The 72,089-nt window shown below is 46.9% G+C and overlaps 2 protein-coding genes across 2 annotated transcripts; one reads left to right on the forward strand and one right to left on the reverse strand.

Moving 5' to 3' along the window:
* Nucleotides 1-41,219: 41,219 nt before the first annotated feature.
* On the reverse strand, nt 41,220-47,357 carry LOC144098110 (uncharacterized). Its single transcript, XM_077630657.1, has 4 exons — nt 47,315-47,357; nt 46,416-46,495; nt 46,149-46,334; nt 41,220-41,481 (listed from the first exon to the last, which is right to left on the reverse strand). Exons 1-4 carry the CDS (start codon nt 47,355-47,357, stop codon nt 41,233-41,235), a joined length of 558 nt encoding a protein of 185 aa, XP_077486783.1. The 3' UTR covers nt 41,220-41,232.
* An 87-nt stretch (nt 47,358-47,444) lies between these two features.
* Nucleotides 47,445-51,746, forward strand: LOC144096624 (uncharacterized). The gene is made up of 6 exons (XM_077629443.1): nt 47,445-47,840; nt 49,622-49,821; nt 49,898-49,924; nt 50,874-50,936; nt 51,039-51,110; nt 51,307-51,746. The coding sequence occupies exons 1-6, from the start codon at nt 47,608-47,610 to the stop codon at nt 51,408-51,410; spliced, it is 699 nt and encodes a 232-aa protein (XP_077485569.1). The 5' UTR covers nt 47,445-47,607; the 3' UTR covers nt 51,411-51,746.
* The last annotated feature ends 20,343 nt before the right edge of the window (nt 51,747-72,089 follow it).

A 72,089-nucleotide genomic window follows, 5' to 3' on the forward strand; every position in this document is an offset into this window, starting at 1 on the left:
GCGGTGTTAATTAGCAAAAAGCGATTGGAAGATTGGTGGCTCGAAAGCAGAGAGGTGACATAAGGTTAAAAGTGTAGGAAGACGTTGTAAGGCCGCGCTTCATCAACGCGCATATCTTTTTTATTCCTTTAGCTTGTGGTCACTGCGGGCCTCCGGTCTACCCCCCCCCCCCCCCTCCTCTACCCCCGCAAGCAGTTTCAAAGGCGCAGGAAGCACTGGCTGCTTGACAGCACCACTGTGACGGCCGAGGACACCTGGCGCCAAGAAAGCATGCGAGGCGCGAACAACGAGCACGTGAGGCCGCTTGGTCTCAGGAAGCATTCCCACGGCGGCAGAATTCGAACCACCTCGCATTCCGCAATGGGCCTCTTTTTTTTTTCTTTTTATTTGGTATTCTCCATGGCACCGAAGCGTCGCGGTTCTCCAGCGTCTGACATTCCTGCGGCGTGCCAGTGGGTCAGCGGTCCCGCCAATTAGCTAAAAAAAAAACGCTTCAGGGAAAGGGAAAGCATCAAGCGCTAAGGCCACGGTGCAAGTATGGTATTCTTACACCGTGGCTAAGGCCGAGAACTCCCCTCGGGGAGAGGGTTTTCAAAATGTTTTCTGTATGTTTCTTCTTCTTTATGGGCTCCGTGCGCTGCACTTTGGCGAGTACTGGTGGCGCCCCCTGGTTAACAGACGTGGCGAAAACCGGACGCAGCGCTCTCTTTCAGTTTGCTGTCAGCTAGGCGAGCGGTAGGGTGTTTCCATCGAAGGCGAAAGGAAATTTCGCTAATTATGGGTGGCTCGACCTACTGCTGTGTTTACAAGTGTCATAACAGCTATAAAAACACTTCAGGCCAGGTACCGAGGATAAAATTTTATCGCTTTCCTTGGAGACCGTACGAAATGGAAAAGAGGGAGCGCTGGATTCAAGCAGTGCGGCGTGCAAGGTGAGGATGGCCTTTTTTATGGGGAAGGCTCAATCCAGAAAGAATTTTGAGTTTTTTTATGTTTTCGTCATGCCCTACCAGCCCTGACGGAAAACCGTGGCAGCCGGTGCGGCACGAAACAAGAATTTGCAGCGCGCACTTTGTGGGCAATGAGAAAAGTAGCATTGCTTCGCACCCGGCCTACGTTCCCACCATATTCCCTCCGTCTTATGGGAAAGACGATGGAATGATGCCTAGTGAAAAACTACGGAGATACCTCAGGTAAGCACCACTGAAGGAAAGGGAATGACTAGGTTAAATTTTATGTCTGTCCCCGGCCGCAATATGTGGCTCGCATCGGATATCGCTAACCAGTCTTCTTTGCGTGTGCAGCTGACGCAGACCGACGGTCAATCATTCCAGGGCGCCTGCACCATTCTCCTTTCCATGACATCAGGTTGCATAGCTTCGACACAGGTGTGTCATATTAGCACTGTGGATTCTTCAATCCAAGCAAAGCCTACCACTGCATCTACAGCCACCGGCGAAGACGAGAGAAGTTGTGTGTTTCTTGGATACAGCTCCCTTTATGAAAGAAAGGATGCATTTGTGGAACTTTGTGGTGTGAGTGCAAATGCCTTTGCGTTGCTACTGTCAGTGTTGGCTCCGCTTTGCGTCAGGAGAGTTGATGTGCCCATCGCACAGAAGTTATATTTCTTATGAAGTTAAAGCTAGGTGTGTCCTTTTCTAGTATTGCAGTGCTATTTGGCATTCACAGAACAGCAGTGAGCCGCATTTTTTATTTTGTATTGAATAACCTCGTCACTGCAATGCAAAACTGGATACCGAACCCATCACTTGAACTTATCCAAGCGTCCATGCCTTCATGTTTTAAACGGCACTACCCGAGGTGCCGCTTCATAATTGACTGTACTGAACTAAACACAGAGGAGCCGCCAACTGTTGAGCAGCAGCGTGCTTTGTTTTCGCATTACAAAGGGCATTGTACACTTAAATTTTTAATCGCGGTATTGCCCAACGGAGTCGTAACATTTGTATCAAAAGCATATGGTGGAAGGGCTTCAGACACCCATATCACCTTAGAATCAGGTTTTCTCGACCGTGTTGAGCCAGGAGACATAATTCTGGCCGACAAAGGCTTCCCAGGAATTCGCGCACCAACCGAAGGCCAGAAAGCCATTCGTCTTGCCCCCGTTTTCAAAAGGCAGAGCCCAGTTCACATATGATGAACTAATGCAGACTTATCATGTGGCCCAGGTGCGAATTCATGTCGAGCGGGTAATCCAGCGCATAAAAATATTCAACATTTTAAACACCAGAGTACCCACAGAGCTAATTCCCTACATGGACGACATTATGCGCATGTGCTGCATCCTTACTAACCTCCAGGCATCCATAATAAATGAAGGGTTGCAGTCTCACTAGCATTGTTCACAGCTGTCTGTAAAGTGGACCTTGAAGCGAAAGCTGAAGGGCACCAGGCGAACATCGTTTCCATTCTTTCACAACCAGATTAGTTCCTTCAAGTGTTGAAAGCATTTCCTTTCAGAACAAATGTGAAAAGAAGCAAAGAGGGGAACGAAAGCACAGAATAACATCAGGAGAAATATTTCGCTTCAATTTATCAAGAAGGCGAACGCTCCTTTTCAAAAAGGGTGACAGGTCAACAGAAGCGTGGAAAAAACGAACAGAACAGGTTACCGATCCTGTGGAAAGGGAATGCAGGACTGGAGGTAGGCTCGCTAGCAGTTCGGGAAGGAATTCCAAGCAAACCTAGGGGAACTCTTTATGAGAAAGATGACTGACGCCAACCAAGTTAATTTCTGAAAAAAAAAGAAGCACGACGTTTCCGGACCGGCTCGGTCCTTTCTTCACGGCGTGACTACGGGCGAGGCGCAGCTTAGCGTTTTAAGCCCTCGTGTGGAAGACCTCCGGGTCAGTGGCCGCAAATCATGTATGTCAGAAGAGGGAAGTGCCCCCATGGAGCGATTAACATTCTTCCGTGTCTGTTGGATGTGCCACGACTCGAATAAGCCACCTGCGCGGGTTAGCTTCGGCTTCCAGTACAATAGTGCCGTCAAAGTCAAGTCGGTGGTCGCATGCCTCGCAGGTTCGGCCACTGCGCTGCGTTGACAAGTCATTTGTCGGACGTCCGCTTTGTGTTGTCTCATTATTTCCGCGAAGTTCTTCCTCTCCCCTACGTAACAGGCCGGGCAGACCGAGCAGGGGATTTTGTATACAACGCCTTGGGCCCTTTCTTTAGGGTGATGGGGAGAAGGCGTCTGATGGTGGTAGTCGCTTTGTGCGTTGCTAGCTCCCCTTCTTTACCGAGAATGCGAGCCACCGTCTCGCTCACGCCTTGCGCATGCCGAGAGGGTCTACTGGAAGAGTCCTTTCGGGGAATGAAGTTATGAGTGTGCACTGGAGTCGTGTTTACAGGAATGAGAGCTAGCAACTGAAGTTTCATTCTTCGTTTGTTATGCTTCTGTGTGGTTCAGCGCGTCAACTTCGTTTTTTTTTTGTTGCTTGTGTGTGTTCGCAATGAACAGCTTCTGAGTTCACCCATGTGATTTGTCACATTGTTTCACGCAAGCCTTTCTGCGTGCATTTGTATCATGTTATTTCCTACAGAGGTTTAAAATTTTTGTGCCTTTATTTCTTGCATTCTCGACATCTGAAGCCATTTTCTGGATGAGTAAAGAAGCGGAGAAAGTGGTTTAATTTCTGTACATTTATTTCTCGCATTTAACAACATCTTAAAATACTTTCTGAAGTACAAGTACTTATCAATAAATATAAAATTACAACCAGATTGTTTCTGAGGACAAATGCGTTGGGAATTAGTTCGGTTTCCCCTTCAGACTGTGCCAGTTGCAATCTTGACTCGACTGCGCCAGTTGCAATCCCCTTCAGGTGGCGATGAGAGGAAACACCTTGTTGATGATGAAATCGGGGTTTCTTGATGACTTGGTGGTTCTAACTCGCAAACATTCACGTTACTCGAGGAAAGGAGAAGGTTAACTATTTATTTACAACATAAATAAAACAAGAAGAAACGAGCAAGGAGAAAACTATTTACAACATGACTAAACCGTTCATCAGACGAATTCAGCCCGGATTCAACCCAGGGCGCTTGCTTTTAACCCCTTTGTCTCCGCCCTTAGCGGGGACAGCAATTAACAAGGTAACATTAAGCGACCCTGCTCACCAATCAGTGGTTAGGGAAAGGAAAATAAGGTTTCCGCCAACTAATCGCCGATTGGGGAACGAATATGGACTAAACAATGGTCGGGGAAAGGAAAACCAAAAATCTGCAATTCCCTCGACCAGCCAAACATTTGGGAATGGAGAGGTGGCAATCAAACACACAACCAGCATAAACACCACTACCATTTCCCACCGCACAGAAGTTACATTCCTAATTTGTTTCTTTCGCACACGCGCATGCCGAAGGAACGATCACTAAAGGTGGTGGGTTCTTCAGAGAGAGAGAAAAAAAGAAGACGGTAGTCAAGGGAAAAATGCGCTTCATGGTCACTCGATCCTACTCAGACGTATCTCCTGCATTCCCGAAGTTTTGGCAACCCCTTGACGCCGCACACATGTCGACAGATGTACCTGCCTAAGCTTCTTCAAGACGGGTTATGCCCGTGACGGCGCGAAGAACACAAAGGCATCCGCTGCACGATGGCGAGGCAGGGACGGGACGGGTCCCTTTGTGTGCGACGCGCTGATCACAATACAGCCGCCGCCTAATCCCCATCAGGCGTCCCTCTGATGCAAGTGACTTGACTGGTGCGGCATTCCTCGCGAACCCAAGGCCGACTGGCGCCACGGAAAGTTCTGCGAACTTCACAGCATTCATTTAATTAGTGCCTCCAGAAAATACCTAAAATAAAAGTCCTCTAATTTTGGTACGTACTCCGCAAGAAACGCTTCGTCTTTTTCTACGTTAATTGCTATGCTCCTCTGAGGGGAGTACACATAAAGCAAAGCGGTGTCAATCCTCAGGATGTAAAGCATTATCATTATCTGCGTGTTGTAGGAGTGCGTTTTTCGCAGTTCTAAGTGACCATTCACATAGTGAATATATGGCACATTGCTGATTTCGTTATCTGGATCAACCAGACACTTGCTCCTCAAACTATAAGGGCACTTAATTTCAATAAGTTGAAGTGTGCTGCCGGATGTTGCAATGCCGTCTGGACTGCAACACAACCATGGCTGCTCGGCATCGATGATGAGCCCAACCTAAAAGTAATCGAGAGTAAATGTAGCATGGCTTCATTAGGCTTGTACTGAAGTTACCTCGTGTATTTTCGTCCCAAGTGCCAGCTCCAACTCCTGTCTGGCCATTTTTTCCATTTTCTTTCCCGCGCCATCATGTGGAAGAGAACTGCATCACACCTTGCAAAGACACTACTGCACAGTGTTATTTCAGCCACTGTACTGGACACTTTAAATAAACAAATATATTAGGCAGGGCACAGCACATACCGTATGAGGTTGCAGCACTTGAAAAGGGTCTTTGCGAGGCAAGAACATCAGCTAAGTATTGGAACTCAGCTGTTCTTGTTTTATTCCGGTGCGCAGTCGAACTGCTCACGCGCACTTGTCGTTCTTGGTGCCATCTGGATCAGCAATTGCATAGTTTGTGCTCAGAAACAAAAACAGCATATACCATAAATAAATAAATAAAAGCAATAAAAAACAAACCGTTGAACTGCTGCCTGGCCTTTTGTAATCAGGGCTATCTCAATTATCTCTTTGAGACTTTTTTGCACGACCTTTTTGTAGAAGGAAATCTCTTTTTCATTCAAATTACGCTCCATGTCGAGCCTTCTCATTTTCATTGGGGAAATCTCTGCGATTTCAAGCATGGTATAAAGCCGTCGCTTCCCGCTGACCAGGGCATTCACTAGCTCTGCTTCACAATTTTGTTCACTCTCTGTCAGTTGTGATGCCACTGGTCCGTTTTTATGCATTTCAGCAGGGCTGCTTTCCGTCCTTAAAACATGCTTGATTGAGCAGTTCAGGTCCGCAAATTTAGCATGAACAACTGCCGGATCAAGGGGTTGTAGGTTTGGGGGTTGCCGGGACGGGACTGCTCAAAAACGTACACAAACATAGCGCAAAATAAATGTTGAATGGACACAAAATTTGTAATTCTCACCTGGAAACAATTCCTCAATCTTTTTTTTTGTGTCCAGCGTTGGTTTCGACGGTTTGCGCCATTCGCACGGAAGGTCCGTGCATGAGCTATTCTCGTGACTATTGACGAAGATCGCCAGTGCTGCAGCATCCACGGACCCCAGCTTTGCAAGTGCAACTGGCCCTCGCGATCTCACTTGGGTTTCCTGAGAGCTTATAAACAACACGCCTGGTTATTTTAGTCCTCCTTAGAACAGTGCTGACCGCAGTAAATTTTGCTTACCTCAAGGCGAATGTCGTAGTCCACATTTTTCATTTGCGCGACGCACTTGCCGATGATGTCGGAAGGCTCCGTTGCGCCGACTGCTTCCTCTTGAACGCCATACACATGATTGCTTTCATACAGCCGTCGCCCACTTTTTAAACTCTTTCTTTTAAAATACACATCAAGGCTTTCAATGCGTTGAAATCCGCAGAAAAACAGGCGTTGGCTCTCCCGCGGTGCCATTCTCACAACGATGGTCAGAGCGCGTCTGCGATGTGGCCGGGCCGGTTGACAAAAACGCACTGGGCGTCCGGTTAACGCGGGGACAGCCGCAAGGCGGCGCTGGCGATGTGGTCGCTGCTGGCGCCACCATACCAGCGCACGGAGCCCATAGCCAAGTCCCGGGCTCGAAGTTGGGTCCAACCTTCAGGGGCTGTGGCTACCTCTATTGGTTATCGAAGCTCAGGGCGGGCCTCGATATATAACCGCCCTAATTTCTACGTTTGCAAAAGCTTTAAAACTGCATGTAAAATCATTGGAGGGCAGTCTTGTCTATAAAAGCTAGAGGCTCCGTGCAGTGGCACGTAATTCTACAACCCTAGACTCTAACCTCGCGTCGATGAGTAAGAGCTTGTAGAGAGTGTTTCTCTGTGTGGGAATTGTCTTCGTCAGTTACAGCTTGGCCGTCTGTGTGACTCAGCTTGTAACGCAGTTTGCCCTTGTACATACTGTAAATATATTCTCTTTGACCTTCATCTGCACGTCCCCCTTAATCACCGACGAACAACAACGTTTGGAAGGGTCTGCACCCTTCCGAAGAACCCAACGGACCATCAAAAAATTACTGACGTATTTAAAGAAAATGGCGAATTTTAATAACTTCCAACACAGTTAAGCTTAAATAAAGGAAAAAAAAGCAGAACATGGTGGCAACAACCACTGCCCCGTTTCAAAGGGGACTCTCCTACCTTCCATCCATCAATCCATCCATCCATCCAGCGAAAACCCAGAGTTGGCGTCTTTCTGTTCGTCGATTTCGAGGCAGACGATTACGTGTTTGCATCATGTGCGGCTGAAGCAGGTAAGTACCTCCGACAAACCTACTACGAGACAAAATTTACCGCAATGCCCAAGTTCTGTGCGTAGTTTCAGCGCAAACGAGGCAGCGGTTGAGGCGAGAAAATCCCATCAAAGCAGAAATCTCCCAGGGTTACTCGGATGAAGTCGAAACGCCTATGTATTGAAAGGAAGAAGGCGATTAGTGGGCCGGCTGTCTGACACCGGTCCGTAATTTTCGGCTTTATTTTCTCACTTCAGAGGTTTTCCAGTCTTTTTGGCGTGTGTCCTCGGCGTGCGACGACCTGGGGGTCCTTGGCCGCCGGCAACAGCACGTCAAGCGACCTCCTCGGCGCTGTGCGCCGTATCAACGCCGACACGGAACATCACCGCCAGCTGAACTCCAAGCTGCACTGATGGCAGCAGCGCCAGCGGCGGGTCCAGCGGCCCCTGTAGTTGCGGCTACAGACCATGCCCCGCCAAACAAGAGACTGCGCGACGACCAAGCCAGCAACGAGCCTCTGACCGACCATCCAGAGGACATGGACCAAGCATCATTTACAGTTGTATCGTACAAGAAAAAGAGAGCTACCGGTGTTCCTGTAGTTTTCAGGCCCACTGAGGAAGGAGGAAGCCTATGGAAAGCCAACCCCAACATTGTGGCTTCGGCGGTTGTAGCATCGGCTCAAGAAAATGTCCTCAGCCATCGCATTCACAAGGATGGGAGCCTGATGGTTACAGTATCGACGCTGCCCGCCGCCAACCGTCTGCTCACGGTAACTAAGCTGGCTGGAGTGGCTGTAGAGGCCCGAGTCCCATACTCTTACATGGCAAGCTATGGCAAAATACAAGATGTACCTGTCACCTACACAGACGAAGATCTGCAGGAATATCTACGCGACCAAGGTGTCCTCTCAGCAAGGAGGCTAACCGCCTACACTCCTGAGGATGGTGGAAAGATAAAAGAGGTACGCCGTCGCACAGTTATATTGGAATTCGCAAAAGATGCACCGCTACCAAAACGAGTAACGCTGGGGTTCTGTAGTTACCCTGTAACTGAATACGTCGGAGCAGCAACTCAGTGCTATAAATGTCAGAGGCATGGCCACATATCAAGACACTGTAACGGCCCCGTGCGCTGCAAAGTGTGTGCTGGCCCCCACTCGCACAAAGAATGCACTTCGAGAGCGCAACCTAAATGCGCTAACTGCGGTGGCCCACACCCTGCTTCCTATGGAGGGTGTTATAAAAAGAAAGCAGCCACAGTTGCTCGCACGGCAGAGCAAACATAAGGGAAACCCCCTAAGCGCCATGAACCACCACCTAACCCCGACGTGGTTTTCACGACTACGGCAGCTCTTTCCGCGAATCAGTCAACACAGCGTGGCAGAGCAGCTGACAAGACCTACGCAGATGCGGTAAAAAAGAAACGTGGGAAGCCCGTTGGTTCTTCTCCTTCATCAAAGCTACTGCAACGCACTACACAAGACCCGACAAACAGCGTCGCTCGCTCTGATCCTAGGGCGCCACAACATGACAAGAAGATCAGCGGCAGGCAGCAAACCGGAAGCTCTGAACAAGATGTCACATGCGTACTGATTCCGATGCTGTTTGCAGCCATCAAGGCTCTTATCCGTGCAAACCCCTCGTCAGGAGGACTCCCAGAAGTAGAAGCTGTCCTTGCAATGGAGCCGTTGGGGTCGGTCTCCTACGCTCCGCAGGAGCGTAATACCACACTTCAGTAATCATGGCTTCCACAGCGAGAACTTCACCGCAGCTGACAATCCACAACATCTTTCGTACATGCACCATTTTCCAGTGGAACGCTCGCGGGCTACGTTCTAAACTCTCAGATTTCCGACAGCTCGTGCGAGCGTACCGCTTCCCCTTCACAGTCATCTGTGAATCACGCGTCGAGGAAACTTTCCGACTCAATGGATACTATTTCCATCATTCACAACGACCAGATAACGTCAGCAGATTGCTGATTGGCTTTCGCAAGGATATCCCGGCCTCACCGGTTGATGTCCCGCCTCACAGCGACAATGAATACGTATGCGCTGTCACAGTTATTGCCGGACAACAGTACACTCTGATTGGAGCATATCTTGAGCCAGGCACGCCATTTGATGCTTTGAGACTTGCAGACTTGATAGCAAGGACGCCCTCTCCGCATATTATTTGCGGTGACTTCAATGCTCCTAATGAAATTTGGGGCAGCTCACATACATGTGCCCGAGGTGCCAAGCTTGCAAAACTTCTCTCCAAGCATTCAGTTCAGCCATTAAATGACGGCAGCATCACCTACCTCCAAGGCCCGACGACTACCAGCAGCATCGACGTGACATTTGTCACAAGTTCATTCGCCCACAACTTTGGCTGGTGCACTGATTTGGAGACACGTGGAAGTGACCATTACCCAATCCTCATATCGGCTTTCCATCTGCAGAGGAACCCAAGGAAATTCCTTATAAAATCTACAGACTGGGACGCATACAAGGACGCTGTAAGCAGAGGAGTTACTGCGGCAACTCGCAATGAGGAATTAGCATCGACAATTGCGTATTGCCTGAGGGCGAGTACACAAATTACAGCTAAAATTAATAACCTACCTTCAAATGATGACACATTCCAAAGGCTTTGCGCTATACGCAGGCGAGCTGAAAGGAAAGCTCTGCGCACAAAAAGCCTCGATGACCTACGTGCATGCCGACGGGCACAGCGTCACATTCGACGCTACATGGATAAACTCAGTCGGCAAAAGTGGCGTGACTTTTGTTCTACGCTGGATGTGCGCAAACCAGTAACCAATATTTGGCGGATAGTTAGAGGTATGCGCACGCCACTTCATCAACTCCACCCCTTCGCTGCACTCTCCCTTCAAGAACAAAAATCTATAAAAGAAGTCTCAGAAGAATACTGCAAGCTGCTGTCGGCAGGGTCAGGGCATTCGACACTCTCCGCAGATGGTCAGACAGGCATCCCAAAGGCGGAAGTGCCAGCGTTAGACCTGCCTTTCACTATGGAAGAACTATCCACAGCTATCGCGGAGACAAACAGGCACACGTCTCCGGGTCATGATGAGGTGACCTATGACGCCATTGCAAAGCTACCCCACACCTCCCGTCTTCGACTCCTGGAGTATTACAATTCTTCCTGGATGGCTGGTGAGGTCCCCACGGAATGGAAGCTGGCGAAAATCGTGCCCGTTTTGAAACCCTGTAAGCAGCCAACAAGCTACGCATCATTCCGGCCCATTGCCCTACTGAGCTGCGTAGGTAAGCTCATGGAGCGCATGATCTGCAAGCGCATAACTTGGTTCCTAGAAAGCCGAAATGAGTTCCCCCAAGAAATGAACGGGTTCCGTCAAAACAGGTCTGCGACTGACAATATCATCGCCCTCGTCTCATCAATTGAGGAGTACCTTCATGCTGGGTACATCCCAACAGCCGTTTTCCTAGACATCAAGGCCTCTTTTGACTCCGTCTTTCACCATGCAATTCTCGCAGCCTTTGGCAGTCTTGGCCTTGGAGGAAGGCTATACAAGTGGATTGGGCATTATTTAAAAGAACGACAAATTTTTATTACCACTCCAAACGGTCCAACACGCTTTCACGCAGTGGAGAGGGGCGTACCACAGGGAGCGGTGCTCAGCCCTCTCCTGTTCATTATTGTCCTTATTCACATAACAAGACACCTTCCGCGAGGGGTCCGCATAACAATTTATGCTGATGATATCTGCATCTGGACCGCGTCACGTTCGCGCTATATTACCCAGCAACGTCTTCAGAGAGTGCTATTGCACATTTCGATGTACCTTGCTTCCAGAGGTCTTCGTCTCTCGCCAGAAAAGAGTGTTGCAATGGCGTTTACAAGAAAAACGATGACCCAATATCCGCTGCTCCTAGGCGGACGATCGCTGCCATATGTACGATCTCAGCGATTCCTGGGTGTTGTAATCGACTATAATCTGTCATGGTCACCTCAGATAAAAAACTCCGCGAGAGGATTACTGCATCATCGCAAGTGTTCAGGCTCATAGCGGGAACAAGGTGGGGTAGCAACTGCCGATCAATGCTTCTGCTTGAAAAAGCCTACGTTGAAGGAACCTTGCGCTACTGTCTACCAGTGCTTCAAAGATTATCTACATCAAGCAATAAGACTCTCAATGCCGCACGGAACAACTGCCTGCGAATATGTCTTGGCCTCCCAAAGGGTTCCTCTGCATCAGGAACAGTAGCGGAGGCAGGATGTCTCCCACTAGAGGTAATTGCCGCCCAGGAAACTATGCGTACCCATCTCCGCCATGTCCTGCAAGGGAAGAAGCACTTCCTACACCGTGTCCACCTAACTCACAGCAACTCCAGCTTTGGCCAGGCAGTGCAGCTCCTGCCCCTTCCTACTATTAATCAGCCACAGAAACTACTCCCTCTGGCCTTTCCTCCATGGACACTCTCTCCTCTAAAGGTGAAGAAGTCGGTTCCAGGTGTGAATGCAAAGAGCCGCATGCCACAGGCAGCACTTCTGCAAGCTACTCTCGCCTACTTAATCGAAGAATATACGCAGCACACCCATATCTTCACCGATGGTTCAACTACTAAAGAAACTTCTTCTTGTGGCCTTTATGTGCCCTCAACAGGCCATGCCCTTTCTTACCGGCTGCAGCGGAGGACCTCCACTACAACAGCTGAGCTTCACGGCATTAAGGAAGCTGTTTCTTACATCCTGCGCCGAACCGCCGGCCGTTGGGTTATCTTCACCGATTCAAAAGCATCTCTGCAGATCATGGCCAACCTGCTGAAGAAAACGAATCACCTGCCAGTTTCCCTGGACATTGGGTATATCCATCATTTAGCTATTGCCGCAGGCCACTGCATAACATTTCAGTGGGTACCTGCTCACTGTGGCATTCTGGCTAATGAAAAAGCAGATGAAGCGGCCCGTAAGGGCCATCAACATAAGAGATACATTCGAAGTTTTCTCACGAAATCTGATGCGTCCCAAATGGCTAAAAGTTTTGCGTACGAAGAAACGTATCGGCTTTGGGGTTTGCCGACACATCAGTACCAATTTCTTGACTCAATCGACCCACATCTTAGATCAAGACTCTCACCCAGAATTCCTCGACAACTCGAAACACTTTATCACCGACTTCGTCTGAATGCTGCATATACAAACGGCCTGCGATACCGTTTTGGACAAATGAACAGTCCGCATTGTGACAACTGTGCCTCGATAGAAACTGTGGAACATATCCTGCTTGAGTGCCCTCCGTATGCTAACGAGCGTGCGTACTATGAACATTGCATGCAGAAGCTTTGCCCAGTGCCCCTAACAATGGACAAAGTTTTAGGCCCCTTAGCCTGCTTCAGGCAACAGAGACTTGCAATGAACTTTCTTTTTACATATTTAAAAGACATTGGACATCTCGATAAGCTCTAAATTCACTTGCAGGTTACCTTCATGCATTCTTCTTGCAGTGAACTTCGTCAGCCCATTTGTCGGACTATGCACTCCATCATTCCATAGGTTACATCAATACTCGCCACTGCATCCTTAGTACCCATTTCATGGCTGCTTTTTATCTTCGTTTTTTTTCCTTTTTTCTTTTTTCCTTCCACCTCTTCACGCTGCTCTCCTCCAGTCTTTATCTCCCAAATTCCCCTCCCTACGCAGAATAGCATGCCAGCGATATTGAAACGCCGGCTAAATTCTCTGTTTTTTTCATTAAAGAGTCTCTCTCTCTCTCTCCTATGTATCGAGGCATAATCTCTGAGACGTCTTATTTACCAACTTTTTTTTCACGAAAAAGCTGGAGACGAACTTACGACATTATATCTGCCTTAACCTAGACTCCTCGCAGATATTACTTGGGACGTCCTGGTAATGTGAGATATTTAAGAATTCCGCATTTTTCAATCATTCTATATTTCGTGTTGCCTTACTGCATGCATAGTCGGAAATTGCTGTTGACTACAAATCTGAGGCATGATCAGTGCTGTCTGTATTTTTGTCTGTGTGTTCGTGCTCGCTTCACGGCAATATTATCCTACCTAAAAAGAAGAAAAATATTGGTGGAAAAGGCAAATCTGAATGCACACCCACCAGGCTTCTGACTCAACTGGACGCAGTTGGTTTAAAATGCCAGTCATTTTTGGCCAGGATTCGCATTGTTATTTCGTTACTATTCTTACTATCAATTTATAACCTTGGGCTGCAGCCAACCAAAGCTATCTGTAACACTGTAAAACTTTTCAAACCAGTAGCCAAGACTATAATAACAATTTTTTTCTGACTAAGCATGTTTTTTTCAACTCATCTAACTATGGAAAATACAGAAATTGGTTCAATTCAATTTTTCGGAGTTAATTTTTCTCAAAAATATGCTAAAACTGCTATAGTAGGATACAACTTAAAAAAACAGCAGTTGTTAACACTGGGCCACGGTCCGCGGCGTACTGTTATTACTCCGCTAGCCAGTCACAAAAGTGAACGAAATCAGCTGTATAATATTTGGCTTTATTAAACAAGCGAGGTATCAAAATTCTAGAGCTTATAACTTTTTTCTCATGGTTAGCTTCTTGTTTAGGTGACCAGAGAAGTTTTAACAATGGCCTACATTTTTGTCGTGGAGGAATTCTGTGCGCCGGTCCTGAATGTGGGCGGAGCTTCACTGCAGACTTAAGTTGTATCCGACTATAGTCGCGCTAGCAATGATGTATATATCTACTGGAATGCTGAACTGTGGAACGCTTTGGATTTGGTGTATCTGATTACGTGACCTGTGCAATCAACTAGGATAAATGTAATGCAATTATTATTGAGAAATTAACTTTCGGAAAACTGAGCAAAGTAAAAAGAATTATTTACTTCCACATTATTTTCAATTCTAAGATATAATTTCAATTATTTTCGATATATTTAAAATTTATCATGTTTATTGCATATTAGGGATTAGAGGCCGAAATTTCATTTCAAAATATCGATCAGAAAAAAAGTTATCGCAGTTTGCGGAAGATGAAGTGGAGCGAAATCTTTTGAGAAAAACGTAACCATTTCAAAACGTGTGAAAGATGTGAAAGGAAAAAAAAGCACGCAGGCCTAAAATGCACCACGCTTATAGCTGGGGCCTTCTTAAGGTGCAGCAGAGTCTGCTTTTGTTCGTTTGGCTGCCCACTGTTTCCTCCTAGCCCATTCTGTCTCGTCAGTTGACATGCGCATACATAGCCTTCTGCATTCGCTGGTGGTCTCTGGCAATGCAAGCTCTTGTCGTGCAGTGCCCTCCTTCAATAACAGCCTCTCTCGGGACGTCCAGGTGTATCTCCTCGTTCCCCGTGCCAGAGTGTCTCGATACCAGCGCTGCTCTTCAGGGTGGCGACCACTTCAATGGCACCGCGATATTGAATCACACGTGATCGGCTGCGCTAGCGTTCGTTACGGCCGATTCACACGACGGTCCGTTCGCCCGCGGCCCGCGCATCACATGTTCATGCGCCACTAAAAACTGGCCTGCGATCCGATGACGTCAAGCGGAGGCGACAGACCAAAAGAGCAGACGACGCGCTTTGTGTACCACTGTTGCCAGATTATTTTAAAGTGTTTGGCAACGCTGGTCAAACTGGTTTTTCCTCCCAACCCTTGACTGGGATTGAATGGTGCAGGTGCGGCCCTTTCTCCAATTCCTCAATGGCCTGGGCAGTCTTGCTAGCCAAGTCGATCCATTCGTCATGGTAGCCAACGCAGTTCATCTTGTCAAAACAGCGCGCCAGCTCAAGGCCACTCAGTGAAATGCGGCAGCCAAAATATGGGGCGTATTAAAAACCGAGCTGAAACCGCGAGGCTCCGCCATCTTTCCCCACGGCTGCTGAAGAATACCTAGGTTCGGCTCGGTTGGGGATATCCCTAGCCGTCCCTGTTTTTTTGTGCCTGTGGTGTTTTGCTTAATAATAAGCTTCCACAAACGTGCCTAATTATAAACTTTTAAACCTTATTTCAACCTTATTTCAACATTTAGTTATTCTTTTAGACTATAGTTCAATTACATTTACCGTCGGCGCGGTGGTAAATGCGTTTACCGCGTGACCATGCTCAATTGCCTTGTCAAGGCCTTGGCTCATCGCCATTGATCCTAGCTGGTCACCGAACGATCTCCGTGAGCAGATTTTCTCTTACCCGGCTGCTGTTTCTATCGCCAAGATGGAAAACCAAAGTTCAAGCAGCGCGGAATGCCTTGCTGCGGGCTCCGCTGAACAAGATAAGTATCTATGTCCGGTGTGCAATGCTGCGTTCACATTTGAAAGTGCACGGAGGCGGCACGTGCGAAAACAGCACCCTGATGTCGCCGACTCGTTGGTTCCCAATTGTAGTGCTTTGTTTGAATGTGATATTTCTTGTAATGTTGCGTTTCCCCACCGTGGTGGCCTCTTGCGGCACCACGAACAGGTCCACGGGTTTGTGCCGAGGCGCATCAGGCTTGAGTTCTCTTCCTTAACAGGTGAAGTATAAACGAGATCTCCATATTGTGCAGGCACCGTTTTCTGTCATGGGGTTGCGGTATAGGAGGTATTCACTGAGGCTGCACTACCAGACGGCGCGTGCGCCGCCGCGGCAAACGCGCCATGCTTGTGGTCGTTTCACGCCAGCTCGCGCAGTGTCACAGTACGCCGTGAGGTATCCGGCCTGAATTGTTAGTGATCCGTAACATCTTTGCACATTGTTAAATGCGTCAACGTTCACTTTTCTTTGCGGAACGCTTATTGTGCATAAAGTTTGCAGCAGGATTCTGTACCGTGACTTTACCGAGCTGCCTGCCGTGACTCGACAGCAAAAGTGGCCGGCTGCATTGCATGCAATAACGTACACGACTTGTAGCTTTTAATATCAGTTCATAACAGTCAGCTACTCGTGCAGGACACATCGTGGATAACACAGCACATGATTAATCACCCATATTCCAAAACATGCTGCAGAAACTCGTATTGCTAGCGGCTGTAGTCCACGAACTGCCGAAGCCTCATTGTTTCAGCAGAAAGGCAAATTGCGTCATAGCTGCGTTATTTACGCGACAAAATGGTCGAGCAAATACTGTCATGCACTCGCAGCACGAATGGCAGACATAGCGAGAATGTTTTGCAGGTTTGATTGTAGAAACGTAGCGTTGCTTCCAGTGCACAAAACCTGGAATCTATAGGACGGTTCGCAGCAGCGCGATGTGCAGCAATTCCGCTACATTCAGTAGTGACATGTCACTTTCAGCAGACAGAGATGACAAGTTAGGCTAGCTAAACGAACAAACACGTTTAACTACTCACCTCTCCAAAAACGGCACTTCGGCCGTCGGCACCCTCAGCACGGATCTTCGGCTCGCCCACTTGTCAAGCAATTTCACCGTCTCATAGATTTGCATGCTTTAATTCCTTGGCATGTCGGCAAACTTACGCCGTGCACAAGGCGGGCCTCATTATCGGTGAGTTTAACGCACAACAGCAGTCCTGTAGTACGTCACACACCACGCCGGCGCCTGCACATTCCTACAGGTCGACGTTTTCATGAAGTGTAATATTTTTAGTGTGCCCGCTCTTTTCTGCTTCGCACAGTTCACGGCGTATTCACTAAGTCATCCAGTGTTACGGGGCGGACAGAGATGATCTGCGGCGAGACGCTAAATGCACTCACATTTCACACATCACAAGCGAGGTAAATGCTGCGGCTGCTGCGCGTGCGACCACCAACATGGCAAATGCCGCGCCGGCCGCTAGTGCCCCTTGCGGATGACGTCATGTGAATACCTCCTTTAGGGAAGCCACACAAGTTTAAATAACGCATCTCGGAAACTTTCTCTGCATTTGGATGTTTTGTGATGCTATGCGCTAGTACATATGGGCAGAACTATTGTTCTGCCTGGGTGGAGCTAGGAATTTTGAAAAGAATTAGCTGCTCTTGGAGTTATGTCCAGGAAAAACAACTGCCACTTGAGTTCTGTAACCTAACGTAAACTAATTAAAACAAGCCTAACTGCTTTACATGCAAAGTGCTTATAAACAAACTATTCACCAATATACTGTTGTACTGTTGAGGACAAAATATTCCAGGACGCGCGACTGATGATTTCGGCTTATAGGTGTGAAGTGTGCTATTGTTTGCCTTATTTCACTAATACACATTATACATTCCAAAACCTAGTTTCATCTCCACAAGCGTGATTTCCAACCGCTGGCTGATAACAAAGCTATATGCTTTTGATAACAATCGCGTGTCCTGGGCAATTTTGCCCCCGACAGTACGTGCTGCGATATTATATGTACAGTCTACTGCGATTTGAAGGTGATCTGTTTAGGCTTTATCAGCTTGGATTAACCGACCTAACACGATATTTTTATTCGAAAGAAGGTTGCAACCACGATATGAACGTAGCTAGCCAAAGCTTTTAATGCAACAGTGTTAAGGCTCCTGTTCAGCAGAAAATCTCGCGTTTGTTGCGGGTAAATTATTTATTGTGAGAAGTTGCTCAGAAGGGCAACCCCCTCCGGTGCACAAGGCCCGCCACCTCACCTGTGACAGCACCTGCCATCGCAGGCCAGTGGCACATCGCTTAACTGCTGCATCACTGTGCCAGGTGTGGTATGAAGTCCACGGATGAATGTGAAGTCAAGAATGATGAATTCCGCACATATGGTACACATTACAGCTATTGCATCACACTATTAAGGCGGAGCCTAAGTGTGCACTGCAATTTTTCTATATCCTGTAATCACTTTTGTTGCGCACCAAGTGCCCATCATGACAGGAAAAATTTATTGGTTTGTGTTAGGTGGAACAGGTGCGATAACCTTCAAATTTCACTAGTTTCTACAGGTGTTATTGCGATTAAAACATGATGGAAAAATTTGATGCCAGGGGTTAGCTCCAGAAAGGAATGCAGGGTCTGTTAAGGATGGAACTGCAATGCTGAAGTGCTGTGTTTTAACAGAACTGTAGCAGCAGTCATGTCATTCCGTGTTCCGTAACTTCAGGCACCTTATTTCGTTTTTTGATGCCAGTGCATGCAAGCCTTCTGTCTGCAATGAACCAGAATCGAAACATTACCGTAATGAAATAGCCTGCTTATAAGTTTAGTTTAGTTTATGGGGTTTAACGTCCCAAAGCGACTCAGGCTATCAGATACGCCATAGTGAAAGGCTCTGGAAATTTCGACCACCAGGGATTCTTTCATGTGCACTGACATTACACAGCACACGAGCCTCTAGAATTTCGCCTCTATCGAATTAATGTTGGTTCGTGGCACAACAGCCTTTTGAAGCACTTCACCCTTTTTGTGTAGCAGTTTGGGCCAGATTACGCGCACTTTCTGTTTTACGCTGTGGCATGTTATAAGGTGTGCATACACATGGCTTATATCGTTAAACGGTTGCGAAATGAACCGAGATAGGTATGAGGGCACATTCAGGTGACTGGAAATATGTCAACAAGAAAAAACTGTCTGCATTATTTAAGATATGTGTCAGCTGAGAATAAGCCTTCTAGATTAAGGAATGCATGCATGTGAAAAAGAAATGAAGCATTATTCAATGCGAGAAGGTAACATTGCTGCAATCAATTTGCAGTAATTTACTTGCAGTTCTGGGGATTGCTTGCTGTAGCTTAACTCATTTTGATGCCTGTTCCTTTTTTGCACATTTTGAAAGCTGGAAGGATCATGAGGAAAAGACTGAGCTTGTCCACTTTGTTCTGTCAGGGGGTACAAAACATCTGGCATCTGGAGGGACAAAGAAGTATCTGGTTTGTCATCGCTCAGGGTTATATGTGAAGACAGGAAGAGGTAAGCGCCAATCAAAGGTTCATGGTAGCGTGAAATGTGAGAGGAACTGCTTGGCGACAATGGATGTCATTGAAAAAAAATGGAAATGTGGTAGTAGACTATCAAGCTGAACACTACGGCCATGAGAAAGAGCTGCGGTGCCAGCCCTTGTCAATTGCTGACCAGAAAGACATTGCATGCAAGCTGAAGCTGCAGGTCCCTCGTTGGGTTATTCTTTCAGTTGCACGTTCGCCTGCCAGAGCTCCACTGGACAGGCTTCACCTTTTGACCTCATCAGAGGTTCAAAACATAAAGATGAAGTTTAATATTGGCAGTGAAGTGGAGAAAGATCGTGATGACTATGTCAGTACACAGAAGTGGATCGTCGAGCTACAGAATCATGGTGCTTTGTTGTATGCAGAGGCAGACAAACTGACAGAAGAAGGCATTGGTGAGTTTGTGATGGCAATGATGAACACTACCCAGGGTGACATGCTGCTAAAGCATAGTCAAAGAGCAGTGTGTGTTGATTCAACTCATGGCACAAATCGCTATAAGCACCAACTTACAACTGTGATGGTGATAGGAAATGATGGGTCAGGCATTCCGTGTGCCTTCCTCCTCTCTTGTAGTGTGTCTGAGGATGTCATGGTAAGATTTTTTGCTGCTATCAGGGACAGACTTGGCAAACGAGTTAGCTGTGGTGCATTCATGTCCGATGATGCACCAGCATATGCAAATGCATGGGCGAGGGGCATGGGGAACCCTGTGAAACGCCTGTTGTGTGTGTGGCACGTCAGACGGAACTGGAAGTGCAACATGACCAAGGTAACTGGCAGCCAAAGCCGAGAAGTTGTGCAGGAGAAGTTGAATGCATTGTGGACCAGCAGAAGCGAAGAGGACTTTCACAAGGAGCTGTCAGAGTTCCGTACTTTAAAGAAGTTTGTTGAGTGCGTTAAGTTTGTTGAGTACTTTGAGAGAGTATATGCTAAGCGCCCAGAACAGTGGGCTCTTTTCTACAGGCAGGACACCGGATTGACTACTAACAACCATCTTGAGTCAATGCATAACGAGCTCAATAAAAGTTATTTGGGAGGGTTTCAGAACTGGCGGTTCGACAGGCTGCTGGTGTCTTTGATGAAATTGTCCACTGACCGGGTAATGAAACAGCTGATCTGTCAAGTGAAGCGCAGGGCAGACCATCGCACAGCAGACTGCTTCAAGAAGCATGTTGCAGGAGTGGAAGTCTCAAAGTCTGGCGTGACCAGACTTTCTGATGGAAAGTGGTCTGTGCAGTCGCGATCCGAAGAACGTCCTGACAACACTGTTGTCGGACAGGATACACAGTGCCAAGGGTGCATGCTTAGCTGTCCTGAATGTAACACTTGTTTCCACAGGTTCCAGTGCAGCTGTAGGTATTTTTATCTGTGCATGAAAATGTGCCACCATACCCATGCAGTTGTGCAGTGGGAGCTGCGGAGAAGGGATGCAACTGTTAATGATCCGATCATTGAGGATCCATCTTCTGTTTTGGCATCTGCAGATGATCATTCATTCTCACTGAATGAACCTCCTGTTCACGAGTCAGTCAGTAAGGACACATCTGCAAATGATTCATTCCCAGTGGATGATCCTGCAGCACTATTTGAGAGCATTCAAGGTGACATGATTCAGTCACAAGACTCAAATGTGCTTGCAGGTGTTGACATTGAGCTTGCTGCTCTTACACGCAAATTCAGTAAAAAAACATCAACTGACCCAAAAGTGGGAGCATTGGTGCGTGAATACATTGGCAAACTTGCGCAGGTTGTCAGGGGGTGTGCCGACAAAGAGGAGGAACCACCACAGCCTAGGCCACCTCCTGCCAATAAGCGACAAGAAAAGCCGTCAAGGTATTGGCCCAAAACGCAGCAATGCCACCGCTTCTACATCAGCTGGAACATGTTCTCAAGGGGAGCATGTGAGACAACAGCTTGAATGTCAACAGGGTTCACCTATCCGCATTGCGAATTATGATACATGTATACACATTCTGAGAGAGCACGACTACGCAAAGTTCTCCTGAATACAATTACAATGAGCAACCGTAGCAGCTTTGCTAACTATTCAAACTTCCTATTATGTGCACACCCCTAAATTTTAGACTAATTGTTTTCGTGTAACAAGTATGCAAATGCATAGAAATCTAAAAGAAGGGTACAGCAGCTATGGGGGATCACCAGTGGCCTTCACGCTGTGGGCATGATAAGGAAAGCGTTATTGGAGTGAGGACACCATAAAATGCACACTTGTGGAGTGTGGCATTTGTTTGGTAGCTCATCTTTTGGTGGCCAGCACTGATATATGAAAGGAAAAAATACAGTAAACAAAGCTGTCATTTAAACTTAGGCTGGGAATATGTTTGACAGCTGTCAAGTCAGGCAGCAGTTGAAAATTAAATTTGCTTTGTGTAATTGGAGGTATGGAATAGTTTTTTCATTAATATGAGCCTGCTGATATGTTGAGAAAATGGCAGATAATTAGACACAGTTAAGAGTTCAGTATGCTTTCTGGAATTTGAAAACTCAGTACAGGTTTACATTTCAACTCTCAGTTCATGAAACTGCCACATATTGAAAATGTTTCTGTTCATTATGTGTGCAGACCTGGTCTGGGGCCTTTTAAAAAGTTAGGCGTGTAACTGTCCTTATATTATGCACACCTCATCGTCATGGAAGGCAGCTCAGTCACGCTCTCACTCACATCCACTCAATCGCACTCACACTCATGACCACACGTACTGACAGCGACCCGCTCACACACGCGACCACCCACTCACACTCACGTTATCACACTTGTGTCACATGCATGCGATACGAGTGCACTCGTGAGTGAGTGTGCTGACCTGTGATATTATGTAGGCAGTGGCACTAACTGGTCTGGGTGGTACACCAGTGAGAGGTGCCCCCAGTGCTGGCGCCACTTGTGCTCAAGCTGCTTTTGTGTGCCATGAATGCTGCAGTGTGAATGGGCGACAGCCATTTAGAGTGTTTAGTTTGAAAAGTTTGTCCTGTCCCAGCAGTGTCTGTCTGTGCCTTGTGAAAAAGCATTAGTGGGCTCTACAGTGTAAAAGTTGCTTACAGTGGTGGTCCTGTTTTCCAGTGGTGTGCTCAGTGTGTACAGTTGTGGTCTGCAGCCAAGTGGCACTAACTCGCCTGGGTGGTAGTGAGAGAGGTGCCCCCAGTGCTGGCGCCACTTGTGCTCAAGTTGCTCTTGTGTGGCATGAATGCCATGATGTGATGCGAGAGGTGCTGCTAGTGCTTGTGCCACTTGCATGGTGTGAACAGTTGTAATATGCTGTGACGACGCAGACATTTCTCATGTCTGCGGGTGGTTATCCACATTATCCAGGCGAATATTTGATGACATCCGGTCTGTCGATAGTAAAACCAGCCAAGAAATCTCTTTCCGGTCATCCTCAGATGCTTCACCCCGTTGCACATTTGCAGTGCAGAAAAGCGCTTTGGCAGCTGACAGCTCAAATGTCGATTGGCGTTTCTTTGCATAAGCTTTCAATGGCTTCTCGAGCTCGCAGAAATCAGTCCACATGTGCATTGTTTCAAGTGCGGAACGAAGTTCGCTAGGCATTTGGTCTGTCAGTAGTAAAAGCAGCCAAAATCTCTTCCTGGTCACCTTCAAATGCTTCGCCCTCCTTGAACTTGTGCAGTGCAAGGAAGCGATGTGGCAGCTGCCTGTCTTAGTGAGTGCCTTGCTTTTCATGCTGCCTTCTCCGCACTTCGGCCGCTCGTATGTAAGCGCATCGTAGCAGTAATTGAATCAAAGCAGTTTAAAGTCGTGAATTGACACATGGGTTGCGAGGGACGCCGTATTGGAGGGCTTCGTATTAGTTTAGACCGCCCGGGGTTTTTATAGCATGTGCCAACATCGCACACACCACACCGCAGTAAGTGACTGCTGCTGCATCCTAGTTTTTCATGTTGCGTGCTGCCATGTTTGGCTCGTTTAAACGTTTGCGCACCTACGGTTAGTCATTAAACATTATACGAACCAGAATTCGTCAGAATTGTAACTTTGGCAGCTGGGGAAACGTGTCGCATGGTGTTGTATTTGTAATTCTAGGAGGAGACATTTCTGCTGTTCGCGATTTTGAGAGCTATCAACTGGCAACATACCAAAAGGTCTTAATGTATTCATAGTCTAGGAAAGTGGCACGAACAGGCCAGGATGTGATGCGAGAGAGGTGTTGCTAGTGCTGTTGCCACTTGCATGGTGTGAACAGGTGTAATATGATGCGACGACGCAGACAATTCTCATGTCTGCGGGTGGTGGTGGGTCCGTCACACCTAACACAAAAAAAACAATGCTTTCCCTTTTTGCCTCATTGGAAGTCGGACTGAGGGAATTTCTCACTACTTTTGCAAATGCCCTAAATGTATGCTTCGTTTCTTTTGCTTCATCTAAGTGCAGAACAGTTTTGGATAATTCTGTAGCTTGCGGTAACTGCGTAATAACCAGATGTGTGATGCCTGGCATCACATATTGCTTTTTCTCCATCTCCGAGCTTCTTTTCCCTTAGAGTTGTTCCTTTTTATAGGCACATTTTTCTTCCATTTGCATATTCAGGGGTACCCTGTAGGCAACCAAGGTATGGCTCTGGCACGAACGAATGCCTCAGTCAAACCAGTTCGTGTTTTTTAATTGCCTTGGTACCGATTAAAACTTTTTACAGCCTTGTGTTTTCTTTGCATGTTGGTTTCCGTCTTGTTTCAGAGGATTTCAAAACTTCTTCCTGCTGTTTTATAGTGTTTTACCTTTCTATTCTTTTCTCCTTTTGGCCATGGTAATTTTGTGGCTGTATACTTGGTCTTGCATGGTGTTTTGTAGCCGCTATGTGATATTACTGCTTCATGTTTTTCCCTTTCTGTGGATATATTATACATTTCTGCATACACTGTTTTATTTTAACCCAACTGTGGTTTCATTGTGCTATCTGTGCCGAATACATGATAGTCGCTTCTTTGCAGAGTGATTACAACATGACTGCCTTGCCAGGACCTCCCTGTCAGGAACCTGTTTTTGGTAGTATCAAATAAAGGAAGACATGACCACGCATTTTTGTTGTATTATTTATTTGCACAAATCTAGGTTTGGATGTCCACAATAGGACAGAGAAGACAGGAGCACAATTATGTTTGCTTAGCAGCACAGTACCCCCATTTCCAGTTCGGCTGCGCTTTTCACTGATTTCGGCTGAGAAGTGTTAGTGTAAACTTAATGAAAACACAAGCCCAGGGAGAATTGCGAGCCGGTAATTCATGTAGACAGCAAACATGCCGTCCCGCAGGACCAACAGCATCAAGTATTCTGTCGCCTGTTTTCATAAAGTTGCTCCCGTTACAATTCGATGGGATTATTGTGAGAACAGAATCGTGCTTCGCAACCACATGATCACTTCACAAGAATACTTCTGCACGCTGCAACCCCGTATTACAGGTGTGAATGGAGCACATATGCACAGGTGTTTTTCTTGCAGATATACTTTTGTGCTGTCATTTTGATGACCAGCAAGCAGTTCTGCAGTTATTCTTTTACCTTTATTTGAACTCTCTTTGTTGCAACACACAGAAGAGAAACTCTGCCATGTTGTAGTGGGTTAGTGGCCACCTTATTTTTATTTTGAGGCCTAAATGGCGACAGAAGTGTTTGAAGAAACAGGAACACCTCATCGTGCAAACGGATGAAATGACTGCACCAGGTATTTTTGTAGAAACTTTTTCTACACACATGCGCTTATATATGCATACACACAACATGGTGTTTCAAATTATTGAAAACGGATTTTTATTTGAGAAGGTACGAAAGGCACGTACATCTATGCAGGTTGATTATACAGCAAGGCGGATATTACGTACATATTAAAACAACGAAATGATTAAGAGATATAAACTGAACTTTTTAACTTTTTGTTTTCAGAGCACAAGATTATACTGACAAATTGAAGACCTTCAACATAGCAGGCAAATTCAGTTTAAAACACTTCTAAAAGTGTCGTAATTTGTGATATAGACCATAGAAAACATGGTCTAAAGCCGCCCATTTTCAATATGCGATGTGGCAAAAGCCAATTGAGTTCTCAGAACCTATTCTCATGTTCAATATCTCGAGGCCTGACGCAGGTTCTGAAATTTAAAAGCTGTGCATGCGTCTGATTTTGACGCCCGTCGATTTTGCAATATAGCCCTGTAACATGCCATGACACTCTGAACAATGGTCCCATAGAATCAGTAACCACCATCAAGTATTTAGGGGTTCACATAACATCGGACCTTTCTTGGAACAGTCAAATAGACGCGGTTATTAAAAGGGTCGTGACATGTTCTACCAACAAATGATTTTACGTTAGAGCCACTAGCCGCGGAATTATTGCCTATACGTAAAAAAAGGCGTACGGTCCTACGCGCACATTTCAGCTAGAAATTGCAATTAGAAGTGATCGGCTCTAAGCCCCTCCCCTCTAGCAGTGACGGCCATATTGATGCAGCCTGAGTGTTGTCATAAGTCGATAACACTATCAACTCCAAAACTGCCGTGCATGGTCGGTGTGGAGCACAACACGCACCTACTCAAGTCCTGCCGTGGCACACTGTGGTGAAGTCTCCAAGATCCGGCAGAAGCTAGGCATAAAACAGAAGGACGCAGGCCTTTGTTGCCTTTGTCCCCCTGTTGTGGGGTGTGGGCTCCTCATTCTCTCGCCAGCATCGCCCCTCCACACCCCTAGCCTGAAAAGTATGCAACCCACTGCCCTACCCTCACTATGCGCAGTTCAGGCGACCATTGGTTTATGTCATCACAGATCGAGGGTACGACAGTGTAACCCGACTATTGCATGATTCAGGGTAACTTTAAAAAAATAAATTACAAATTGCTGCACCAAATCAGCTCATATATTGCCTACTTGTTCAGAGATGCTTAGCAAACAACATGCAATAAACAATTTGAGTCTGAAAAATGGTACCATGACCCCTTTAACAAGCCATCGAAAGTATCTGGATTCCTTACATGCAACCTTTGTTTAGCAAACCCAGACACAATGCTTTTAACATACAATTCATTAGTGTGCTCGAAGTGGAATATAACTGCTTGATTTGAAACAGACATCACGGATACTTAGTAACAAAACTGGAGCCTGCAGAATGAGCCTGCCCAATTTATATCTAAGAATTACTGAGTGTAAAAGAAATGAAACAAATATCTGAACTTGCCTCTGTTCGAAAGACGGCTAATATTTTGCATTCTGTCCTTTTTCCACAAATAATAGCATAGTCATTCTTCCTTTGCTAGGTGCCATATCACGCTGACCTGTCATGTTTTTACCTGCATTGATCAACTGAAAGAGGAATGTACCTTTCCTCAATCTAATTGCTTTTTTCATTCACCTCTCTTCCACCCCATTCGTCAATGGAATTAGCTGCCTGGTACCATTGCATGTGCCATTGATCATGATAAATTTGAAGCCAGTCTGAAATGTTACCTCCAGCTATAGTGTTGACCCTTTCATTTTTCTGTACCTTTTGTGCAAACAATGCACTCAAATGAACATGACTGTCTACTGCTATCTACCTTTGTATTAAAGTGATAGCGTTAATGGCCCCCTTCTCCAGAACATCTGGTGTCAGTATTGTGAGCAAAAAAAAACAAGCATGGCTCTAGCAGGTGGTCCCTACATAGCAACCTAGGAGGTAGGTGGGCCACGTGACCATGCAATGTCATTACAACCTGCCCATAGGATAGTGAGCACACTGCCCACCGTGGCAGGTGGCAGTTAAATGAATGATTGGTCGCTCGGGAAGAGCAAGTGGGGCCGCAGAAGGCCCATCACTGGGGGAACCTGCCATCGCAGGGCAGTGGTGCATCACAGCACCACTGCGCCAGGAGCGGTATGACGACTCCCAGGGATCTATGAATGTAGAGAATGACCTTCTGTATATATGAGAATTAACTCATTACGCTGTTTGAGGCTAAAGGTGAACATAAAATTTTATACGCAATCTGTTTCTCTACTTCCGGTATTCAGTGTGTTCCAGTTTATACCAGCAAGGTTCAGGTCACCAGCCATGATAATTTTACTTCCAAACGAGCTTGAGCATATATTAGAGCCAAGATATGTTCCTCCAAAATTCTAAATTGTGTAGATGGTATCCACACGTAAGAGACATTCTTGCAGATGCAGCTTGCACCACACAGCTTCAACACCAGGAACATCTGCCATTACAGAGGAAGATAAGCTTTGTTTAAAAGATGCAACGGCCCCTTCCCTTGACTCTACTTCTCTGCACACAATCACATACCTGAGTGAAACAGCTGCAGTCTTGCTTGCATGGCAAAACGGCATCCTACTTTGTCATGCATCGTACTAACCTTCCCCTAGCTGAACCACATTGTGCATCCCGTCGTCTTTATAAAGTCCGCGGCTTTAGGCACTTACTTGGTCGAACAACAGCTGTTAATTTGACTGACCTCCTGCAAGCCATAAGTTGCTGGAATGATATTTCTGATCACACCGATTCATGACCCTGCAGTCTTAAAGTGCTGCTATGCTTTTCTTGGTTTATTATGTGCTGTTTTGTACTGTTAGTCATGTTTTAAATGTTCCTATAAACAGCAGAAATATGTCTTGTGTACTATTCTCCAAAGCCTTATATTGTACTACATATGGTTTTCTGAGCCATGTGCAGTTCTGTAACTTCTTTCCCTACACACTTGCGTATTGTGTACTCCATTTATGGTGAAGGTTCAGAAGTTTGAAAAAAAAATATGGGCATATGATTGCAATAGTGGGTAATGTGAAATTTGAGTGCAGCTCTTCAAACGCCACTTGCCACTGCTGGCAGGCGACGTGTTATGCTGCTAGCCACCTTCCGGTTGCCCATTCCTCCACTCTCTCCCTGGCAGGTGGCGTTTTGCTCTGCTACTACCTGCCATGCCAAGGGTGGAGGATTGGGCAATCAGTTATGCAGACTGTGCCAAAGACGCTGAATGCAGGAACATGCACTCAAGAGCTTCTCTCTAAAAAAGTGATGTCCTACATGTATGCCGCTTTTTTCTGCCCTTCGCCTTCTGTATATGCCCTCCTCACGAAATACTCCAATTTGAAACATGTGAGTGTTTTGACTAAATGAATCTCCTGTTGAGAATTTATCAGGGAAGGGCAATGGTTTGGTTTATGGGGGTTTAACGTCCCAAAGCGACTCCGGCTATGAGAGACGTCGTAGTGAAGGGCTCCGGAAATTTCGACCACCTGGGGTTCTTTAACGTGCACTGACATCGCACAGCACATGGGCCTCCAGAATTTCGCCTCCATCGAAGTTCGACCGCCGGGGTCGAACCCGCGTCTTTCGGGCCAGCAGCTGAGCGCCATAACCACTCAGCCACTGCGGCGGCCGGGGAAGGGCAACGATTGCTTTGGCTAGGTGCACAGCAATTTATAGCACAGTTACAGCATAGAAGTTCAATGCATGAGGAATTAAATGGCGAGGCAGTACAAGCAACATCAGCCCCGATCCTTTTGCGGTCTAACCAATAAACAAGTCCCAGATTACGCGTTGGAAGGTGGTGGAAACACCCATGGTTGTATTAGCACAGTTGTAATTGCTGTGCATTTTTCAAATGACAACGTATGTGATCCCCACGCATAGCAATGCGTGAAAGAGTGAAAACTTCACTGTGCAGTCGATATGACAGTAGAACTTATTGATACACTTAAATATTGGCACCTCATAAACAGTAGCCCAATACAGTCCATTAATGTCTGAAAAACCATGTTGACTGAGCCCATGATGTCATCTAGGAATGTCTGAGACAGAAAGGTGCTGCGGTAAGTGTATACAGACATCATAAGCGCAAGGTGATACCTAGCTGTGTACTTTGGTTCGTAGCGCTTTTCACTTTTATTTGCCAGCGAGAATTACATGGGTAGTGGGGCCTCGTTAGGCTAAGGAAGGCTTGCTGCCTTTGACTTGGCCGTCGAAGACCATGCTCTATGCAGTATTGAAAACAAAAAATGCCTTATTTTTAAACCTAAAACTAGCAGGCCTACCAATATCCCGAACTCTCCGCGATATCCTGGCGTGATCATTTACGCTGCGTACTGGTGAACGATCCTACAGTTTCGCTGTGGCACTATTATAGATTGAAGCGGAACTGAACGCCGGGAATTCACATCCACATAACTTCCAGTGCAAAATAGCAGGCACCCGTGACAGGCAAGGCGAAAGACTCACTCCACAGTTCTTTAACTGACAACCCTTTCAGTGCAAAGTAGCATGCAGACGTGGCAGGCAAGACGAAAGGCTCACAGCAGTTCAATTCACACACAGAACTGAAACATCCAATGCTTGGTGTAACTCACCGGACCTGACGTTTGAAATTAATGAGCACCAGTTCCGTCAAAGGCTTGTATTTCTTGTGCTGCTCATCTTCCACCATTTCAAAAACAGCCTGCTGGTACTTAATGCAAGTAAAAGCAAAGCTTTCCTCCGCTCTTGCGCTCGTTGCTCCCGCACTTGCTTATCACGGAAGGCCAGCTACGAAACTTCTGTGCCACATTTAAAACAATAGCACGCATTGATTCACTTGGTATACCTGAAACGTTCACTTGCCTTTCGTATGCTGGCGTCTTGCGAACTATTCGCGATGTTTCGAAATGTAACGCAAGCACAATGGAGGCGGCCATCTTGTCTACCGCTTTTTGGTCCCCTAGCGGTCGACGCAAGCACTGCCATAGCAAGCTTATTTGAAAACAAAACAAAAAAAATCATGTCAAAATGCATGCCAGCACTATTACTTCCTCACATTTTAGTTTTGGCAACACTTAATAACGTACACACCCCAAGTAGCCAAGATTTCACAACTATATAAATGGTTTTCGCGTTTGTAAGTTCGTAAACAAATTTGGCTGCTGCTGATGATACTAGCCAACAGCGCTTTTGGCATAAATGGCGCGCCGTTTGAAAACGTTTGCGCCGTGTTTGGGCCAGTGCAGACGACGGGTGCCGCGCAGCATTTGAAAAAGTGTTAACACAGATAATTCATGTCGCAGTGGTTTTTATAAGGCAGCGCGGCAAGCGAAACGCGCAGTGTTCGACACGGCGCCGGTGAGGCGCCATCTTTCGATGCTTCTCTTATCCCCATGCTCGCGAAAGGCGCCCTTCCAAATTATTCAAAAGGAAGTGCTCTGGGGCTAAATGGTGGTGTCGACAGAGCGAAAAATGCTCGACAAAACCATGTATACATTACCAAAAGCCGGCTAAGGTGCACAAATTGTCATCAAAGCAGTACAGACACATTTCGGCTGTACGTTCTGTGTAAGCACGAGAGAAGTGACTATAAACTGCCATGTAGAATATGATTACGTCTAGTAAATAATTGCAATGAATTTCTCATTCTCGTTCCGCTGTGTAGCATCCGAATAGCGAAATGGACTAGTGCAATTATGTACACATTACGTAAGCTTACAAAACCAATTAGAATTACAAGATTTTTAGTAGGCATGAACGAAAGTGGTATTCCATATCTACTTGTGTGCTAATTAAGCACCGTTACAAACAAGAGAACACTCAACTGAAGGTTTAATGTCCATGCTCCTTCAGAACTTTGTTTTCGTAGAAAATGGTTCAATGTTTGCTGCCACATCGCCAAGGTAGTCCTTCGATGTGGTGTAATGTATGCTGAACGAAATCTAGGTCCATAGTTTGAAACCCTGGCAACAAAGGTAACGTTTAAAATGGCTCCAGCCATACGTGTGGCATACCTGTGTCGTGCTCAATTTTATGCATATGGACAGTTTACTTCACTTTGCGTGAGTGATATATGTGCATAAAAACAAATGAATAGCCTCCATTATATTTATACCCAGTGGTGTTGTCATCAATATCGGCAGCTTCTTGGCACTACAGTTATGTTACACAGTGATATTATTTCGTTGTATTGTGCAGGCACCGATTTAAGCATGCAGTCCTGATTGACCTCCTTCTAAATAACTGGTTCTGACCTCCTCAGGCATTTAATAGTGCATAGCACTTTGCCTTGAAATTCTTCCTCCTTCTCATTACCTTTTCCTATTCCTGGTTTCTCTTCCAACCTGGCTGTGGAGGATGCACGCATATCTTCAAGGTCATCCCCAGTTAAACCTTTCCCTTCACCTGTTATTTTTGAAAACATCTACACTCCCATTCCTGTATATTAACCTGACATTCACTGCCAAATTTCACGACGCACAATAAATGAGTGTAAGTGTGCATTTACGCAACGTTTAGTAGGCCGTTCCATTTTCCTGCAACTAACGCCACACTGCACTGCACTCTGCACACTGGCGCAGAGAAAAGCAGGCACTTCAAAACCTTTAGCCTGATAAATCGAGGTGCCTTTCCTTATCAGGCAAATTAAAAGGATGGTAATGGTGCTCAGTCGAAAAAAAGAACCACCTCATGAATGCCTAGACAGAGCCACCCTGGAAGTGATGAGTGAAAAATGTAGTCCTGAAGACATTGCATGGCTCAGCACATTAAAAATTGTTTATGAAACAACAATTTTCTTTCATTTACACCATTTTTGTGTTGCGCCCCGTTAGATTTCATTTATTGCACCTGGCAGGTGCTGCATGACGAATTGTACAAATGAAAAGCAATGTAGCAGGAATGAATACAACATATGGTTTCTGAATTAAACACTTAGAACTGTTACAAAAGCACACATACAACCAAGAACTGGGGGCACAGCTACACACTCCAAACATGTGGCAGTACAGACAAAATATAAATAAACACATCATCACACATATCAATATGTGCTGCCAAATGGTCACAAACAGTTTCGCTGAACATGGAGAAGTGTGAAAGCCTTTACAATGAGAGCCGCAAGCGATTGCATAAAAGGATCATTTGAAATTTGTTCAGCGCATAAAGCTACACTGAACATAATTTCAAGTTGACATGTATAAGGGTGCTTCCAGTGGTAGTAGTGGTGGGCTTGAAGAGTTATGCTAATCAAGCAAGCTAAAGTGTTGACAAAAATTTCAAATGGCTCTACAGGAATGTCATGTGTAATTCTGTTGGGCTGGGTACCCATTGTGAACAGTGCTTAAAGTGGGCAGTCTTGTATGGCATTCATTCAGTGAAATATCTCAGGTATTCTTGAATTTTTGAGGGAGTAACTGTAGTGATGAGGCCAATATCATGTGTGGGTAGAAAAGTTAATGAGGGTGATTCGCGTAAGTTTTGCGTATAGTGTAATGCTCTTGACACCGTTTCACAGACGTTTATATTATGTGGAGTAATGTATACCACCTGCACAACAAGATTATGTGCAGTTGTGCGTTGTGGCCTGTTTGACAGCCTGAAACTAGCAACACAAAAGGCAGCCCACACCTCAACTTGCTTCAGTATTGCCATTATCATAAGCACCAGTTCAAAGCAATGTCATGGAGCAATCATGGCTGTGAACTGAGCCAATATAAACAAGGACAGATGCATGAGAAACACATCTAAATATGTAGTTATAAGGATCCTTGTCTTGCTAACCTGGTATTACAACAGTCTATGGGAAATCAACTTCGAGCACTCATGAAAAAAGAAAAGTGATTTCCAATTAGATGTGTAACGAGCCATTTTCCAAGCATCCCACCATATAAATGCGGCATTTCAGTCATTTTAAAGGTTGACACGGTCATCAAGGATAGCAATAACATCACAGAACTGTCCACAAAAAAAGGAGCATGCAGAATACAATGTTAGCATGTAGATCATAACATAGATTGCCAAAAGCAAAAGTCTATGAATGCTGTTCATGCACTGTCTGTCTTCGATACTTGAGAAAAGCTATCGGATCAACCACAAGAATATTAACTTCTATTCTCTTTCCGCACAAAGACAGTTATATTTGGGTACTAAACCTTGAGGTTTGTATTTAAACATTCAGTAAACTTTTTCCAGAGCTAGTTTCAGAACCTTTTCTTTTTTGCTGAGAATGCTACTTCTGACAGAACTGTCAGTTTTTTTTGGTGATCTACATGTGCAGTCACAACTGACGTGCAGTTCATCTTGACTTCTTTGTTAGTGCCAGTGGTTGATTTACATGTAATTAATGCACATTTCACAGTATTCATTTATACAGCAGTGCTTACAAAATGAAATGCTATCATCATAAGGTATGCAGCAGTGCAAGAGTCAAGCGATCAGGCCTTGATGCGAAACGATAAATCCAACTTAGTTTCTAAAATCTTCGGGGTGGAAAAAACAATGAGTCAAAGCAACAGGCAAACTATGCACATGTACAGTTGCCACACATGTGCAAGTGCAATGTTGTTCTTTGTCTAGTCGCCTCCCCTTCCTGACCAGTTTTTCTGGTTGTTATCAGTTCATAACTATTTCTTGCTTCCCGCTCACTGCTGAATTGTTCACTCATGGAACGAAATGTGAAAGTAAGAAATGCTTCACAAAAGTAAACTTTTGTGTTGAAAAAAAAAGACATCCACTACAAGGAGAAATGCAGTGATGAGTGAACCGCCATGGAAGTCAAGTTGCAACACTTCTTTGTGACATTTGTGCATGGTTTACACTGACAGTGGTTTGTTACGATTGCAAGTGTTGTCAGTGTCCTTACATGCAGTGCAACAACAACCTCGACAAAGTAATTGCTCTAATGAGGTAGATAGCAGATTAATATCTGAAATCGGCCAACAGCATTACTTAGGCCGCCAATCACACTACCGCACACGCTCCTGGTTCTCATACTGTTTTCTTTTGGGACTGGACTCATACTCCATAGCCAGCAAGCAGTGCAGACATCTCAAGGATAAACTTCTCTAGGTGGAAACCAAATTTTGAACAATTAATTGGGCATACTGTTACTGGTCTTTTTCTGTTTGAACCCAAAGGTGCAGTGTCTAGACATACCAGTGGTTGGACTCTCTACACATGCTGGTTCTATAACTTCGACAACAGACAACTCAGTCAGGCTTGCATAACTTGAACAGCACTGATGCCGATGTCTAACGATCTTGGCTGTGCAAGTATTGAAAACTAATGGGTTCTACATTTGTGTTGTCTCCTATGAGTGCAGAAACATAAAACGTGTAGGAGCATTACGTTTTGTTTTATGCTTTTGCAATCCAAGAAGTTGCTGATCGGAGGGAGAAATTTCTTATCTTTGAATAAGAAGTCACATAGGAAAGTACAAATCTTTCCAAGTATCTGCTCCAACCATAACTTTTGCGGAAAGAACCAGTGCAGAAGTAGTGTGATATAGTCAACCCATGAGTACCCAGACTGCTATCATGCATTGCGATTAACTGCAGCACAATGGCTTTTCATTTCTTAGCGTACTGCAGTCGACTAAAAGAACATGTGATTTTGTGGAACAAACCAGGACCACATGTGGCCAACTACCACAGGTGCACATGTACACCAAGTTTAATGGAAACATTTTTTTCGGGCACAGAAACAGATTCTGTGCAAAACTGCAGAACTGGCCTAGCTACATAGGAATCACCTAAGAAAGCTTGACATATACATTTCCTATGACGTCGGGTTGTCAACACATTGGCTGCGCTGACATCATAGCATCTGCCATGCTTGAGACCAGAACCACGGCAGAAACCTCCACGTTCTAATCTAGTGATCACCACTTTCAATGCGGAAGCTATGCCCCGGACTCCATCTGGTGCCTGTGACAAAACGTGAAATACTTCATTCAAACAGTCCTACAGTCCCGCAAAATATTTGCTTATGACTGTTTCACACTGCACACACCATTGCACAGCAGTGCAGTGACATCGCACTCAATTTTACACAATAGCGTATACAGCTCGTTCGGTCAAAAAGCCATTGTTGTGACCTAGGATTGACAGCAAGGCCTCACAAACTTGGCGAAAATATTCCCAGAAGTTTGAAACGAAAAGAAATCCGCTGCCGTTGGGGTTCGGACCTAGGTCCTTTGTGTGCCAGGCAGGCACTTAACAAACATGCCACAAAGGGTTGTCGGTTCAAGCGTGTCAGAGGGGCACCAAGTGAACACGTGGTGTATGGCAGTAAGGCGTCTTAGGGATATGCACTGTTATAGTAATTAAAAATAAAATAAAAAGAAGGCAAATTCGTTATCGCATCTTATCTTAAAGGGACTCTGAAATGATTTCCATGGGCATCTTCTACTGCAACTAATCTGTAGAGGTGGGCTTTGCGGGTATTCAAGTCAAATTTGAAAGCTCCGAGTGAACCGCTGTAGCTCGCAACTGATTAGAGCGACACATCTCACACATCACACGTCAGTGAGCAAAAGCGCCAGCCTTCAAGCTCGCCCAGTCTGCCCACATGTCATCGGGATAGGGAATGTGCAGTGAGGTGCATTGCCCTAATCGGTTGCGAGCTACTGGGAGCAGCAGTTTTTAACAATTACTTCTAAATTATACGGTTCATGCAGAGGTTCCAAATTTGACTTGAATACACACAAAGGCCACCTCTACACAATTGTTGCTCTAGAATACACCCATCGAAATCATTTCAGGGTCACTTTAAGGCAAAGCTTAAATGTGCTCCTAATTTTTAACTTTACTTCTTTCAGTCACAGTGACCTCAGGAACCGTTGTGTACTCATTAAATGATTTAGAGAGCAGAGGCCGCATCACGTAACTGTCATAAATTCTGTCAAAAGTTAATGACAGTGACGTCAAATTGGTGAAACGATGAGACGTCACCGCTTGATGCAACGAGGAATCAGCCAATTACATCAGGGCGCCACCCCGAGAGCATTTATTTGCACGGCGAGAGACCGTCTGCTAAATTTTTTGTAAAAAGCATTCAGAAATACACAGTGATCAAAATAATTATTATTTTATTTTGCCAAAAAATTGTGTTTAAAGTTATAACATATTAAGCAACACAAAAAGCATAAGAAGTTTTGTTATTCAATTTTCTGGAGGGTGACTATTAGTGCCGAAGAGATGCACTCAAAAATGTCAACAAGCCGCTTTGTACGAAACATGGAGTCCTTCCTCCATGGCACGAAAGCAGCCGAAGCAGCCAATCCCACCCAATCTTATTGTTTTTTACGCGGCATCTAAAAATCAAGCTACTGTGCGGTTGACCTAAGTGCCCAGAAAAATTTGAACGAAGGCAATGAAGGCTACGTGCCTGCCGAGCAAACTTGCAAGGAGCGATTGGTAAGAAATCAATGAAAAAATCTTGTCTTGTTCGGTGCTTACGTTTGATAACGCCAAAGGGTGAAGTGTTGCAGTATGTGATGTGTGGCCGTCTGTTTCTTTTCCCTTGAGGAAATAGAAGACGACCACGAAGTGCGATTTGCTGGGAAAAATGAAGTGCTTTGCCAGCATAAGCCTGTGTTGCTTATGTGTAGCTATTGCACTTAGGTGACCACGGAAACCCACCCCTTCTGCGTGCTAAGTTGGCAGATTGGCATTCGCTTAAAATCGGTTGTGTGATGCCGATGTGTGCCTTGCTACCAACGGCAGCTTGAAAGCTGCCCGTGGCAATTAACCGCAGTGCACATAGCACCTGCCGCCGAACCGATGACGCGCTCGCACACGCACCTAGCAGTTCATCGGAGACTTCGTCGTACAGCCATTCCACAATCTGCTTCTACAGTCGAAAAAAGGCGTTAAAACAGCTCGTCCGGCAGGTCAAACGCGTCTTCATGCGCCCTCCTTCGCCGTTGCTCGCACCGGCGCAACCCACCTCAGTTGTATCGCCGCGTTCACCGCCGCCATTTTCAGTCCCAAACGCAACAGTCAAATTGACCGCCTCGAGGCGATCACAAAAAAAAATCAATTTGCACCTGCGTAATTAGGTGTGCAACGCCATCACTTATGCCACATCCGTGACGTAATCTGCAGCCACCCATGATGCAAAAAAGCAATATGGCCGCCAGCCACGACCGACCAATAGGATTGAGGCTAACTGACTGTTTTCGACAAGTTTTTGCAACTTTGCTATTTGACAGTTCTGTAATACGTCCCCAGGACTCTTGCAAACACTATCTGCAGAAAGCATGGGCAGTGCCCAAGACCGTTCTGTGCTTGCATCGACAGGCACCATGTGATTTGGGAAGGACTACAATGAGAACATGCCACAATGTGGGCAGGTAAAAACAAGCACAGTCATTGCCATAGCATCATTACAATGATAATTGGAGCATGACTGCAAGGGCACTGGAAACGTCAGGCACTTAAAAGGGAATTCATTTCAGAGCTCAAATGAGCCTGTGCTAATATGCAAATATATTAAATTATGAGAATGACAAGGAGACTACACCATGCTCTCATCTGTTATGCTTCATGCTAATTATAGTCACATTTCTCACAAGTTAGCTTAAAGAGGATAAAAAGCAGCACAACAAAAGTCAACAACAAAAAAACCTTACTGGACTGTGTCACGAGCGAGAAAGAAAAGAGGGATAAGTAAACACTGGACGTAAGGAAAGGCATGTTAATTGGCACATGGCACTTTGAAAGAAAGAGAAGAGGGAAGAGAGTGCAGTCGTATTTTTGGAAGAGATGGAGAAGACAACGACGAAACTGAAAACAAGGTGGAAGTAAAGGAAAATGAATTCAACTACACCTTGGCCAACCCCATGTGCCATATACCTGGGGTGAAGAAGAAGAAGAAGGACGCATAAAAGGAGGGATGGCGAGGTAGACAGGAGGAACGTTCTAGGTGCGGACGTTGGCGCATTGCCATCAGCTGCAGCAGGGGGTGTTAGATCGCGAGGCCTACTGACCTGGCGTGGTCCCCACCAGCTGATGCTCCGGACCTGTGGATCACGACGCTGACCCTGTCTTCGGAATGCGGGCCCTGTGTCAACGCCTCCGGATTGACGCTTAGCCTGCGGCTGCTGCTATCTGCCAGACCTCGTCATCAGTACGAAGATGCTCCAACGCCGACATCCAGCTAAGGCGACGTGGCAGCACCGACTTTCGTTGTTGTGCCAATCAGTATGAGGCCGGCACGATAAAGGAAATGATTGATTTACTGGCTGAAGTGTTAGAACGAATGATGGCGTGCAGCCGAACGACGCGTGACGCCGGCACGCGGAGGAAGCTCAATTCGGCTACACTTCGGCGTCATCATCTTCAGCAGTTGGTGCTGCTCCTGCTGCGTAAGGCCGCCGCTGCTGCTACACTTTCACCTGATCCTCCTCAACACTCTGCTCATAGAACAGCGGCGTCTCTTAAAACAAGGTACCACCTGGGTTTATGTCCGTACTCCGCGTCCGAGAGAGCGTACAAACCACCCGCATTTGGTAGCAAAACTGTATGAGTGCGACTTTGTGGTTTATGCGTGAGGACCATTAGTGTGATAGGAATGCGGTGTTTTCTGTTGTGTTATCTTGATGTATGTGTAATGTGCTGTTTTTGTTTGTTGTTCACTCAGGCATAAAGTGCGTCTTGAGTTTCCCCTTTGAAGTCTTCTCTCTGCTTTATAGGCTTGCACACACACAGAGCGCTTACCATTCCACACCATAAGCACACTTTTGTGTGACCGGGTGCAAGGCTTTTAGGAACACCTCTCTGAGCCTCTTTGAGCTACGTGGTCAGTGTAAACTCTAATGCACAGCAAATGGCTGCCTGACATTCTAATGCAGATCGCACTCAAAAACGCATGAGAAGAAGCAGTGGGAATGTTACAGGGCTGACTAATAGGCAAAGTATGGTTGGATGTGAGAAAATCCTTCCTCAGCACCAGTTTGCGATACCACTCTCCAAGAAGCCAGAGCAGCTCAGAAACTGCAGTCGCAGAAACACACTCAACATGTAGAATAAACACTGAGTGTCATATTTTTCGATGGACAAACATTGCCATGTACACAGAACAGGTAGGACCATTCAACCAACGCTACCCATATTGACATTCCATAAGCATTACTTGTACCGCGGTATTCTACTCTTCTGCACTACGAAAAAAACATGAGGGGAGGAACTGGGTCAAGAGATGTGTAGAGCTAAAAGTTTTGTATAAAAGGTAACACCTGCACACTATTACACTTGTACTCTTGAAGCAGTTTCTACAGTTGCAATACACACACAACAGTTGGAAACATGCAGTCATTCACCAAGTTCACTGAGTACACATCACATCGCAACATGTCACAATGACTGAAGTGACCCCTCCTTCCCTTCTTATAAAAACAGAAGTGCAATACCAGCCTCCTTCTCCACCCAGGCAGTGACATGCAAGGCACAACAGCAGAATGAAAACGGGGGCAATGCTTGTGAACTTGATTCATTTCAACCTCGAGAAATTCTTGTATCCTGGGCTCACCAATTAAAAGGTGGTCCTAGTTTTGCAGACATAGATTCTTATGAATCTCAGGACAACAGGGGTACCAAGATAAGAATAGACATGTTCTTGGAGGTGGGCCCAGTACCGACTGTTCTGTAGCTTTAAACGTTGAGAGAGAAAATTGTACAACACAGCTGCGAGCCCTGAAGATCTTCTGAAAGGCTATGCAGTGCAAGGAGCCAAAGAGTAAGGAAGTGGTGCTGTTGCTCCTGACTGTCGGAGGCACTTATGCTTTTTCATTAGGCATCTAAATAGTAGGTAACGCTATCCACCGCACTTCATTCAAACAGTGTCAGTCAATGACAGGCCTGCATGAAATACGTGTGCATTACAGCATTGCAAAAGGGTGCCGTACCAGGCTTATTTTGCAGCAGGAGGCAGACCCCACTTGCAAAGATGATGTGGTGGGCTAGAGAGCTGCAGCGGAGGCAGCAGTTTATGTCTACTATTTCGTTGAACGAACAGCTTCACGCTTGATCAGCCTAAACAAGGGAGCCTGGAAAGGGCATTCACACGGCTGTGACTGCAACGGTTCAATTGAGCACAAGGCCTGGGTTGGCCAAGTCTGTACATAATGCAGAGCCAGGTCAGGGTCTGTGCAGACTGTAAGAAAGGTGATGACTGATGATCACCACTGTGTGGCTATACTCATATTGTCCAACACATGTGTTGGACATCTGTCAGTAATTCCCAGCATGGTGAAAGCATAATTGCAGACCAGCAGACAATTGGGTTGTACCTTGTAATGAGCTGGTATTGCCATTGTGTTTGTCGTTGATGAATGCATTCATGATTGCTCAGCTCCATGGGTCCCAAGACAGGTGCCTGCTACCTCGTCTGATACCGGTTGTTGGCTGTTCCTCGAAGTTTACTGCTGGAAATGCAAATTACAAAGCAAACTGCCGCATACATTAAATGTCTTCGATTCAGAGCTGAACAGTTTGCTTGTGACAGTTTGTGAACAGTGGCAAGCTCTATGATACATGGTCGCTTGTATTTGTGGGAAATATGGAACCAGGTACTGCAGGTGACGACATTGGTGAAGGGGCACTGCAAAGTTCTGCAAGTGCTTTGGCTGCATGAAAAGTATTCGACTAGTGGCAACGTGCAGCACTACATAGTTGTGGGGTGCCGTTATACCAAAGCAACGAAGACGTAGCTGCACCACAGGTTTATAAAACAGCTTGCCATTCTCAGGGACATAGCTTGCGGGGAAGTAGAATTCCACACTTTCCCAATTGTTCTTCCCATCAAAGATTTCCAGCTTGCCAAGCAGGCCAGCACAATATTAGTGGATGTGAATAATCCTTGTCATGCAGGGTTGAATGTCATACAGACTATGAGCGACGCAACAGGCGCTTCTTTCCTGTTGTCTCCTTTTTCCTGTGAACGTCTTTTTTAGCGCACAGCCTCCAGAAATGAATATGTACCAACTAGCCTGTCAGAAAGTCTTACTAAATAACAGTGGAGAGCTCCAGATTAATTTCAACCGCAGCGGAGGCAAGTCATGAAGATTAAATGCAAGAAAGCCTGCAAGCTGTGCGGTGTCAGCGCATGTCAAAAAACCCCAGATAATGTCAACAGATTCCAAGGAGCAGATGTAGCTCAAAAGTACATCAGAAATACGTCTCACGTTCACTACAGTACCCACTGCTATGAGCACTGCAGATAGTAGTGCAGGTCCTACGGCCTGCAGTACTCGTAGCAGTCCCCATTCACATGGCCCTTTGTACCGCAGTGATGGCACGCATTAATGATGTGCCTGGTTGGCACCCTTGAGAAAGGAGCAAGGATGCCTGGTCCGTACACCTTTTCCAGGCTCCTGACGAGGATCTCCACCAGCTCCTCCACTCCTTCACCAGCCGACAGATGGTATCCATCGGTGCCAAAAAGGTGCCTCTTTGGAAATTTACATGCATCCAAGAAGCGATGCTGAAAATAAAATAGAATTTGTTCAGAAATAGGGCAAATTGAGGCAATACGTCAAACATGGTATGGTATCTAGGGTTAATGTCCAATACTGACTTGAGGTATGAGGGCTGCTACAGTGGAGGGTTCCAAATTAACCTCGACCATTTGCAATATCACGTATAGCAGCACATTGGCGCCATTTTGTTACCGGCTCGGTGAGCGTGAGCAACCAGCGCGGGGAAACATTTAAGACATCACAACAGTATAGAGCTAGAGTAAAATTTTACCTTTCTGGTATATGTTTGAAGTAAACAAATCATGAACAGGCAGAAACAAAGCAGACCACACAAACATAGCACTTGCTTAAACAGAATTAACTCAAACACGTGAAATTTCTGGCATATAAAACACACCAGATCAAAACCTCAGTACGCCAGTCCCATCTGGAACCCACCTCAGATACACCTAACAAATGTGCTCGAATCAATTCAAAGCTATGCCGTCCATTTTGTGCATCATGCCCCGTACCCTTATTTCATCCGCGTTTTATCTCTGAAGGACAGCCTTGAAAGCCTCTTACTTTGACGCCGCATTACCAGCCTTTCTTTCGAGCACAAAATACTTTGCAGTTCACTCAGTCAAGCACCTTAAGTTGTGCATCGCACCCACATATCTCACCACGCTGTGCATCCTTTTCAGATAACTCGGCCTGTTGCTCACACATTTTCAGGATCTTTTTTCCCCCGAGCATTTGTGGACTGCAATGCCCTTCCCCATGAAGCCGCTGGCATCACATGCCCATTTTCATTTCTTGAAGCCTTGACAATGCATTTTCAAACGCAATGCCTGTACTCATATCTTTTCTTAAATATCTGTAACCCCAACCCTCATATAATACCTTCATAGGTGGTAGTTGAGGAAAACAAAGTGAAGATAAAATGTCTGAACATATATTGACGGCAGGTCACCAAGAAGACATGCTGGGATAAATACTTCAATGCCTGCATGTGCCCCTTAGCTAGGTGAGCTCTGCATCATGACAGGGAGCATATACTGATGCAGTCACCACCTCTTGGTACAGCCTTTTGATTTTCTATAGTTTTCTGCTCCTATTTACCTTCATGTTTTTCAGAATGAATCTGCAAACCGACATATATGCACCCACTGGTACTGCAATGTGCAGCCATGCATCCTTCATGGGCAGTTTTAACCTTGCTGGCAGGCCTACTGAGAATTTTATAATGACATCAGCTACTCTATCGAACGTACTACTTGCCGTGAGTGAGAGACAAGACCCTGCACTCCTCTGAACACTCACTCAGTTAACAGATATTATGATTTTACGTATGTTGCCCAGCATTTTAGGTGCTGAAAAATCAAACTTAACGGCCAACCTCTTGAGATTGTGTGGCAGAGTGTGTGGGGACCTGCCCTGCAGCCCCTGAGTTTGCTTTCCCGCGAGGCACCGTGCAGCGGCGGTCTCACCTAGAGGCTGAGCGGATTCCCTTGTCAGTTACATTAACTGGCAAGAGAGGGCGCCAGCGTCGCTGCGCGGGAGACTGCTGAAGCCTGCCCGCGGGAGATGGGGTCTCTTCGGCCGGGATAATCAGCCGGGGCGGACGCGTCGCCCGGCGGCTCCGCTCTTCGCCGGCGGGGCGAAGAAGCAACGGGGAGACAGGCTCCCGTACTCGTCCCGTCCGGCCTGCGGAGTTTATATCCCTTGCCCTAGCGCGGGCGAACATTCGCTCGGAACCTTGCTGGTGAGTCGGACGACCTCGATTCATTAGCGTACCTTGTTGCTAGCTGGCGTTATTGTTTCTGTAGCAATAAATGCCTGTTTGTGTCAGCCAATGTGTCGTTCCTTAGTTCCCCCAGAGCAAGGCCCGCCGTGGTCGGCGAGCCCTCGGTAGCGTACGCGATCACGGGGTGGGGTCCGGGCGGCTTTGAACCGTGTCAGCCGCGATTGAGTGGGGAGAAAGTACTTATCTCCCCATGTCAACCCCACATCTGGCAGCCCAACGTGGGGCCTGCTCTTGGAACATTGGACGACTGTCGGTTCGGTTCGAGGAACGCTCTTTGTCCGGACTTGACAAGTGCTAGGCCTAGAGTGAATTTTGATCGCTAGGACCTGCGGCATGCTTTCTTGAGTGCGAGGTGTATTGCGCTGCAGCATGTTTGAACTTTTCGACATGCTCAGCACATTTTTTTTCCCTGGAGTTTCTTCGTGAGAATGACTTGGTCCGCATCGAGGGAGTTCGAGGCCTAGCGCCCGCGGAGTCGCCGAGCCCGAAGCGAGTGGGTACGGAAGCCGCGTGGGTGGTCCGAGTTTCTGTATATATTTTCTCTACTATCTCTTTTTCGACTCTGGGAGTCGCGGCTCCGGGAGCCGGGTGGCCTGGGGCCACGGGTGCCGCTAGGAGCTCGCTGGTATTGCAGCTCGGCACCGGGCGCTCCGACACCGTCCGATACGGTGGGCGCCGACCGCTCAGAAGCTGCTTTGTGCAGTGAGCGGGGTAGGACCACCCCACAAAGCTGATGTCTCCTCGCGGCTGCGCGCACATAACCCGTTTCGGGTCTTCGTGGCGGTCACGGTCGTTGTCGGAGTGGTCGTTAGGCCTGAGGCTTTTCGGAGCTGCCTGCACCACATTAAAAGAGACATGACCACCGGACCGTGACGTTGAGAGGTGGTGCACTTTGCTGCCCGTCCGTTTTTTTTTTGTAACCTCGCACGAACTGAGCAGTCTCGTTCAACTCAAGAAAGGGCTTTGTTCACTCGAACTTTGCGTTTGCACAGCCGCCGACACGTTTTGCTAGCGAGTTAGGCATTGTGCCACGAGGCCCTTGCGGATGCCGTTTCCCCTCCCGTGACCTACGTTAAAGGCACGCCGAGAGCGTTTCGACAATTTTGCAGATCCGGTGGAGCCACCCAGGCTTGCTGACCGGTGCACATCGTCTCGCTGCCACCTGCTGCGACGGAGCGGCCTGTATTCTGTTCGCCGCATCCATCCGGGGCAGCTGTGGTGAGACCAGTCAGCAGTCACCTCCGGCTGCTGCTGCCCTGGCGACTACTGCAGGATCCTGGCCTGCAGTTTTCCCACCGGCCTTCGATTCGCGGGCCTGCGGACACGGTAGTCCGCGGGCCATACGAGTCGTCCCAGCGGAGACCTTCACGCCGCCTTCGGAATACCGCGGAAGTCTGCGTGGACGCTGTCGGCGTGACCTCCGCTGCAAGACGTGCCTCAAAGACATGAAGACCAGGAGACTCCTCCATAGCATGTACTTTCAGGCGCGTGGGTCTATTTAAGGTTGAGGGGATGTGGGGACCTGCCCTGCAGCCCCTGAGTTTGCTTTCCCGCGAGGCACCGTGCAGCGGCGGTCTCACCTCGAGGCTGAGCGGATTCCCTTGTCAGTTACATTAACTGGCAAGAGAGGGCGCCAGCGTCGCTGCGCGGGAGACTGCTGAAGCCTGCCCGCGGGAGATGGGGTCTCTTCGGCCGGGATAATCAGCCGGGGCGGACGCGTCGCCCGGCGGCTCCGCTCTTCGCCGGCGGGGCGAAGAAGCAACGGGGAGACAGGCTCCCGTACTCGTCCCGTCCGGCCTGCGGAGTTTATATCCCTTGCCCTAGCGCGGGCGAACATTCGCTCGGAACCTTGCTGGTGAGTCGGACGACCTCGATTCATTAGCGTACCTTGTTGCTAGCTGGCGTTATTGTTTCTGTAGCAATAAATGCCTGTTTGTGTCAGCCAATGTGTCGTTCCTTTGTTCCCCCAGAGCAAGGCCCGCCGTGGTCGGCGAGCGCTCGGTAGCGTACGCGATCACGGGGTGGGGTCCGGGCGGCTTTGAACCGTGTCAGCCGCGATTGAGTGGGGAGAAAGTACTTATCTCCCCATGTCAACCCCACAAGTGTGAAGATAAAAAATTACAGCATCAGTGTGTTCTGCCTTTTTTTAAAGCTGTGAGCAAACTGCATTCACAAAACGTGATGGCTCCAGCACATTTTCTTCAATGCAAATGAGAATATAAGTTGGGCAACTGGCACATGTCACCTGCATGCATAGCTACTGAAACCTTTTGTCTATTTCGTCAGGGCAAGACATCTTCAAAGAAATCTAAACAATAATATTCAATGTTCTTTTCATAATTTTGTAATGTGTGCAACTGAATAGTGCAGGTAGTCGTGTCACTATGTGTTGCCAAGAGTTGTTACTAAGAGTTCGATTAGTGAGCACACAACATGTGGTATACTGCATGCAATCATCTCTCATGCAGGAAGCAGTTAGTATGCTTGCAAGCAGTTGAGAAAGTACGCCAACAAGGTGCAAACTGCCCATGATGGATGACTGCATTGTAGTACCTGTGGGCGCACGCCTCAATTCTCAACTGTTTTGGTCTAAAAAGTATAAAGTGCAACTGATACAGCAAAATATGGAAGCTGAGATGACAGCAGCAGGGGGCAAAGACTATGTCAATGTATGCTCACTTTCTCTGTTATCAGAAGAGGCCGACAGTTACAAACAACTTTTCCTAAACTGTTTGTTTTTTGTTTCGCCACGAACAAACGGAGATTTCCTGTACTAAGAATAAATGTTGTTGCACACCAGCTCTATGTTCATCTGGTATTCTACTCGCCTTTTTGTGCACTGTTCACCCCAAAGGCATACAACAAGGCAAGCATGTCGGTACTCACGTCCGGGTTCAGGATGAACACAGACGGCATCCGCTTAAGCGTAGCCGTCAGCTTGCGGTTGAGCAGGTGACGGCGGTTCAACCAGCTACGGCTCACCTCGGCGTCCGCCGTAATAAACCAGCGTGGCAGCACCTTCACCACGAGGACCACAGGGGCCACGTCGCGTAGCAGCTGCAGGACGAGGGCCTAGGATGCGAAATGATAGTTCAGAACTCATTACTGAAATCGGCAGAAGTTCGACGCGTTGCACCACCACGTAGTACATACCTTGATGTTGTCGCAAATCTCCTGCGGACTTGTGTTTGGCCTAGAGATGTCGTTTCCTCCCACGTACACAACACAGAAGTCTGCGCGCAGCAGGTAGACAGTTTTAGCTATGCGTACGCAACGGCTTAGCGTACGCAAGGAGTTTGCGGGGACGGTAGTGCGCATGCGCAGAACGCAAGCGCAAGCCCTGCGTCTTGCGTGCGTACGCTAGCCAGCGGACATTGCGTTGCGGCGCTTGCGTGGCTTGCGTACGCTAACTTTGACAAGATGGCGGCGCCCTGCTCGCCCGCTTCGGAATAAATACATGTCGCCGCTGGATTCTCCGACGCAATAGCTCGCTAAAATGGTAGCGGTTCGCTTTTATTTCGCCTAATCTTGCCCACACGTAGCGGTATAAGCGATAACTAGCCCCTGTTTTTCAGATAATTTGGCGATTTTCAAGCTCCTAGGCCTAACTATAATCAGTGTGTTTTCCTCGTAGCAACGACACCTGGCGAAGCAGTTTTCTAACTTTTAGCGAGATCTTGCATTTTCTTCGGTTTGCATAGTTTTTCTTCTTGGAACAAAAAAGGCTCCCAATGCACTCACAGTAGTTATCAGTAATCACAGATGAAATTTTCTTCAACCGAGCGTTGATGTGGTTTGACTTCTTGTCACTAGATGGCGCCACGTGCGCCTGAAGGACGCTACGGCACGGTCAGCTAAAGCTATACTTCGGAGCGGACAGCGTAACGCACGCAGCGCCGTAGCTCTTTGCGTACGCAAGCACTTGCGTACGCACAGCTAAAACTGTCTAATGCGCCGCACAGCGCTTGCAAGGCGCACGGCATCGTAGCCGCTGAAGCTGAATGTGCAGGTCTCGACCGACGGACGCAACCGCAGACGAGACCTGCACAAACGCTTCAGCTGACTATCGCCAACGAGCACGCCTCGTAACGCCATGATGGATCGTCACTGGCGGCAACTGAAGCAGTGCTGTGGCATGTTGGAAGTTGCGCGTCCGCGCCGTAAGTGTCGTCACGGTCGGAACGATTGCAGCGATCCTGGTATCTGGCGGCAAACGCGGCTGGAGTCAAGCCTAATAAAAAGTAAAATTTCTCGACCATAGTAGACAACACAAACATGCTTATGAATGAAAATATAACCAGTCGTAAGCATTAAAAATAGTATATCAAAGAAATAAATTGCGAAAATGACACAACGCGTCTGCGCCGCCGCGGGCAACGCTGCAGCGCAGTGGCAGCAGACGACAGCGACCGGCGCAAGCATACCGAAACTACGCGAGCGACTGCCGACGCGACGTGCGCACTGGACCAGCGTGATTACCGTCCTCAGCGTCATGTCGCATATGTATTGTTGCGCGAAGTGGTGCAGCACATCCGGCAAGAGTGGAGAACATCTCTTCAGATTTCCTTCTGACCACAGGTATTTATGAATTCACTGACTATCGTATCCCTCTTTGCATAGCCGTTGGCGACCGTTGTGCCTTTGTTTTGACCGCCCTTGGTCGTTACCATTTGAAATTGCCGACGGAATAGAACTAGTTTTACCTGGCGCTGTTTACTGCAGGGGCTTTGGTTTTGCGAGATGAGTTTGATAAGTACGTTTAAGGACATTAAAGCAAAATTAAGGGAAGGTGCTGCAGTTTGAGATGGCCCAACAGCCGTTGCCTCTCATAAGCGTGGGACCGTTAGTTACCTTGCTTGCTTGTTCGCATGTGTGTGTGTGTGTGTCTGACTCACTGACTTTTCTCGCTGCCTTTAAAAGCTTATTCCCCGCAGATTCCGGTGCCCTCAGAGTGTATTTTAAATATGAATATTCTAACTTCTGTGCCTATAGCGTCATCAGCGGAGTAATTGTAATGCTCAGTTTGGCTGTTTCTTTACGGAGTTCAGCGCGCTTGAATATTATTTCTTGCGTGTTCGTGCATGGTTTCTGCAGCAGTGATGCACGTCACATAAATTATCGAGCTGTTCAGACTAACACCACTAGTGTTGGACACCGCGCTGAAAGTCCATTGCACGCCGTGAGCCGCATATAGAAAGTCCGCCGGTCTTGTTTTTCTTACTTTTACCGGAGCTTTTCCTCGCGATATCCGCGCTCAACCACCCATGTACTCCGTGGAAGCGTTTCTCGAAACTATTGCCTACCGTAGTGCTGCCGCTCCAGCATTATAAATTTCGCTCCACACTCCACCCCGGCTGTCCTCTACGCTGCTCGCTCGCGGGGCGCACGACTGACCTTGGAGGGCTCTGAACTCTCCGCATTATTCCCATCTCCTCACATATGTCTCTTATCTCGCGCCTTGTCCTTGACAGCCTTTGGGAAGCTCGCAAATAGTTTCGCCTAATACGCCGGAAACGCTCGTTTCCGGCGGGTGGGTGAGGGGAAGGCGATGGTCGCTTTCTTCTTGTCTGTGTCTTTTTTGGGACATTTCCCTTGCTTAAGCACTTTTTTCCCCTTCTTCTGGACCCATGCTATTTGCCTGCACCTTCAGTTTCTTGAAAGAGCAGTGTTTCCTGTTGATGTTCTGCTCACATCCCTTTCACACTTCCCATTTGATCACAGTGAAAGCAAAAGATGAAAAACTGTGCCTACTGGTTCATTTACCTGCTGTTCTTAATCCAGACTTCAAATTTGTGGGCAAGCAGCTGTCGGCCATAGCATAGCTACATTGGCACTTGTGTTTAATGGAGGAATTAGAAAAGAACGAATCATGGGTGGTGGTTAGTATGCAGTTACCTAGAGAAAAGTGTGAGTGGAATAATTGCTATGATCAGATAGAGCTTAAGTCTGCAGTGAAGCTCTGTCCCCATTTCTATCTGCTGCACAAAATTATGCCGCACCCAAAAAGCAGTTGGAACAAAGAACTAGTTATTGTTACCTAAACCAAAAGCAGATCACAAAAGAAAACATAAGCTCAAGAATTTTAAAGGTTCTGGCTTGTCGATCATAGCCAGACATTAAAAAGGTGATTTCATTCATCGTTTCGATTGGCCAGCATAGCAATAGACTAGCAGGCTGTGGCACATTGTTACAAACTGCTGTCTTATTTTGCTTGCATCCTGCCACAGTTGTTTTCACGCATATATGTTATATAATGTTCGTACCCCTTTGCTGTGTAAGGAGATGCTAATAAGCATTCCTGAAGTGAGGTATGCAAACCTTTAAAATGTATGAAATCATGTTATTTGGCTGTTTTTCAGATTCTCCATTTGGCTGAAATATGCCAATAGGCTTGAACTCCTGGAGACACCAAGGGAAAAGGTCTACAAAACATACAGGCTCTGCTCAAAGCACTTCACGAGGGATTGCTTCACTAGTGATGCCTGCACAAGGCTCACGCATGAAGCAGTCCCTTCCGTGAAGGTGCATGAGCCTCGTCTGAGAGCCTTGGTGCACCCGGGTAAGCAAAATTCCTCTCCCAGTAAATTCTTCCCAAGCTTGATCCCTCAGTATATCCTGTGGCTTTTTTGTTGCAGATTTCTATGAAGAAGGTGCGGCACAAGGTGAGGGCACTATTTTCAGAAAAACCCATCCTGTAAATGTAAGACCAAAGGGAACAATTGCATTCATAGAGGCTAACTGCAAACATCACTTCCCGGGCACAAAACTTTCCTGCTTCAATGTCATGTGGCCATTGTTTCAGTTGCATCAGACTGCAGTTGTGTACCATGTTGTAGCTTAAATTTCTCTTAACCATATTAACAATCAGATGCTGGATAGTGCACTCCAGCAGCAGTGAGGAAAATAATTTTTACAACTCTATGTTTAGTATTCTTGTCATTATTACTTACTGTTCGCTGCGGTGAATAGAGGGCAGACTGCGCGAATTCACTCCAAAATAGCACACAGGGTCAAGAAAGAACACACACACGCACAAACTGCCAGCAGCTTATTGTGACACACGAGGCGGTAATTATACATGAAGTGGCCGCATATTGTGCAAGCATGGAGGGTAAACATTTTACCGGTTTCTAAGGTAAAAATGGTTCTTTGAGGAGCAACCCGCCAGGATATTTAGCGATGCACATGTCACTTAGGCTATCTGATTTCTTCCTGAATGATTTCGGGAATAAGTTTGCAAGCATTAATAGTGGTGACATTGCACGCTTCATAGATAGGTTTGCAGTTTGATTTGTATTTCCTACAATGCACATCAAGTGAATTTATGGCCTCGTGGTTCACAGTAAAGTGTTCGGTTGTGTGTTTTCATTCTTCTTCCTGTGTGCTGCTGCGCTATTTAGTATGTCGCGCTATATTGATCGCACAAATTTTTCCTTTTTAATCGTAACTGCCTACAAACTCACAAAAACGATTTAAGCCCAATTTAAGATCACACTAACACCCAGCAAGAGAAACCGTTCCAAATAGAACATCAAGCCCATACTGTGCACTGAGCAGAAGGTGCTGCTATGCAGAGCTTGATTGGCTATCTTTTTTTTCTTGTTCGCATAGGCATTGAATCCGCTTCACCACTACAGTCCACTGCTGCACCAGTGGAAGTCATGCTTGGTCACGGTAAGTCTTCCTGCAATCTTGCATAGGAAAACATTCCTAATGTCTCACACAACCAGTTGGTTTGTTTTCCTTGGGAGTAACTAAGTGGTACCTATATTTCAGACTACTTGCCGTTGCCATCAACACTTGGGCTAGGCACAATTGCTGGTGCAGATTCTGCTGTCCATGACACAGGTAGGTGCACTAAGTCAGGATCTGTTTTACATTACAGCTTGAAATGAAGAACTTTTCATTTGGTTCAGGCTAACCCTGTAATGCAGTATTACTTATGCTGAGGGCTCTGTCATAGCACAAAAAAATAAACATATGTAATTACTTTGCTGGCTGATTTCTTTAGATTGGGAGTGTCTAAGTGGTCGTTTAATTGCAGACGACCCACACTCTTCACGTGCCCCGCAGCTCACTGATGTGCAGACTACGCCCCCTCCCCCAGCTGACGAAGAAGGTAGGTGCAATGCACTAATAGTGCAGTGATAATCTATGAAAATTCAACAATGGACTGCAGCACTATTGCTGCAGATTTGCACGTAATAAATTAACCCTCTGCAATAGCAGCAGTGTGCAATTATGTCGTGGTGTGCAATAATTAGGTGCACGTCGGCACATCTTACTGTACCACTACTTCGGATGCCAGACATTTGTTTCAGAAGAGAAGAAACAAGTGTTAACTTTATGCTCACCAACTAGTATTTCATATATTTTTCTGTGTGCATATGTATGAATGCATTGTTTACGTGGTGGACCCCTGTGTTATCTGTACAGAATTATATTTACAGGTAATTTTTCATTCAGCTCAATGAAAACATTGGATAGCCTTCTTAGGTACTTGTTGTGGAAATTGCTTCACTAGCCTGTTGCTTACCATTCACATACACGCTGCGTAGCCAGGCTAAAAATGTGCACCTGAGAATTAAAATACTTGGTTGAAGCCTCCCACAGTGTGTTTATTTATTTGACAGGTGCTGCCCAAAGCACACCCAACAGAGTGATTGCATCAGCATCATGGGACTCACCTGATTATGGTAAGTACTCAAGAAAACATTAGAATTTATTGCAAACTACAACCTTCCACTTCAATGAAAAAGTATGCATCGGTAACCTTGATATATTCATGATGGGTATCGGCAGGCCCGTAACAGCGTGTAGGTATCGCTTTACTGCAAATAAATATTTCTGGTTTTTTCCATTTGCTTAACTCAAGCTTGTCATGAAAAATTGCTCTGAATATTAAGCAGGCAAAACACATGGATAACAATGAGATCCATTAACTATTACCCTGTCTGTATTACGAGCAACTAGTTTCCATTTAAGCGAGGCGTAAAGTTGGTCGCCAGAAAAAACTGTCCCTATCAGCGAGGATCATATTAACGGGGCACGACTGTATTCATCATTTCACACAAAAACATTGCCCTGCAAGTTTGGCAACCTGTAGCCCTGTGACTGCACCCTAATCTTGATTTTGTGAGGGATGTAGATGTAGGTCTCGCTCTGAGGCAAACATAAATATGCTTTTTTTATATATTTTTTGCAGCTGAAGCTGGTCCTAGTGGCCTCAGCGGTGCCAAAGAGAGTGTCAGACAGCCAGTGATGACACCAGCATCAGGAACGCCCAAGAGTCGGCGGAGGAAGGGCGCAGTTGTGTACACCCCTCGCACCAAAAAGCGCTTCGAGAAGTTGCATTCTCGAAGCGACAGGTACCGAAAGGCACTGAGTCGGATTAGGAAAAGGCACGACACAAGGCGAGTAACGCAGCAGGAGGCTCTCAACAAGCTTGAACCGCATTTGCCACAAGACCTTTTTGAATTGGTTAAAGCTCAAATCAGGCTCTGCTCATTTCCGAAATCCAAAAAGCACTGGTCAAAACAAATGAAACAATTCGCTCTCAATTTGTTCTTTCACTCTCCAAAAGCTTATCGCTTCCTCAGAGAAATGCTCCATTTGCCACATGTGAGGACGCTAAGGCGCTGGCTGGCAGACATCCCAATGACACCTGGTATCATTCCAGGTGCCATGGATGCAATAGAATCAATTACAAAAGATTGGCCACTACAAGACAAAGCATGCTGTCTTTTATTCGATGAAATATCCTTGAAAAAAAATTTGATGTATGATCAATCAAAAGATATTGTAATTGGCTTCACAGATGATGGGAATACTAGGACTTCTCGTGTGGCAAACATAGCCCTTGTTATGGCGGTGTCTGGCATATCAAGAAGTTGGATGCAGCCAGTAGCCTTTGCAGCGTCCCACAATGCAACTTCAGTTCTTGCAATGCGCAAGCTGCTATTAGATTTAATTCAGCAGCTTCAAACCAAAGGTCTTCTGGTGAAAGCGGTCATTTGTGATCAAGGGTCAAACAATGTGAGTCTGTCAAGAATGCTCATCCATTCTATCCATGAACCATATTTTGTTGTCCAACCGCAAAATATACTTCATGTTTGACACCCCACACCTAATCAAATGCACAAGAAATAATTTGCGACGACATAAGCTCACCATTGGCTCTGAGGTTGTTGACTGGACACACATCGAAACCCTTTACAAAAAAACTCGTCACATTGATCGGGCCTCCAAAACACCAGTTGAGCATCTCAAAAGCAGATTGGCAAAAAAACTAAAAGAGCAACACATCTACAGGATGCCCTTTGCTGACATGAGAGTGAAGTACGCCACACAAGTGTTCAGCGAATCCGTATCTGTGGCACTCCTCACTCTCATTGCCATTCAAGAGCTTCCTGTTGATGCAAAATTTACAGCAGAGTTCACGGAAAGGATGGATAAGCTTTTTGACTGCCTGAACAGTTCGGCCCTGAAAAAGCAGGACGACAAGTTGCGGTACACAATGACAGAAGGCTCGGAACATCATGTCTTCCTTGAGTCGTGCATAGATTGGATCGCCCAATGGCATTTTGGTGGTCCTCTGGACAAGCAACCACACACCATCAAAGGTTGGCAGATTACAATCAAAGCCTTACTTCTGCTGTGGACAGATCTAAAGGCAGATTTCGATTACACTCATCTTTTCACTCGTCGGTTGCAGCAGGATCCGTTGGAAAATTTTTTTGCAATAGTTCGTCAAAAACATGGCTGCAATGAGACACCTAATGTGTACCAATTCGTGGCTGCTGTAAAACATATTTGGATTGGCCAACTTTTCAAACTTTCGCTAGGAAACTGCGAAGTGACAACACATGCGTTCCTCACCAACTTGGAGAGTGTTTCTGCAGTATTGTCACCAAGCAGCACTCCAAGCACAAGCCACAGCAGGCAGCAAGGCTCAGGTTCATCTGACTTGCAGGCGTCTTCACAAGATGCCCCTGACATAGTATACGAAAATGTTGTGTACCATGTCGCTGGCACTCTTGTGAAGAGCTTTCTTGACCAGAGAACCACAGAATGCACATGTGAGGGAACACTCCTTGCAGCAGACGGTGGCTCTCTCCATGGACGACACCAATTCTTTGCACTACTCAAGGAGAATGGTGTTCCCGAGCACCTTTTCCAGTCAATTGCCGCAACTTCTGAGGCATGTCTAAATTATATAAAGAAATTGGATTCGGCCTTCAGAAAAGAAATCTCTTGCTGTGCACATTTGTCCAATGTGTCCAGGAATCTTGTTGAGAGGATGCCTAACCAGCAAGCTGTTTTCTGTTCATTAGGCTGCAAAATTAAATTCCTTAAATTATTCTGCCGCACAAGGCTGCATTGGCACCTTTCCTTTTTAAACAGGAGCATGACGTCAAAAACAAAACAGAGTGCTCCCGCCAGAAAGAGGCGCAAATTAGCCGGCTAAATTCATGAGGCACTGTGTTAGGATATTATTGTATTTGGATTTTTAATGCTGCCTACTTACTACACATGTGCTCTCTCTTTAACTTTTTGTTGTACTATTTATTTTTTATGTATATAAGTATTTATGTACCTGTTTATCCGTAATTCTGCTCCGATTGCACATATACTGTACTGACTGCTTTTGCTCCTCCTGCGTTACTTCTTTTACAAAGTACAAGTTTGCCTTCTAGAAGCCTTGTGTGCCTTGTTAGTATGAGCATTGCTATGACCATTGGTTCTCAAATTAATATTGCTGAATGCTAACAACTTACAAGAGGTGCTAGGGAAACCGTTTTGTTTTGGCTTCTCTTTCTTCCTGCGTGACAAGTATACAGGCTCAGTGCCCTTCAAGGAATGCCAGAATTCAGTTAATGACTGGCTGTATGCTAACCATAGTTCTTATGATCAGTAACAGTGCCATTTGTGCAAAAAGTAAATTTGTGAAGCACACCATAATGTTGAAGCATACATCGATTCAGGTGCTCGCAAAAACCAAAAAGTGCTCTGCGGAACCCAGGAGTTCTTGTGGTATATAACTTGGCAACCTCTGGTCGTGGCTTGCCCTCTGTTATGCTGCTGGGAAAATTGGTGATAGCTACAGTTCATTTCATACATAAGGTACAACACAGTGAAATGTACGAAAGTAATCAGCAAGGAAAAATGAAGGGAGGTATGTTATTCCGTGCTTGTTTTGTGGCCGAGTGGTCTGAGGATTGACAAAGCAACAGCGTGTCGTCAGCAATAACAGTGCATTTAATCAAGCTCATGACAAATGCGTCATGTAGTAAGCCTGTAGGCAAAGCATTCACCATGTTTCGCTCACCACAAGGAACGCACTACTTTTTGGTCATGGATGCAGGCAGCGCAAACAAGAGCGCTAGCTTTGACAGCATTGCACCTGATGTATGAAACAGAGAGCAGAACCCACAGGCAGCAAACGCGGACTGGCTCAGGTGCTCGGCTCTGTAACATTTAAGAGGGGTGTACGCATAAGATGAAAAATGTTTGACATGTTTGCTGGTGTCCAATACAAGCGGTCTCGAAATATGCTGCGGTGCTATTTGTAGTTGCTTTTTTTTCCTTCTGGAAGTTGTAGCGTTTGGGGTTTCACCTTTTGGAGCAACACATGGGTCATGAGGGGCACAATAGCAGCGGCCGGCGCATTACGCTGAACTGTGTGGCGTCCATAAGCGTTTGCAGATACTGTACAGTACACGGACCACTTGCAATTTACCATTCAGTAATATAATAACTGGACATTGTGGTAGATGAAGTATAACACCACATAGAGAAACATTACTGGCCTGTTACGAACCCTGTGCGTTTTCATTTCTCAGATGAGTTATTTATACGCACGCATATTTTGTTACACCCCAATGTGTCATCGCAAGCTGAATTAATGACCTCCAATTACTGTTCGTCACCAGCCACGGCCACAACTGTTCAGAGAATTTTCATAAAGTCGCTTCTCCACACAATTCTCGGCCTGCCCTGGTTGCATCTTCCTCCCCTTGGTATCTACAAAACAAAGAAACCAAAATAGGGCATGGCAGACGAGCTGTGTCCTAAAGCATGCAAGCCTGTAACTCATCTGCCAAGAGCTAAACGTGCCCAAGGTTACCTAAGTTCTTTTCATGGCATCTGTTTACTAAGTTATAGCACTGCAGCATATTATGTTGTCCTTAGTCTGATGCAACGAGTGAAAGGCTGAAACTTTTCGCTGCCCTTCTCTGTATGTGTGTATGCATAGCCACAGACAGATACATTTCAATACATCTCGGATGTTGTACTTCACTGCTGTTCATCTGAACCTGCACAAAAGCATATGCTACATGAATGTAGCACATGCTTATATGTACCGGACCTACCTTGATAGTACCTTACCTCTTTGTACCCTGTATATATTCTCTGTGCACTCGCTCATGTGTTCTAGGTTTCCATAATGGAATTTATTAATTTTGATTTTTAGAACGATTGTCACTGATATTGCAATGCCCAAGATGCCTAAAATCACTTTTGTACATCGATTGTCACTACTGATGTTTCCTTTAATAAACTGTTCTTTGGAGAAAACTATTTACGTTTTTGGTACTCGAGCGAGCGCCCTAAGCAGCTGCTAATCAGCCGCGCTGGCCGCGCCGCTCGCCACCATGCACCGTGCTGCCTCAACAGACACATCGAAATGCAAAAGCGGGTAAGCAGATGTCGTAAGTACTTAGGAAATCAAGCGGGAATGCAGCGCGGGAGCAGCAAGTCACCAGTATTTACGAAGCTTGCATCGAGCTAGCGGCCGCCAGCACCACGAACGCGCGAGCAACCGCCCGCAACCAGCCGGATAAACAAACGCCGCCATATTGGATTTTTTCTGGATTGGCTTGGCTGAGCTTGTTTCAAAAAGTTTTGAGCAATTTATGCCTTTACCGCCAACTCCCAGGCACCGCCACCGTCGCATTTCAAAATCGTCCCCATTGGCTCTACGGGAATGTCACACCCTTGACTGAAGTTCGCGCGCGTAGAAAACGTGGAAAAAAGCGCACCTCGCAGTCACATACAATGGTTGGGGACATCTAAGACTACAGGGAACAGACAGCGTCAAGTTTGGTTCAGCTAGGGACAGCATAGGGACGGTTTGGAGTTGGGTTCAGCTCGGTATTTATTCGGACTATAGAGGCTAGAAGTTTTGACTAGTGTCGTGAGCAGGCGCCCTCGCCAGCCGCCGCGCCGAAGCCTGTTTCGATGCTAGCGTAGGTGGCGCTGTTCGCGGCAGGCGAGTTAGGCGAGCAGAGAAGCCGATGCCGCCGCCGCAGCTCCTCGTGTCGCTCGTCGAGTGAAAGCGCATCTTTCTGGTGCGCTTCCGCTTCGCTAATCTGTGTCTGCATTGTGACCACGATATTGTTTATTGTGTTAATCGAAGCGCATTTCCATCTTTCCAGCATTAGCCCAGGAAATCAAGTGCGAGGTTCAACATCCCGTGGATAAAACAAGGAACCTTCATTTCATTTCTGATTTTCCTAACATCGTAAAATATTTAAGGAATGCATTTACTTGTAAGGGAGTCCAGATCCTAGGTGGTAATGCATGCGTCGGCGTTATCAAAGAAGCGTGGAACTTGACAAAGACGCGCTTACATTGAAAGTTATGCCACATTTAACTTTATCCCATTTGAAGCCGAATGCATTTGACAAAATGCGTGTCTACCTTGCCTTCCAGCTGTTAAGTGATGAGGTTATGAAAGGACTTTTTTTTTACAAGGATAAGCTAGACAAAATTCTTCGTAGAACTGAGCCAACAAAACGATTTCTGAAGCTCATGGAACGCTTGATATTTGTCATGACATCAAGGGTGCTCTCCAAAGGGCTTCGCCCAGAGGCAGCAAGTGCGAGAATTCTAGAATTTCTAACCTTCTTGAACGAATGGGAACGGTATGCCGCTCAGCACGGCGGTGGATTTCTCAGTGCAGGGACTGCCTTCGGACTTAGTGACGCTGAAAAGCACACTGTCACTTGTGAATTATGTGACGTCATCACTAAAATACAATTATTTCCTGACAGCCAATTTGAGCCAAGACAAACTGGAGAATTTATTTGGAATTCTAAGACAATCATTCGGCTGCAATGACCACCCCTCTCCAGAGCAGTTTTTGCTTATAGTAATAACCTTGCCTTCTACAATAATTGGCAAAGCCGCCAAAGAACGGAAATTCACCAGCTGAGGTTGTAATTTCTCTTCTGCAGCCCTGTGATGCAAGGAAAGAAAAGGCGGCACAGATAGCAAGCCTAATTGATGACCTGTTGGACGAGGGAAACCTGGCACATGCTTCAGCAGTGCTGCAAGAGCAGGACAGCATGTTTGACCATAAAGGCTGCGTAGAAAAGAAAAGCAACAGCCGACTCATTTTCTATGCCATGGCTACGTTGTCAGGAAATCACTGAAAAGATTCCCATGCCCCGCATGTGCATCTGCCTTGGCTATTTAATTTGCCCCTACAGGCTGATAAAAATGAGATCTAGAATGCCTCACTGACGAGGCAGGCTGACCATGGAGGTTTGGTGTACGCTCCAAAGCGCATTGAAGTGCTAGTAACTAAACTAGAAAATGCATTCACTGCCTTTTTCAGCAGAAACGAGCTGCATGCTGGGAGCATGATGTCGTTTTTACATTTTCTACAAGGGCATGAACTCCAAGAAGTCCGCGGCAACGAGCACTCCTGCGCTCTTACAAGGGATGTGATTAAGTGTTATGTTTGACGAGGTTGCATTTTTTTACTAAGGCAATGAGCAAAGATAAGGCGTCCAATCGCGAGAAGTAAAATTAAAACTGCTCAAACTGAGGCGATGCCGATGGAACTGCATCAGTGAAATGTTCCTGTAAATAAACATTGCGTTAATATGTTCTGTTCCCTTATTTATGTGATTACACTAATGTATTCGGGGCTGTAACGACCATCCGTGAATGGTGCGTTCCACACGTGAGGCCGTAAATTCGCTCATTCGTTATATACAAGACGCGCTCAATTTCTTGGAGGACGAGCCTTTCTTGTTTCTACGCATGCCGTGTTGTGCTCGTTCATTTCCCTTCGTCAGTGTCTTGTTGCGCACCTTTTCCTTGTTCCTTTTCCCGCGAAAATGTGCTAACCAAAGCATAAACAAGCAAAAATATAAGCGCTCGCGGCTTCTACAGTCTATGCCCACCTGAAGCAGTAGCTTCGAAAGTGGTTTGCTGAGAATATCGCTGCTGACCGACGCCGCATGCACCGCAGAACATATGGACACTCGTATTATATTTTGTGCTTTGGCCAGACGAATATCGCAGCCGTTATAGCGAGATGCTTGCAGCGAAATGCGTTTCCCGGCATTGCTGCCGAGCGCGCGCACAACACACCTGCTAGCTGCAGCGCCATCTGTGAGCCGTCATTGCAAATTATTTCCTCTCCGCTGGCGCGTTCACGACACTAGTCAAATCTTCTAGCCTCTATATTCGGACGCCCAAAATATTGGCAAGAGCGGGGGTTGCCAGAGCTGGCGCGCGCATCTTTGCGGGCCGCCGCTAATTCCCGCGAGGGGAGATGCACTTGAACTTTCTTGGTTGTCCAGTCCGCGGGCCGACGGCGCGCATCTGTATTTGGTGACGCACGAACACGTGATGCGCGGGCCGCGGGCGAACAGTCCGTAGTGTGAATCGACCATTACGGCGCCGTTCATGCCCTCGGCGCGCTTCAGAGTGCTTCGACTTGAACAGTCTTTTTCATCAGTATCGCACTGCGCATCTTTTTGCTCATAATAGCCATCTTAACATTGGAGAGTTGAAGATAGAGTCGCATACGACTTAATTTTAGGGCCACGAGTGGTCGAGGTTGAACAATTAGTTGGCCGTCTGCTGGTTTGAAAAACGCGCTATTATTGTAAAGATCCGTTTCCAAGCAGCTGCTTCAGCTCCGTGCGAGTGGAAGAAATTGCTGTCAATCTTTTTCTACCTGCTCTTTGACTTTCCAAGTCCTGCGCTTTGGTAACAACCCCACGTCATCAGCTGCTCGCGCGCGGCTGTTGGTTTCGCTTTCGTCGTGCGGGCTGTTTCCATTCGTTGTGCTCGCAAAGACTGGTGTCTGTCTGCTTTTTAATCTTTCAAAGTGTAACTGCGAGTTGCCCGCCTGTTTTTTGCTCACAGGGGTGCAATAACATCTGCTCACATGCTGGCGCGGGTATATAGAAAAGATGCCACCGTATACGAACGTTGCCACTCCGCCTGCGTTTTTTTTCTCGCGGCCCACGTAAAGTGATTGCCCCTTGTTGGCGACATGGTAAAGGATTACTCCAAGTTTTTCACTGGTTTCATTATTCTGACAGGCGTATAGAGACCAAGCCAGTGCTCTTGCGTGCGTTCATATGGAAACTTCGCTTGCGCCATGAATATGCCCCCACTCCCCCACGCCCGGTTGCTCTGCTGCGATTCTTATGTTTTAACACCCAATTATAGATATATTTTTCTATCGCATTTATTGTATTCAAACTCATCTGTACTCGATAATAAACCATTCATATAAACATACATAAAAAAGGGTGAATTTGAGGTCATTAAGCAACTGCTGTAATTATTTTCTTAAAATTTAAATCCGAAATAAAAGTAATCGACTTTGTAAAGTCACGCTTTGTAAGAAAGAATCGGCCAGAAACGGTCTATTAAAAAAAAAACTGCAATCTCTATGCCCGCAAAAACAGTCCCTTCCTTTTTTCCGCAATTCCTTTTTTGCCTGCAAAATTTGGTGGTGACGGGTTAGGCTTTTGAAGATATAACTGCTACCTAAAAGTTGATCTTCACTACTGCTCCGGGTGCCGGACAACGCAGGCCTTTAAGCGTTGACCAGGAGCACATTGGCACGCAACAACCCGCCATGAAGGCTCGGTGGACTTGACAGGCTCGTCAGTCATGCGGTCGAGCACTCTCACACAAGTGGAACCACTAGCGACGAGTCATCCGCAGCCGCTGTGTTTCGAACGACGCAAGCACAGCTGCTTGCACAGAGCAACGGCGCCATCCCGCCGTTATTCAAAGGGGCGTCGCAGGGAGAAAGAGGCGGCGTGGGAGCGGCCACGATCGCCAGCGGGAATGTGGAGAGGAGGTACTCCTGCGACTCTGCTCATGGCCCACCCATAACGTGACGTCACGACAGCGCACTGGCGACTTAGGGAAGGGGTTGCATTCCTCGCCCGTGAGTGCAATGCCCGAGGGGTACAAAAAGAGCAGCTCGCGGCAGGAATGCTCTCTCTTGCTGCTGGCCTCCACCTGACTGCCCCGAGGGTCCCATTTGCTGCCCGCCGACCCCCGAACCGGAAGCCTCTCGACGACGACGACGACTTGGTGAGCTTCTAAATGTCTATTTTCTTTTTTCGGATAGAACATTCTTCCGCAGTGTGTTCTGCCTCGCGTTCGGTCACTAGGCTCTTTCCTAGCGTGCCCAGGTCTTCCCTATTTCGTACGAAGCTGGCGTGGCGGCGACTCTTCGCCACGCGTTGGAGAAACGTGTCGCGTACGAGTAACGCCTGCGTGTAGCTGGCACGGAAGCTCGCCTTCCCGGCCGGCTGGACGCAGTGTGACCCAGTAAATGCCGCTATTAAAGTGTGCCACAGCATAAATACTGGCCAAACAGCGTTGTGGGCATGACTCACACACCTCCTTGAGGCCCATTGTAACACTCATCCGCGTTTTGTTTGGGTAATTTTGTTGGTTTATTGGGGTTTGACGTCCCAAAGCGAGTCAGGCTATGAGGAAAGCCGTAGTGAAGGGCTCCGGAAATGTCGACCCCCTGGGGTTCTTTAACGTGCACTGACATCGCGCAGTACACGGGCGTCTACAATTTCGCCTTCATAGAAATTCTGCCGCCGCGGTCGGGATCGAACCCGCATGTTTAGGGTCAGCAGACTAGTGCCGGAACTGCTGAGCCACAGCAGCGGCTCATCATCAGCATTTTGTGTTTTTCCATGCAAACACATTGATGGAAGTTCATCGGGACACAGATCACTGTACAGAGCTTTCACTCTGTTCAGCATATCATTAGGAAGCCCTCCTTTGCGCACATACTTCCCTTGGCCAGCAGTTCAGTCCAGGCGGGAACAAGCTGGGCATTGGCTGCTCGTAAGCGGAGCTGCAGTGAAGGAGGCCGGCTAGGGTGGCTTGTTTGATTGCCGGAATAGCTCTCATGACGATCCGATAGCAGTTTTGCAGGTGGTCAGTAAGGGCGTCAGTTGGCTTTCCTTTAACACCAAGTCCACACATTGCTTTCTTGAGTTCTCTCAGGCGGCAGCCAACAAGCTTCTGGACATGCCCAACGCATTCAGCTTTCTTGATGCTGTTATTTCCATGCATGTCCTCACAGTGGCATAGCTCTTGGAATCACCATTACAGTAATTGTCCAGGTACTTCAAGCCTCTCGTTGCTTGTGACCTCTCAAGTATTCTGTATAAGGGAACCGTCCCCATACCACCTGCACTATATCTTTATGGTTTGCTTGGGAGGAAGTATCACTTCCTCTCCACTCCTGAAATGAAATGCTTTTTGAGCTCAATTATCTTTTGATTGTGCAAGACTAGCATGTGCTGAAAAGCGCCTCAGCATCAATAACTTTGCCCCGCCGCGGTGGCTCAGTGGTTAGGGCGCTCGACTACTGATCCGGAGTTCCCGGGTTCGAACCCGACCGCGGCGGCTGCGTTTTTATGGAGGAAAAACGCTAAGGCGCCCGTGTGCTGTGCGATGTCAGTGCACGTTAAAGATCCCCAGGTGGTCGAAATTATTCCGGAGCACTCCACTACGGCACCTCTTCTTCCTTTCTTCTTTCACTCCCTCCTTTATTCCTTCCCTTACGGCGCGGTTCAGGTGTCCAACGATATATGAGACAGATACTGCGCCATTTCCTTTCCCCCAAAACCAATTATTATTATTATCAATAACTTTTGTTGTGTCAACAGATTTCACAGGCACACACCCATTTAAAGAAAAGAATGGCCCCATTTCTGCCATGTTCCATCACCCGAAACACCGAACCCATCGCTCCCCACTAATACGACGAACTTCTGCAGCAGCATTGACCACCGACCCCGATTGCTACTTTTCCAGCCGCCGCTGAAAGCCCAGATGATATTCTGCCGTGGGCGGAATGACGCGAGGGGAGAGGCATGTTCATCGCCACACAGCTGGTGACGCACCTGCATGCCCTTTCCCTAACTGGCGCATTGCGTACCACAGCCGAATATTGTTCTCCTTTGCACGCACCATTCTTTTCGATGTGTCAAATGAATGCTCGAATCCACATTGCGCACACACCACCACACAGGCAGAGCACATCCCTTGGGTGAGGACGCTTTCCGAGCGTCAGTGCTGTATTCACTCATTCAGGGCATGTCAGCAAGGAAAACACAAAAAAGAAAAGACATTAATGTCCAAAACTAATCAGGTAGCACAGCTTCATACGATTTTTCGATGTTCCCAATCTTGGCGCTCGCTGAAACATCCGAGAAGTGGCTGGGAAGACGGGTGGTTCGTCGTGTAAATATTCCCAGTGAACTTGCGTCTCAGAACGTAGCCATACTAGCAGTGTTGGCGGTAACGCGTTACAAGTAACGGCTTTACCGGTAACGCATTGCTTTTTTCACTAACTTAGTAATGTACTCCTTGCTATTTCTGAAGTTTAACAGGTGACGTACTTACGTTAGTATTCTATCGTAACGTGAGGTGTCACATTACTAGTTACTTTTTTTTCCCATTGTCAGCCGAAGCGCCTCATTTTGCAGAAAAGAAAAGCACAGATCACTTAAGTGATGTTGCAAATAAACAAGATGTACAGGTGCTCTCGGCGGCCCTTTCTGCGGCTCGCATGCATGCCAGAAACACCTGCCCTTGACTACGCACTCACCTAAAAGAACAAGACAGAGTACCCATAAGCCACGAAACACGTGCACGAACACGCATTCACACACTTGCCTTCATCTTTCGCCCATTCCCAAACCAATCACACACACAACGCTATAAATAGTGGAAGCATGCCGAGCATCATGCAAAAAAACTGCAAATTTGTTGACAGTTCAGCGATGTTTTTTTGTGAAGATGAAGTGTCATTTTTTGTTTGATATCACATTCCGAAAATGGCTTCACCATGTGCCACAGAGTTAGAACCCATCACACATAACTCTACAGGCAACTTTAGACCACTGTAAAATTGCTAAGCTCCTGCACATTTGCGCAAAGTATCCACTTTAAATAAGGATTTCGGGTAATATAGTTGTTTTGGGCTAGAAGTTTTATGTGTAATGTAAGGTTTAAAAAATTTTTATCGTGAGTTCTTGCAGCGAAGACGCACTGATTAAAATTTATGGCGATGGAGTAACGGCAAAGTAACGTGCGGCACTTTTTTTCGGTGACGGCAACGGTAACGCGCTATCTTTTATTCTTGTTAACGTAGGCCGGTAACGCGTTCCTTTTTTTTTTGCGTTTCACAAGTGACGTATTTAGTTACTTTTTTTCGGTAACGTATACAACACTGCATGCTAGTCGGACTTTGCCACTTAAACAGCGTCTAAACAAGGCACAGACAAAGGCAAACAAACGTTCTTCGAGCCTCAGGCATATCCTTGCGGCCTCTTTAGAAGATAGTAAACAACAATAAATTCAAAACAAACTTACGAACGCCACTTAATGTTTGCGAACCGCTCATTCGCCCACCAGACCAGATCCTCTCCGCTATGCTTGCTTTCTCTGTGAATCCAGCCCGTTACCCTTAATGATAATTGGTTATCTTGTCTTCAGGTTACATGCAATGCCCACGACTTTGTTATTTCGACTAGGATGTTTCTAACTTAAGTTACCAGGGCACTTAAGTCTGCGTACGTGGAGGAATGCGAAAGCATGCAACTTTCTAGAACACGGGTTTTTTTCAGCGACGCCAGTACGCGATCTATTTATTAATGCGAAAGCCCGGGTTGCGTGTCAGTAAAACTTTCTCAGCACGATTACGGCGTTCTGTGAAGACAAAGGTGCAAAAGATAGCTTGTGTTAGATACTGTGTGATGAGACCTCGTTGTGCAAAAAAAATATGGTCGATCTGGTATAATTAGTTAATAATTTTATACGCGAAAATTACACTTCGACGCCACAATAGACACGGACGTCGACATAGCTTCTCACGATTTTGTCGTTCCATGACGATATATTTGCAAAAGTTTGGTGGTTTTCAATAGTTGGTGATGGGATCTTGCTGCAGAAAAAATTTGGTTGATGAAGTGCAAATGAATAATTATTTAAACTCGAAAATTACACTTTGACATATAATAGCCCGCGTTCAAAGGGTCCCTGAAAAGGCTGTGTGAGGTTGTCAATAAAATGCTCGCATTATGTAAAGTTCAGGCCGGGGCCTCGAAATGCTTTGCCTCTCGGGTTAACGTTAGTGGCGAACCCTATTTTGCTAAAATAGCGTGCGCCCCAACGCGGCTATACGTTCGGGCAACATCGCATTGTTGCCAGATTGGGCTATTTGTAGGCAAACTGGGCTATTTGGCCTGGCTGCTTTTTGATGGTTTGGCGTGGTGGCTATTTTTGACGTATACGCTCCCTGCAAATCTGAACGATGAGCGGAACGTTTTGCAAGAAGTACATCGTATTTGGTTAGCTGCTCATGCAGCTTTTTTCTATATTTCTTGCCCTCTTTGCTTCCGTGCCTGACAACTTAAAAAACTGCAGCAATTCTGGCTTAGAGCAGGATAATTTTCAATCGAAAACCGTCGTTCACAGACTGCGTTTTCACTTCCAGCTCCGTTCACAAAATGTAGTGGGAGGAGGATATATGGCCCAGCACTGTATTCTTTTCCTGGAAAGAGGGGGGGGGGAATGACCCTCGATATGCGTGAACCTGAACTCCGGACAGTTGCCACTACCTTTCGAGATCGCAGTTGTGAAAGGGAAGCAATGGTGCCTTCACTTCTCCAGTAGTTGCCTCGACTTGCTCCTCGCGTCCCCGGGGAGCGCCAATGGACCATTTGCAGAACACTGCAAGTAAGTTTCTCCGCAAGGCTTCTTTTGCAACCAAAACGTCTCATTTCCAGACGACACTATGAAGTTCGATGAACTTTCCGTGCCGCCAGTCGGTCTTGTGTTCGCGAGGAACGCCGCACCTGTGGAGACAGCCTCATGGCGCGTTCACACTTGGGCATTCGGCGGCGAGAGCAAGCGAAATCCGCTGCCGCCGAAAAGCTGCATCGTTCACACTTCCCGCCACCGCATCGCCGCTCATCGTCTGTATGTCGTCTGCTCACGGCGTACACAGATGTGGCAAGAGGTTAATCGATGCTGTCTACATCCCAAAACCGTATGCACGCTTGCGTACGCTAAATGCAGCTATTTGGTCGGATGTTACGCCATTTATAACATTCTCACATTTTAAACGCCTAGTGGCGCCATCTGGTGGTTAGGAGAGGAACCATTGTTGTCAACAAACCGACGCTTTTCTTAAGCCTAAAAGGCGAAGAATCGTCACCCGAAATAAAAATTAAAGCAAATTTATCGCTCAAACGTTTTCTTATGGGCGAGATAAGACAAATCGAAAGAGCGCTAGCTCTTTTATGACCAGTAAACGCGCTAAAAAAGGCAGTAACAGCGACGAATTCAGTCCGAAGCGAGGCGTCCTGCATCGAAGGGCGCCGCCATGTTTGTCGCCGCGGGTACTCGCCTTCCTGTTGGCTGACGAGATTCGGCGGATTTTTTTCCGGCGGCAGAATTCGGTCCTGGACCGATCGGCCTTTCCGCTGGGTATTCCGGCGGAATATCTGCCGCGGCAGCGGATTCCGCTCGCTCTCGCCGCCGAATGTGTGAACGCGCCATCAGAGGAACACCCGATGGGGACTCGGCGGCGGCTGTATTGTGATCAGCGCGTCGCCAACAAAAGTACCCGTCCCGCGTCCCTGTCTCCCCGTCTACTAGCGGATGTCTTTCTCCTCTTTTCGCCGTCACGGGCATAACCGGTCTTGAAGAACCTTAACAGCGGTCGACATGTCTGCCGCGTCAAGGGGCTGAGGAGACTTCGGCGAATGCCTGAGATACCTCTGGGCGCGATCAAATGACCAAGAAGCGCATTCTTCCTTTGACAGCGGTTTTCTTTCTTTTTTTCTGTGAAGAACTTGAGTGATCGTCTCTTTGGCATACGTTTGTCTCACCACGGCCGGTCTCGAGAGGAGCGCGCGGTTTTCTTACAGCCTCGCAAGGGGGTCAGTTTCCGCCTCCCGCCGCACATCGGTGGGGTCACCACTGCCCACCGCTGGATCAACCACCGTTTACGCAGGAGTACGCACGCTCGCTCCCAGTTCGGCCCATGTCAGTGGTAACCGTCACGCCTTTATATTTTACCTCCTACGCTTTACGCAAACACCGCGTAAAGAGCACCTTTGCCATTGAAAAATCTGAAACATTGCGCGCTCTCTCCTTTAGCACGACTGTGTATGGCCGAATGTATGCTTCGAGCACAGACGTCCAGACGTTATACCTATATATCTGGCTAAAAGCAAGGCTATCAGCCTGTTGTTTGTCTTCCGGCCGGTCTGAATGAGAGCGTAGAATAATATGTGACGTGTAAAACTTGTATGGCAAGTTTCTAAGAGTAAAGGACTCTGCAGCATAAATATAGCTCCTGCAATTTCAAGCGCAGTTGCTTTAATTTTGCACAACAGCGGCATTAAAAATTCATGGTGTTCCCCAGGAAAACGCATCATGTCATTCGCGAAAGGAACGGGTACAGACGGAACTCAACCCTGGCCGCAGGAGCAGAGCACGCACGCACGCACGAACGCGAAGTCCAAAATCTCTTGGAAAGGAACTCATGTCCGCCCTTCGCACCTGATGACAACGCGAAAAATAATTCAATTGTTTACAGTTACTGCTAGCACGAACTGCCAGCAAAGCAAAACTAGTTCGGAACTGCGCTCCGTCTCAATTAAATCGGCCTTCATGAGCGGACAGTCTTATCTGAGAGAAGATGACTACCAGCTTTTCATTATTCCCCTGCATTTTGCAGCCTCATGATCGCTTTCGATAAACCTCCCGAGAGCGTGAACTTTCCTTTCAACTGCATAATCTGAGGTCTTTTACAAAGACATTTAATCCAAATATTTTAGGCAGCTTCAGGACACGCCTCAGGTTTAATATACGTGGACAAGAAAAAAATGGCGCTTATGGTAGCTGAAGTTCCACATTGGACATACATAATTTCTGAAATTTCAATACTCAGTATGCGTCAATATCTGTGTCCCCATACGCAGCTATTAATAGTTGCTTCTGTTGCGTTCTGCTAACGTCAGTCAGGCCAGAATAGCGAAAACAAAGCTTGCGTCCAACTCGTAAACTCTTTATTGTGGAGAACTCGTGCCTCAAACAGAAAACAGTTCGGCGGCGCAGGGATAAAACATGTGATCGGTCAACTAAGGTCAGAAGGACGGGCGCTGTCGGTCTTGCAAAATTTAAAGGTGACAGGGAACTTGAAGCATTACACGCCTAATGTGCTTACGACAATTTTGAACATGAAAAGTTGATGATGATAATGATGAATCAACATTTATTGAGCCCGAAATAAATCAGTAGTGCACGCAGGCACCCGACGTAGTGGTTCTCTAGTTACGGGAGCCATACGTTCCCAGCAGCTCCTGGCCCCTGACCCTCAGTGCGAGCTGAATCGGTGGGGCGGGGCTGGATAACAAGGTCTCCCATCGCTCAAGGGGTTTGGGATTGGGGGTGTTAACGGGAAGGGGAGGGGGGTTGTCTTGAGTTCTGTGCACTCTGCCAAGACGTGTGGCAAGGTGCCCTTTTCTCTTTTGCAAAAAGGACAGAGCATATCGCGTTCCGCAGCTAGGGTACATGCGGTTTATCAGCACGGGATGCGCAAGCGATCCCGCCTGTGGTCGGCGCAGGATCGTCAGTTGCCTTTTGAGTTTGGTGTGCGGTTCTGGCAGTCTGCACCTTTCCTCTTGGTACATCCGGGTAAGTCCCGAAAGCTGATAACCGGGTGCGGTAGCTCTTCTGGCTCGTGCTCGGCCCGGATAGACATTTCTCAGGGATGGTAGTCGGCGATGATGTTTCCTGCTACCTGCGAGTGAGCCAGGACCCACACGAGCTCTAGAGCTCTTCCCGGAGGCTTGCAATTGGATAGAATGGCTCGGGCCGCGGAGGAGATTACCCCCCTGCGGAAGCTTCAGTAGGCTGTCTGAGTCGGTCACCACGGTGTCCGCGACGGCTGTGCGAGTGCGAGGGCCTCGACTGCTTCTTCGGCAACTGCGGGGTCCGCTGTCTTCAGGGACGCGCTGACGACCAGCCTGTCTTTAGGTCGTAACCACCACCGCCCGCTGCACGGTTACTGTGCTTTCGAAGCGAGGCGTCCGAGTAGAGGACTCTGGGGTTCTTTTCCAGCTTCCGGGCTATGGCTTTGGCCCGTGCGTTGCGCCTCTCGCCGTCCTTGCCCGGCGTCATGTTCTGGGGAAGGGGTTTTGTCCAAAGTACGGCTTCTCCGTGCTCCGTGTGACTGAGCCGGATTTTTTGATTAGAGAGGTGGGCTTCGATGAGCTCCTCCACCGTGTTGTGGACGCCCATGTCTAGCAGTCTGCGTGGACGAGTATATGGGCATGCCCAGTGCTTGCTTCGTTGCCCTACGAAGCATCGCGTTTAGGGCGTCGCTATTCGCCTTCGTCAGCTGGAGATACGGGGCGGAGTAGGTAGCCCTCGACACAACGAAGGCGCATACCAGGCGCTTTTCATCATCCTCTTTAAGGCCTCGGTTTCTGTTAGATACTCCCCGAACCATACTAAGTATCTGTTCGGTTGTAGTCTTGATCTTTGTGACGGCGACGTGTGCCTTCCCCTCGCTCTGAAGTAGTAGGCCGAGAATCCTAATCTACTGTGTTGGCTTGATGACTTTTCCGTCGATGGTGAGTGTCACACTCGGCGGCAGCTCCTTGGATTTGTCCGGTTGGATCATGAGCAGATCTGATTTCTGGGGAGCGCAGCTAAGTCCACACAACTCTGTGTACTCGTGCACGGTCGGTGCCGCCCACTGCAAGGCTTCCACCGTCCAGGAATCGGACCCGGCTTGGGTCGTGCACACCGTAATATCGTCGGCGTATAACACGTGGTCCATGCCTTCGATTTGCTTGAGTGGATTGGTCAGGGCCAGGAGGGCCAGATTGAAGAGATGGGGCGACAAGACCGATCCCTGAGGGGTGCCCCTTTCATCGAGCTCGACAGGGTCCGACTTCTCCTATCGTATCCTGATGGTCGCCGTTTGGTTTGACAGAATTTTTTTTATGTAGCCGAATGTCTTTCGGCCACACCTGGTCTTGTTCAGATTCTGCAACACGCTCGCGTGGGACACGTTGTCAAACGCTCCCTTCAGGTCGAGAAGAGTATCCCGCGCGGCGCGTGCCTCGTTGCGGGCTGGAAGAAAGACTTTCAAGTGCCATTGGCTTCCAGCAGAGATCAATACGCCTTACAACGTTCCTTGACACTTCAACACACATTAGTAGTTAGTATTCTTTTGAGCTATCGATGCAGTCCTCTCTCTTAATACCCCTGCCACACGGCAAATCTAATGTCATTCCCATCGAATGACATTTGTTCGACTTAATGTAATTTATTCTGCGTGCTGCTACACGGCCAAAAGTAATGCCATTTGCAAATGATGGCGATTGCGATGGAGAAAAAGTGCAGCATAAAAACATTTCGATCTATGCTTCAATATGTTTTGAAAAGTATTGTTTTGCGAACGGAAACCGATTTCAAAATTTTAACCTTGTTTCAATAACGCGTTGATCACTGCTATCCACCAGGAGTCCAAGCCAAGCCAAAGTTCATCCAGCGGCGGCAGACACTTTGATTAGAGCGTAAGTCTCCGACTCTGTCCCCTGAGCTCGGTTTTTTGCCCCGCCCTCGGCCATCGCGGATCCAGCAAGAATAAATAACAAACAACTCCGAGCGCACAACTACCGCAGCAATTGACACAGCCAGCACTCCGGACTCCGGCAACACAACGCACGCGCCTGCCGCTGGCTCATGGGCTGGCTACGGCTGGCTTTGGGCCACGCTACACAAAAAAGCCAAAAACATGCCTGCTCGACCATTCCGGTTGGCTGGTAGCGAGAGTGACAGTTTTATTTTTTTCTGGTGCTATTCGGTATTATTATATAAATGAATGAACGACTACAGAATTATACGGGCGTTAAAATATTATAATGCTTGTGTCGCGTTTGAAATTTATGTTCGGTGCATATTCTCACCAAGTCTCTGGTGTCGAGGGAACACATTAGCTCGGAGTTTGCTGGCGAATGAGTTCCCGAAACTCATTCGATACCTAATGTCGTTTTCATCGAATGTCATTATATTTTCTCGTGTGGCAGCAAACTAATGTCGTTTTGAACGAATGTCATTCGATGGAAATGACATTAAATTTGCCGTGTGGCAGGGGTATAAGAAAGTTGCGATGTATGTGAGGGTGAAAATAAGTGCATTCAGGATGTGCAAAAAGCGATATCGGCGTAATTAGGTTATATATATATATATATATATATATATATATATATATATATATATATATATATATATGTCCCAGCAATATATTTATTTGTCAGTTCAACGTCAGTGTACATAAGTCTGACTTTCAACTCTACAAGTATCGTCTCAAGCCATTAGCCACGGCGCTATGGGATTTACGGCTCACGCGTAGTAGAACATTTTCTCCACGATACAGTACATTTCTACTGGGACGAGAGCAAAACTTTCGTTCTCTGAGTTTTCATTCTCTTCCCCTTA

The sequence above is a fragment of the Amblyomma americanum genome, chromosome 7 (genome assembly GCF_052857255.1).
Source record: "Amblyomma americanum isolate KBUSLIRL-KWMA chromosome 7, ASM5285725v1, whole genome shotgun sequence".
Taxonomy (NCBI): domain Eukaryota; kingdom Metazoa; phylum Arthropoda; class Arachnida; order Ixodida; family Ixodidae; genus Amblyomma; species Amblyomma americanum.

Bases quoted from the DNA above. Each gene is read 5' to 3' on its own strand.
- LOC144096624 (XM_077629443.1), top strand. From the start codon at position 47,608: ATGACACAACGCGTCTGCGCCGCCGCGGGCAACGCTGCAGCGCAGTGG. The intron at 49,822-49,897 runs GTAAGCAAAATT...TTTTTGTTGCAG, and splicing joins GAGAGCCTTGGTGCACCCGG to ATTTCTATGAAGAAGGTGCG. The intron at 51,111-51,306 runs GTAGGTGCACTA...GTTTAATTGCAG, and splicing joins TTCTGCTGTCCATGACACAG to ACGACCCACACTCTTCACGT.
- LOC144098110 (XM_077630657.1), bottom strand. From the start codon at position 47,357: ATGGCGTTACGAGGCGTGCTCGTTGGCGATAGTCAGCTGAAGC. The intron at 46,496-47,314 runs GTTTGTGCAGGT...TGCTGCGCGCAG, and splicing joins TGGCGATAGTCAGCTGAAGC to ACTTCTGTGTTGTGTACGTG. The intron at 46,335-46,415 runs GTATGTACTACG...TTCGCATCCTAG, and splicing joins AGATTTGCGACAACATCAAG to GCCCTCGTCCTGCAGCTGCT.